The sequence below is a fragment of the Lepidothrix coronata genome, unplaced genomic scaffold (genome assembly GCF_001604755.1).
Source record: "Lepidothrix coronata isolate B3197 unplaced genomic scaffold, Lepidothrix_coronata-1.0 Scaffold130, whole genome shotgun sequence".
Taxonomy (NCBI): Eukaryota; Metazoa; Chordata; class Aves; order Passeriformes; family Pipridae; genus Lepidothrix; species Lepidothrix coronata.
This window is the reverse complement of record NW_016690310.1, coordinates 994905-1050542: the sequence shown is the minus strand read 5'-3', so window position 1 is coordinate 1050542 and position 55638 is coordinate 994905. Positions and strand designations below refer to the sequence as shown.

Sequence of the window (55638 nt, the reverse complement as noted above, 5' to 3'; positions counted from 1 at the left end):
ACTTCTGGAGGGTATCTTGTCCAACCCTCTGCTTGAGCAGGGCCACCTAAAGCCCCTTGCTGAGGACCATCTGGACAGCTTTTGAATATTTCTAAGGATGGAGATTCCACCACCTCCCTGGGTACTCTGTAAGTGATCTTATACATGGAATTACCTAATAAGAATGATTTCAGTAAAATTCTCTATGTATTTTGGCTTTATGTGAGCCATTAATTACAATTCCTCTTGACAGAAGTACAGCATCACATCCATGAAGCAAATGAGCACAAGATGCTGAACTTTACTGCCTTGTGATCACACTAAAATCAATCCATTATTGACAACGTGTTCATACTAGAAAAAAAACTCAGAGTAGAGCATGCAAAGCAAACCAGATTAGTGCTTTCTTTAGAACAGTTCATCACTAATGGAAGAGGAAAATGTCTATGGGCAGAGAAGGAGGGATGCTTAACTAGAATGCAGGCACTGGAAGCACTTAATTTTACATATTCTACACTTATTTACCACCTCATCGTTCCTTTGATTTGACCAAATCACTAGGATATGTCACACATTCTCTTTAATCCACTTGATGATGCTTCAAGTAACACTTTAGCTGAACCAGCAGAGATAAAATTACCTATCACTCTCCAACACTGATTTCTGGCATCAGGTGGTGTCTTGATTAAGCACAATACTTGAAACCAGCAAACATCCCAGACAAGGATGATCACACAAGAGCCTTCGAGGTTATACATTAAAAGACCTGCTATTAACTTGCTACAGGTGCCTTTGGTTGCCATGTCAGGGTCATAGGATTTTTAATCCTTGTGCTTTTTTCTCTAGAAGGTACCTTAGCAGAGAATGGAATCATTGTTTCTTATGCCCAGGGCTGCAGAGAGCAACTCAAGCAAGAGCAAAGGAAAATACAAATACAAATACTACAAATACTTTAAATTGATGGCTGCAACAGAGCACACCCTTGACAGCTCCACATAATTCCATAATCTCAAAAAGGCAAAGGCAGTATCGTGCTAAGGAGGATCACAAAAGAGGCACACAAGTTACTAAAAGAAAAATTATTTCAATAATGGTAATAATGGTAGCAATTCGTTTAATCTCTGCTTTAAAATGTCTGATACTCTCAAAATGACCAGCTTTTAAGGCTAAATTTGAGACCAGGAAATATCTCCCCTGAACAAAGGTCACAAGAGATACTGTGGTGTTTGAACAGAGATAATGGCTTCTTGATTAGGGGATAGAGGTAATTTTCAAAGCTCAGCATAAATGAAATAAGTAATCAGGTGATACTTGAATGTAAAAGCCTGATTATTTTTTCCAGTTTGATTTTTGAAACATGTTGAATGCATTTTCTCCTCATTTAAGTAACTCAAATTCCATGCACGTTGCATGTGGTCATACCCGGGGAAAAAAAAAAGGAAAGATAGCACATTATTTTTTTAGCATTTGTAATTGTACTTGGTATTTATAATTGTAATTAGTATATATAATTGTAATTAGTATGTATAATTGTAATTCTTGTAAGTCGCACAGCAGCTCTGGGTTACCAGGACACAACAATCACACCTTCTAGTGCGTCTTTTACATAAAAAAGCCAGTGCACAATCAGTGCAATTGGATCAAAGCACAAACAAGGGAAAAGAGCAAATGACCACTCAAATCCTACTTCTCCCTTTTTAATGTGGGGCGTGTATGCCCTGCCAGAGAATAAAACTTTGCTGCTACATGGCTGGTGATGCCAAGGAGTGAAGGTCACTCAGGGTCTTTTTTTTTTTTACTTGAGTTTACAAGCTTTCAGATTTTCCTTTCAGAAAATTACACAGTTGCATTTAAAGGTTTTGCCTTTATGCAATCCCAGCTCTGGTAAAAAGAACACCCAAGGCGAGGTGGGTTTGCATCCTAAACGCCTGCCTGCAGAGCAGGGGTGTTGTAACCCCTGTGATAAGGACAAAGGGGACCTTATCACTGCCTACAAGTCCCTGAAAGGAGGTCGGAGCCAGGTGGGGGTCGGGCTCTTCCAGGCAACAGGTGAGAGGAGGACAAGAGGATATAGTCTTAATCTGTGCCAGGGGAGGTTTAGGTTGGACAGTAGGAGGAATTTATTTACCGAAAGGGTGATTAGATATATTGGAACGGGCTGCCCAGGGAGGTGGTGGAGTCACAATTCCTGCAGTTGTTAAAGGAAGGACTGGACGTAACACCCAGTGCCATGGTCTGGTTGACACGGTGGTGTTGGGTCACAGGTTGGACTCGGTGATCTCAGAGGTCTTTTCCAACCTAAATGATTCTGTGACAGGCGGCACCAGACGGCTGCGGACTTCATCCTGGGCACACTAATGCCTCTTGCCCAGAGGCTATCGCAAGCGCTCCCACCCACCGCGAGCCCCGCAATCGCTCAGCTATTCACATTTTTTTCCCTCCTTTTTGCTGAGCGAGGAGTGCAGGGCCGCGGCCGTCGGGGGTCCCAGCCGGGAGCCTCCGGACCGGGGCGCGGACACCATCAGTGTATGGTGTTTCAAACACAGTGTGCGGGGTGTTTCGAACACGATGTGCGGAGTGTTTCAAACGCGGCATGTTAAACCACGGTGTGTTTCGAGGGGTGCGGCAACCGCGGGGGCCCCGCGGGCGGCACCCCGTGAGGGGGCGCGCGGCCGGCGGGGGAGGCGCGAGGGGCCCGCGCGGAGCCCGCGCGGGGCGTGCGGCCCCTGAAGGACGGGGACCGGGCGAGGCGGCGGCGGGTAAATTGACTCCGCTAAACCGCCCGGCGCCCCTCACGCCCGGGCCCGCCCGCTGGGCCCCGCGACCCTGCCGGCCGTTGGGGCGGGCGGGAGACAGGGAACCCGCCAAAGCCCCAGCCCGAGCCCCGCCGGCGCTCGCCCAGCGGCGGGAGGCGGGAGGAGGAGGAGGAGGACAAGGGAGGGAGGGAGCGGCCACGGAGGCGCCGCGCTCCCATTGGCCGCTTGGGGCGCAGCGCCGCGCGCTGATTGGCTGCCCCACCCCTCCCACCCGCCCGCGGCGGCTCCGCGCGGTGAATTCAAACCGGGCTCCGGGAGCGGCCCCGCGGCGCGGGCGGTCCCGGGGCGGGCGGCGGCAGCGGTGCTCCCGTGGGCCGTCGGCGCTGCCGGCCCGTGGGGTGCGCGGCGGGAGCACAGGGCGGCGTGAGCGGCACCTTCCGGGTGTTCGAACGGGCTCCCGGGCGGGGCCGATGGGCGGCGCTGGGCTGGGCCGAGCGGGGCGGGGCCGAGCCGTTGGGCGGCGGGCGCGCGCGGGCTGGGGCGGGAGGCGACGGGACGAGCCCGGGAGCAGCGGGAGCCGGCCCGGCACCGCCTCCCCCGCCAAGCAACGCCTCCCTGCAGAGCCGGCAGGACCTGCGATGCGGAGCGGCGCGGCAGGACCGGCGGGTGTCGCCTGCTGAGGCGGCGGGAGGATGCGGCCGGCGGGCGGGGAGATGGGCACCGGCGACAAGGTAATTCCCAAGTCCCGGGCGCCTTCCCGCGGCGGCGGTGACAGCCCCGGTGTCCGTGCTCGGACCTTCGAGGGGCGAAGCCGCCTCAGCCCGAGCGATCACGCGTAGAAACCGCGGGACGGCAGAAGCCGGGCGCGTGTTACCTTCGCTTTAATCCCTGTCCGTAACGAAAGTTCCTAAAACTTCACCTCTGACGACCTTTATCCACCGAGTCCCTAAGGAGCACTATTTCTTCCTGGTTCCCCTCTCCTTCTTTTCTTTTTTTCCTTGATGAAAGCTGTGTGGAGGAGCAGGTACGATAAGCAGGTCACGTCCGTCTCCAGCATTCAGCGGTGCTGTGACAGGGAAGTTGCCGCTGGAAGAAGGTCCCGCGGAAGTGGGGCAGCGCTGGGCTGAGCCCGCTTCCCGTGCGGGTCCGGGCTTGCGAGCCCGCCTGGAACCCCGGGAACCTCCCTGAGATGAGCTCTAGGAGCTCCAAAGACCCCCGGGAACTCCAGAGACCCCTGACCCAGTCCTTGGAGGGCTCCAAAACGCGGACCGCGCATGCGCGAATATACGGCGCCAAAAGTAAAGGGGTTCCAGCAGGGAAACCACACGAGGAAGTGGATCGGTTCCTGGTCCCAGAGATCCTTCACTCTCTCTCCCTCTTTTCCGCCTTTATTCCCTCCTCTCTTGTTTTCTCTAGGCAAGCGCCGCAATCATATTCCACCCCTTACTTCGCACCGATTTTGGAGCTTGTTAAAGTTCTTTGTAAAAGTTAAGGGCTTGTTAGCCAACACTTCTGTGGCTCTATAGTGGGCTGGCTGCCGGAGTTAAGGCGGCTATATAATAAAGGATGAATTCCCTGACACGTACGCTGATGTCTGTTCAGCCCAACAAGAATTTATAAGGAACATCACACCCACTGAAAATGTGTTTCAGCCGTTCTTTCATAGCTCTGCTATGCATTAACATTTGTTCTGACTGTATTTGCCCCAGAGGGAAAGAAAAGGAAAATTACCTAAGGAATAAATGCCACAGGCCCCGAGCCTTAAGCTCCAGGCACAAAAATGGTTTTCAGGGACAGGGCTTGTTGGTTCAGAGCAGGACTGGAACCATTGCACAAAAAATGCAATGGTCTCTGTGCCCCCTTTGGCTACTATTGATCAGTGGATTGTTGGTTTTTAATCTCACCATTGTTCTCTTTCTTGGTCTATAGGAAAATGAGCCTTCTGAGCCACACAGAAATGTACTGAAAACCCCTTTGAAACAAGCAGCTACCTCACAGGTGGTACTGACAGAGAGACAGCCTGACTGTCAGCCACTAACCACACCCCCAAAACCTAAGGAAACCTCTCCAGCAGAGCCATGGACACCTACTTCCAACTTGAAAATGCTGATTAGTGCGGCCAGTCCTGAGATTAGGAGCAGAGAACAGAAAAAGCAACTGTCAAACAGTTCAACTGAGGTTCTACAGGTGAAACACTGTTTGCAGGTATTTTTTTTTTTCAAGTTAGCTGAAGGCTGTTTATTCAGTATAAAAAGTTGTACATTGACGTAACAAAACTTTTTTTAAGTTTTGATTTTGGAGCATTTACCAAATATAAGTAAGGATATTGACTAGTTACATACAACAGGTAATGTTCTGGTTTAATTTCACAGCTGCCGAGGACAAAGGGAGAACACCGGGCCTTTGACAGTGCTAACAATGAAGCTGTTAAATATCTGTGTTTACATATTGTCAAAAATCTCAAATTCTCTTTTTCTCATTCCCATGTAGGAGCACTTATTGGGAGATGAATATGAAAAATCTCAGCCAAGTCGCAAAGAGAAAAGCCTGGGATTGCTGTGTCATAAATTCTTAGCTCGATATCCCGATTACCCCAGCGCCGCACAGAAAAGTTACATTTGCCTTGACGAAGTCACTGAAGAGCTACGTAAGTTGCTGTACATGCTGCTAAAGATTTCTTCGTGCAAATGTGCCAATAACTTGCTGTTTGTGTTAGTTCATTTTTGCTCCATAAAATGTTGAATGCTTACTGTATTCTCTCAAACTTATTTAAATCCAGTTTTAAACTCCTCATTCTTAGAACAATTTTTTTAAAATGCTAAAGTTTCTTCAATGAACCGAACTGAGAAACTCTGAATTCTGTTTCATATTAAACATCTACATTATTGCTGATACCATGAATAATCAGTTGCAATTTTTTGGATCTAGAGATTAGTGGTTGGGATTTGGCAGCAGGAATTTGCATTTCTCAAACTGAATCCACAACTTCCTGTCCAACCATGACATCAAAGCAAGAAACTATTTTCTGCCTTTGATGATGCAATATAAAAATAGTGATATAAAATGAGAAAGTTAAATTATCAATGATTTTCAGAGACTCTAAGTTGCCAACATCAAGCTGAAGCTTTTGTAAGCCAAAAAGCTATGCAGTTACAGTATTCTACAGATTACAAACTGGTAATAGTTATAAAAATTTTAAAGCATTGTGATTTATATTTTTTTGTACTTTGTACAAAAGAACATCTCTTTTAGAAAATGCCTACTCAAAAACAAGAATTTCACAGAAAAAAAAAAAGAAAAGGACAGTGTGTTAATCGAATAATGTATCAAAAAAAAAAAAGGCAGTTACCTACCATAAGTTTCCAAGGTTATTTAAGGGGACAGTCTAAAATCAGTACAATGAATAATTAAAAATGCTCTGTTTTTTTTTAAAGCTGGATTCAAACCCATCTAATGGCTTTTCTGGCAACAGTAAGTTTTATTACTTAAGGAATGCTGTAAGCCAAGTACAACTGTGGAACAGCGAGTCTTTCCATATCTGAAGCAAGAATTATTTTCCTTGCTGGCAAGATCTATGAGGGCTATTTCCAGAAACTTTTCTAACAAGGAATTGGCAAAAATGGTTTAGAAGGAAGGATAGGGATCTGTTGCAGGTAAATGTGTGACTAAACATATTTTGTGTAGTAGAGATGTCATGTTCATCTTTTTCTTTCCCAGATGTTGAACGCAGGCGCATCTATGATATTGTGAATGTGCTGGAGAGCCTGCACATGGTGAGCCGCCTGGCCAGAAACAGATATGTTTGGCACGGGAGACATAACCTCCCCCAGACCCTGCAGGCTCTGAAAAAAGTTGGAGAAGAGAACAAATACATACAGCAAATTCAAATGATCAAGAAAAGAGAGTACGAGCATGAATTTGATCCTGACGGTGGAAGGAATGAAGAAACGGCAAGTTCTCTTGGCTCAAGTGAACAATCAGAAATGTCTTTTGTTGAGCTCCCAGGAGTGGAATTTCGTGCTGGTAATAATTCTCTATTGTGCCAAGAATAATATGTGTTTGTAATGATAAATATCCATGAACTTTGAAAAAACATTTGTTGGCCTTTTTTTTCGGAGATGGTACTGCCCCAAAGGCACCACAACTGTTTGTGGGGAGAAAAAGTGCTCTGCACTCTTTCACTTGTCTTATTCATTCAATTCTTGCACATGTAGTTTGTTTTTACAGGGCAAGAACAAGGGAGCATCAGGTGAAGCTATCAAATATACCAACATACAATCCCAAAATACACCAAATGTATCAAATATACCAAAATACAACCAATTACCATTGAACTGTTATAAAGCCAGAAGTTACTAAACAAAAAGCATAAATTAATTTTTTTTAATTTAGGTTTGAGTCATGGAAGAGATTTTAATTAAGGGTCGAGCATCTTTAAGAGTACAAGTTGTCAGACAATAGGAAATGTATATGGGGGGTACATCACACTCTCTTCTGTGTAGTTAGACTTGGTATGCACCCAGTTATCTGGCTCTTGTCATGATTCTGGAGTTCACATTGGCCCTGTCTAGTCACTGTGTTGTTTGTTCTTGTAATTATTATTACTGACAATTTTTTTCAGTGTTTTAGAAATGTTTGTGGCTGGTGTGTCACTTAATACTTTAATCTTTTCTCCTGTCTGCTGCAGCATCAGTAAATGGCAGGAAATACAAATCTTTACGAGTGATGAGTCAGAAATTTGTGATGCTGTTTCTTGTTTCAACACCTCAAATAGTGAGCCTTGAAGTTGCTGCTAAAATCTTGATTGGAGAAGACCAGTTAGAAGACTTAGATAAAAGCAAGTTTAAAAGTAAGTAAATATAAAGCTTAAACTAAGTGAATGATTCCAGTATTAGTTCATATAACGTAAAATACTGTCATATTTTTCCTACCATAAATATATTTGAGCCTCCAAAAACTCACTAAACATCTTGTGCTGTTTATAAGAGGGACCCACTTGTATAGTCATTGATACCTAATGCCCACAAGAGGAAAAGTCCATTAAATTTTCTGTCCTGAAGTAATGCCACAAGGCTCCTCATTGGTAACAATTTCTTTCCTCAAGAGACCTGTCAGAAGGTTTTCAGCATCATTTCACCAAAGATGCCCCACAATTATTCAAATCTATGTTCTGGTCATATAACTAACTTGGTGGAAATATAAAGAGATTCTGTAAAAGTCCTGCTAGTAACTTAAATGTCAGAGGAAGTGAAACCAAAAGCTCTAACTGCCAATTATTTCTTCATTCTTTTATCCTGCTCTCAGTTCCCTACACACTTCCTCTCCATTCAAATGGAAAGGTACTTCTAGGTCTAGGTCTGTACATGTGTAATAATTAAAACAATTAAAAATGTGCCTGCTTTTGAAGGATCAAGAATTAATTGTGGATTTCATTAAAAATTAGACCCTTCCTTGATTTTTTTTTTTTTTGGTGGAATTGTATCTATGTAAAAAGTGATCCTCACTGGTTTGAGTTCATAATTTCTTTTTCACTCCCTCCTGGCAACACAGAGAGGATGGATGGTTAGTCAGTGGGGTTTTTTATTTGTTTTCAGTCTTCCTCCATAAAGCCTGTCTCACAATAAAAGCATTTTCAGGGCATTCCAGCCATGTGCCTGTATTTCAGGTATCACATATTTTACCATGTTCTTGGTTACAAAGCACAGTCCCAAGTTCCATAACTTGCTAGACTTTTAAATTTTCAGTAGCAGAAGCTTAGGCCTAAGCCCATTCACTTTACCTTCTAGAAATCACTTGTAATTTGACTTCAGCCTAAAACTTTTCCCTAATAGCTTAACCTAGAGACAGTGAAGAACATGCAGGATGATTATCCTGTTGGATTTTAGTCTCTCTGCCCTCCAGTTCCCACATTTGCCATTGCATGTGTGTACCTCCCTTTTAATCTACTTATTTTTACTGCGGAATTTGTATAGATTTGATCATTGCACAGGAAAATGGGTTTTTTTCCCTGTATTTAGCGTAATAAACTTCGCAGCATTTTCTTTTCCAGATCTATATCTAGGTCATTCTATTTTACATGTAAACTTTGTATCACAATATGTTATTTTATTGTGTAAATACCTGTTCCACAAAATTGTTTTCACAAAAAAAATTATAAAGCTTTTTCCTTTTAGCCACCCTTTTTCATCTCATATATACTAACCTGTTAATTGGAATTGCCTTACTTTACATTTATTTATTTTTATTTCATTTCAGCCAAAATTAGGAGACTTTATGACATAGCAAATGTTCTCAGCAGCCTGAAGCTTATCAAGAAAGTTCATGTTACAGAGGAGAGAGGTAGAAAACCAGCATTCAAGTGGACAGGACCTGAGGTCTTGCCAAACATTCAGGGTAGGTGTATGTGTCATTTCCTTTTGTTCTGCTGATGATTTTTGATTTTTTGTTTGTTTTCTCTATTAGAATTTCTAGATCAAAAGACAGAATAACTAAGCAGAAAGTCTTTTACTAGTCACATCTCTGTCCTTAGTCCTTGACAGCACAGCACACCAGTATCTATTTCCACAAAGTAGATGTTCTCATACTGAGACTCTTGAATTCCATGTTTGCTGCTGCTAGTACTTCAGTAATTATAAGCCAGGCTCAAATAATTGCTTTTAATTACTGAATCTGCATATTATATATATTTTCTCCTTTTTTCCTGCATTTTAGATACAAAACTTGAAGCAACTTCTATAACCTGTTCCCCACCTGTTTCAGAATCTGTCCCTTCCAAAGAGCACTGCTCAAAAAACCTTTTTCCTTCAAAAGGAAAGCAAAACTTCACTCGGCATTCATCTCTAATAAAGTTAGTTAAGAGTATAGAAAATGACAGAAGAAAGATCCAGTCTGCTCCAACCAGCCCAGTTAAAATGAGTACAAGTACGTATCTTTTTTTAAGTTTGTTTTTAAGTCAGATCCAGTCTTGCATTAAATATGTGGGCTTGCTTTGTTGTGGAAACTCTGCTTTGGGCTATCCTCTCTAAACAGTTCTTCTATATTCCAGAAAATTGGCAGAAAATTACCTATCAATGTTCATATTCTCGTTAAGGATCCTCCCTGGGGGCTTTAAAATTCATCCAATTGATCAAGTCAAGTCTGGTCTGCAGTTTGAGGATAATAGGTCTTAGTGCTTTGCTGTTGAATGTGTTTGCTACATTAAATAAAGAAGTCTCCTCAAATTAAAGTTAAATTTTAACTTCTACATTTGATGTACTAACAGTTTTGATTTGATTTTCCTTTTCCCACCAGGTACGTATCAAAATTTACCAGTTTTCCCAAGTACAATAACTCAGCTTCCAGCAATCGCTAAACCGCAGCTGGAAGGACAATCCAAGTAAGTTTGCACAAGTGTTAAGGTGAGAAGCTTTATGATGGCACTGGCCATTAAGTTAAAATTATGCTCAGTTTGAGTGGGGCAATAGTCTGCAAAAACAGCTAACCATTGGTACTGCAGGCTATTTATTCACTTACTTTCTGTTCAGTGGATTGAGAAGTACAAGTTCACATTAAGTCTTTGTACTACAGAAAATAATTTGTCAGGGCATTCATTTCTACCTGAAGGAATTAAAATATGTTTGGGCTTTTTTTTGTTTGTTTTGCTTAAGGACAGCAGAGGAGATGCAAATGAAATGTGTCCTGTCCTCACCTGAGGCAGTCCCCAAGCCTGAACCCCCTCAGCAGCCAACTCCCAGCCAGCCCCTGGGGGTCTGCCCTGCAAGCCACAGCTCAGTCTCACCAGTAATCCTACCTCATCCTCACTCTGGGATGTCATATGCAATATATCTGCATCCTTCTCAAGCCCACACTGTGACAACCTACAGCCCAGGTTTCATGTTGCAGCCTCTACCATGTGCTAATGTAACTGGAATTAAGAATAATAATTCAAAAGTATTAAATAAAATAACCACTGAGGAAGGGGACAATCAGATCGCTACAGCTGAGTCAACAAAGCCTTTGGCAGCTGAAGAAAGACCAGAGATTAAATCAGAAACTTCATCACAGAGGTGCCTTAAAAGATCACAAGCATTACAAGAGAATAATTTAATTAAAAGGCATAGAGGTGATGAGGAGAGCCTTGGTACTTCTTTGGTAAGTTAAATTAGTTTTAAAATGCCATTTCAGAGCTTAATGGTGTTGCCACCTACTCATTTTCAAAGTGATTTAGAAGCCTGCCAGTGTGTGTAGGTGTTTTTAATAACATTATGTTTGAAGAGATGATGTTCATTTGTTCTACTTGCTGATGTTGGAGGGCCTGGTTTTGGCTCTAAGAACATGTGTCAAAGTGTACAGATGTTAGTCAAAACAACTCCCAAAACATGTCAAGACTTTACCTATTTATATTTTACCTATTTATACCTATTTTTCCTGATTAGGTCAGATCGAGAGTGGGGTTGGAAGGTCCCTTCCAACTCAAACCATTCTAGTACTCCATGAACTTACTGGCACCCATTCTTGGCTTTAGAGGTGTTAGGAGGGAAAGTGGACACATAAAAGTCACTGGACAGGGAACATCCCCAAATCCTAATGCCTTCTAAATATTTCCACCCAATGTTGTGCACTGTTGGGTTGTTGTAAGCACAATAAAGTAGCACATTAAGAGAATAAGAGGTTCAGACAAATTTGATGCATATTGAGAAACTGGGGCTGGATTGCTTTCTACTCCTTGGTTGCTGAAAGTTTTAGGACCTCTGTAAATTATAACCCTGCTATAAATTGTGCTTCTGAAACAGTCATCGTATGTTGTCACCATGTTGTGACAAAATGTGATGTCAAACATCCACCAGCTGTGAAGGAGAAAGAAGGGATAACATGGACCTGGTTGTCTTAGTGATCAGAAATTTTTATTGCACAAACTTGGGATCAGGAGAAAGGAGAAAGCTTGCTTTCCAATTTTAAAAAATGTATAAATATCATTGTATGGCTGTAATTGAGAATGTTAAGCCTTACAGTATCTGGCTTTCTTTTTGTGTGTACTTTTTTAAAGGGAAAATCCACTAAAAATGAAAAACCACCTTCTAATAATTCACAAGTGAATCATGAAATGGATAATGTCCAGGAAGATAAACAGAAGGAAACAGAAACATTAGATCAAAATGTGGATCAAAACATGGCAAGTTGCTGTGACCAATGTAAAAAGGAAAATATTCCAGAAGATGAGGATAAAATCAAAACTAAACAAGACATACCTGTAGCATTTGCCATTCCTACTCCTGAGGTAAGCTTTGTCAGACACCACAGGAGATCTTGCCATTCCTAGGAAAACACCATTTGGAGTCTTTGCAAAAGAAACAAAACTATAACAAACTACACCTACATAGACTGTCTTTGGATGGATTCTTTTTAGAGTGCTTTAAAACCTTATTTTGTAGGAATGTAGAACTTCTGTTTCTGCATTAGCAAACAGATAAGAGGACATAAAGTGGCTTTCAGGCTTCAATTGGAATGAAGATCACCCTAAGACTGAGGCTGAGAGCAATGTTGAGATCCCTCACCTCCCCAGTCCTTTGTTTACACAGGCTTTGAAACAGAATCCCACAAAACTCTCTCCTTATCAGTAAAATCCAGTATTCTGCAGTTCAGACTTAACTGCTGAGGAGAACCTGAATAAAGAGCAGTTGACCAAAACGTGTAAATGCGAAAGGTTTGTCTTCCAATATATCTTGGATTGTGTTTTTCATAAAACAATGAGGTGATATGATGACTAATGAGTCCAATAATTTCTTCTAGAAAAAAGTATTCAGTGTCAGGGTTTCTCTTTCGTCTTGTCTAATTGCATTGTGTTAATCCCAGGTGGATTTTTAGTTAATCACTGAGGATATCAGCTGGAAATGGAGCCAGCTGACTTGTATGTGGTCTTTTAAGAGCATGTCCTTGAGTTAGTTGTGTCTCGTTTCAGACAAAAGGTAGCAGGAGCATGGAATACAGGATCCTGGGGATATGGAGGATAGAGAATAAGAACAGGGCAAGGGAGATGCAGCTTTGGAGAACATATTTGGGTTTTGTTTATTACATGTTTGAGCTAAAGGTGTGTCGTCTTTTTCTTTGTCAGACTTTTTTTCCCTCTGGTTATCTTATTCCTCTTACTCACTGCACCCATGGCACAAAGGCAGACTGCTCCAATAAAGAGAAAGCTGGGATGTGTTCCTTACAGCACCCTACCTACAGCTCACCCATTACTGGTGAGTGTTTAATAAAACAGGTGTAGACTTGTCTGGTTTAAGGAATTGCGGGCCAGATTCATCCTACTGACTTAATGAAGTCACAGCACAATGTCCTGAGCCTCAGTTCTTGATCCCCTTCAACACTCGATGTTTCTGTTTCAGGTGTCATTCCAATGACAGCCTCAGAGCTGAAAACAGTTAACATTCCTGCTTTTCATATAACACCCTTGAACATTATGCTGTCACCAAATTCCATAGCTGCTGCACCTGTACTGAGCAACTCCTGTCTCAATTCAAACAATGCCAGTTCTGCCCAAAATCCAAGTTCTTCAGCTCTGAACTTCATGCTGCAACACATAGGACTATTACCTGCTGGTGTGCAAGTTCCTGCAAATCCTGTTCTTCAGCACATGCCGGTCTCTTCCCAAGCAGAAAACACCAGCCACAGCTCAGGAAACATGAATGTGCAAGAAGGGAAGGTAAGTACAAATATATTGCACCTTGGCCATGGTGGGTTGAGTGGGAAGTACAGTGCAGCAATTCCTTTACAGCAGGTAAAGTTTTTAAATAAACATTTTCTTTTGATCTTTAGAAATCAGCAGTGCCCAAAAAGAGCTAGCAGTGAAGGCCAGCCTAAGTACGATAGAACTGAGAGGTTAGCAAGGAAGATAAGTCACTTATTTGTTGTGGAAGTGGAGCCACCTGGAAGATGACAAGATGTGAAGAGACAACTGTTTTAGAGGGAGGATTTTGCATAGATCTGAAATTATGCTTATCAAAAAATTGTCCCTTTGTTACTTTATCTTTCCTTCTTGTTACTTCCTTAATATTCGCAAGTTCTTCTGTTTAATATTAGCGCTTTTTTTTCTTTTCATAGAATAGGATTGTAAAGGACTTTAAAGCATACTTTTTTCTTCCAGGAAGTTTTCCTGTATATTTTGTTTAATACTGTATTGCCTAATATCTGTTTGTATTAAAAAAAAAAGTTAGGAGGGGATTAGAAAAATCATACTTTTATTTACTTTATTTATATATATTTATATCAAGGAATACAGGTAAATTCTTTGTAAAAAGTTGTTCAGTTTTTAAATTTCGGGGGGGGGAAAGAGTTTGCTAACATCCTGCAGAAACCTAGAGCTAGAATTCACCTTTATTCCTCTTAAATGAAAGTAACTTTTTCTCTTCAGCCTTCTGCTCCAAAGGAACCTCAGGAGCCTCAGGCAGTTACAGAAAGCTTTTTCCGCACACCAGGAGGCCCAAATTCTGGATCTTCGCTATCTACAAACTCAGATGGTACCGAGAGAATCTCTCAAGGAACTCTTTATATTCCTCAACGAAAACTTGAAGTTTTGGAAGACTAATTTTGGGATATGGAATTGCTGAATGTGTTAATGGGCATAATTACTGCTAACACACTGCACACATCTGGCATTGTCCAAAATACATTTTGGACATGTATTGGCAAAATGCTGGAATAGCCTTAATTAATGCTTTAGAAATAAAATTAACTCTTAATGAGAGTTAATACCTAATGAATTTTTCCAAAAGGCTTACCTGAAGTATTTTAACAACAAAGTTATGTATCTAGTGGGGTTTTTTTGTGTGTGTGTGTTGATTTTCTTCTATGCAAAGTAAGCTGAAATTGTCTTTGTACAGAAAGGTACAGTCTATCAGTCAGTACCTATTTTGCACCAAAAAAAAAGTACTGTGAGTGTGTACATATTTTATGTCTTAACAAAAAGGCCATAGTTAAAATGTTTTGCTTCTATGTTTAATAATGCTCTTTTGTAAAGTTAGTAAAAAAAGCAAAAATCTCCCCAAATTTTCTTAATCGATTTTTATATAAGTTAAGAATTATTTATACTGTATTTTTAAATCAATTTGTTCAGATTAAACTTACATAAAACCCTGCATTGACTTTTTCTGTTTGATCAAATTAGATTACCTGAGTTAAGTAATACATTTTGTATTCACCGGCAAAGAATCTTCATTCTTTTTTTGCCAAATAAGGGCATCTCTGTGTTCTGAAGGAAGGGGAAAAAGGAATTTCATCAGAAAGGGACTTAAATAACTTGATGTAACTTCTGAACTCTTGTCACAAGATATTATAGCTCCTAACAACAACAGTTAGAGGAAAACATAGTTATGAAGTAAGGAATTCTGAGTATCTTTATGGAAAGTGTGTCCAAATGTCAAAAAAATTTCAAACAAGTTAAGTTAGACCATTTAATTTAAATGATTAATTTAAATTTAAATACATACAGCACCTCTTCTACACTGAAGGAAGAAAGATGAAGACTCCTCACTCAGCTCACACTCAGATAACGAGGAATAACTAACAGATTAAATCAAAATACAATGTATCTGCTTTTCCAGGTCAAATGTGGTGGCAGACCAAATTAGGATAGGAGAAATGGTAGCAAAGCCTAAGATTCAGTCTTGGACTGGGGTAAAAAACATAGTCAAAACAGCTAACACAGTAAAACTATCTGGGCTGCTTTTTAATAATGCAAAATTATAATACAAAATACACCTAACAGAATACGATCACTATGGAAATACTAAATGAGAGGGAGAAAAGAATAAAAGCTGCAAGATGGAGGAATTCTCACTGCAGCAGAGAATAGATTTTTCTTCTCCAAAGGGATAACTGATTGATCTTCCTTACACCTGCTATTGATTTCATGCTAGAAATATAAAGGCAAAGGTTTTAGAAACTTGCATTACTCAGAGGAAACAAACTCCAAACCTTTCATTTTCAGACACCACATTTGACAGACTAATGAAACTACAGTAATTAGGGTTGGTGAAAGGGTCTCACAAATGGCTGTATCCTGAAAAGCTGAGCATACATTCTGACATGCTGTCCAGTGTCCCCTGCCTCCTGTGACTACAGTTGCTTTTTCGCTGGGACCTTTCCTTTTGATTGTTCATTTTGCAAGCTGAAAAGCTGCTCAAAGGACCCCTTTTCCCACCTGCCTCACCTTCCTTTGAACGTGGCCTGAGCACCTGATGTCCTCCTGGAAAGTTCCTCTACTCCTCAGACTTGCTTTGCTTTTGATTCACTGAGTTCCACTTCTCTGAGCAGAGCTTCTTAATCCCTGCCTTGACTCAGTTCATGCATGTGCAGCTCCAGTTGCATGTTGCAAGCCTGTTCTTCCAATCCGGGGTCCTGCTAATCACAGTTGAGCAGGGATTATATGAAATGCCAACTGCTCCTTGGAGCTATTAAGACCCTCTCAACAATGCACTTCCTCACAGGGGCACACAGTAGTACAGAAATTAAGCAACACCCAACACCAGGAAAACTAAAGGTTGTTCAGCTGCATTTTTCCCCTTAAATACTCTGCCAAATTCAAAGGGAAAAGACATATTTTGGGGGCAAAATCTTTCTCTGCAGATTTCCCTGCAGTTGGTTACGGTGCAAATCCATCCAAGGACACGATATATAAAACATGAGTGAAGGTTACAGAAGGTTCAGCACTCTCAAATGTTAGGCATCCTAACATGAATCACCTGTTCTAGAGCAAGCAGCTGTCACAAGTATTGAGGCCATGTTACTGAGAATGCAGCTGCGCTGGGCAGGGCACGTCTCAAGGATGAAGGACCACCGCCTCCCTAAGATCCTGCTCTATGGTGAACTTGCCACTGGCTACCGCATGAGAGGAGCCCCGAAGAAAAGATACAAGGACTCCCTGAAACATCTCAGCCTTGGCCATATTGATCACCATAACTGGTTGTACAGTATATTTATTTGTGTAAATAAATGTATATACTTCCCCTTCCCCCTATAGAAGCCTCTGGCCTGAAAGTTTCTCTCCAGTGTTAGTATAAATTGTGGGAAGGGGTGGGGGGAAGCCTGGAAATTGGATTTTTAGATTTCTAATGTGGCTCAAACTGCCACAATCCCACACACACTGCACTGTCCCCTCTGCATTTGGAATTATCTGACACAGGCAGAAGAGTCCAATTAACTACTCAGGGGGAATGACCAAAAATGGCTCTCCTGCTTAAGAAAATACAGTCCTTCAACTTTACACCAAGGATCTGTCTCTGCATTATAAAATCCTTGCCTGACTCAAAAGCAAATGGATGTATAGGCTCCTAAGAGTTTGCATAGCAGCCTGAGCAAACAGACCCCTAAAATCCTAAAGTCTGATGTGGATTTGGTATTTAATTTCCTTACACTCCCATGAAATTCCCTGAGAATTTTGGCTTCAGAGTTCTGGTGTTTAACCCCTGGGCTGTAAAGGGTTTGGTCCTTTCACACACAGTGAAGTCCATGATGCCAAACAAAGTTGCTAAATTCAGGCATCCCAATAGAAAATAAGAATTGGCATCTAAAGCTTTAAAGCCTGTAAAATAAAACCTTGTAAAAAGTGAATTTTAAGTGCTTCATACTTTATTGCTCACCTCTCTAACACATCTGTAGCATCATCCATTTCCAAGGGACTGATCAGGCATGGCAAATATAACTGCAGTTATCAGACAGACTAAATATTATACATATTAACAAACCATCTTAATGCCGAAAAACAGTAAAAAAATGAAAGATTACACTGAAAAGCATAATTCCCTGTATCCTAGAAGGCAAACTAGTTGTATCTATCAAATCATGAACTACAGAATTAAATGCTTTTTGGGTTACAAATGTTGTGTTCCAGGGGGTGCTGCAAACAGGTTTTGATTTATTATTATTTTTAACAATTTAATATTGGCAATGTGACCATTAATAACTAAATCCTCATTTCAAAGGACTGTTATTTCATGATTCACATTTAAGCAATGCAGGAGAGTAACTATAAAACTTTAATCTTTATTTCTGATCTGTTAGGCTGCAGTCAGGAATGTCCTTTAGGTGTAATCCAAGGGGCTGCATTGTTGTCCACCTACTCACAAGTGGACATGGGGGAACAAAATGCCAGGCTTTTGTCAGAGGTTATTTTCAGCTTGGTGATAGCAATGGCATTGCTCAGATCCCTGAAACTCTCATTCCCCTCCCCTCCCAGCTTATAGGGCTGACAGTGGTGGTCACTGCATTTAAGGAGTGCAGGGACCCTCCTGTTCCAACTCTTAGAGACCTAAGGAAAGAGGGAGACACTTCAAGCAACTCTGGTAAGTTGCGTCCAGCGGGTTCTGCCAAGACTGTCTGATACAAGGGTTTGGGCAATTTTTTCCTAATAGGTGGTTGCTTAACAAAGAAAAATGTGCAGGCATAGTACAGAAGCATGATTCCTGCAGAGCTGAGAGCAGTATTTTAGGTTTGGAGTAGCCACCTCATAAGAGATTCTTCTGGACTTTTCAGCCTGGGGAGTAGCTACTGGTGTTGCAAGAACAGAGTTGTGGGGATCCTCGTTACAGACACTCATTTTGACTATGAAAGGCTGGATAACAGAATTTTCAGAAGTGCTTAAAAATTGTGTTTCAAAGCTACTGAATTATTTTTCCACAAACGATTCGGTTTTAAAAAGCATATGTACAAAGCATATAAATTTGGGTGCTTTCATGATTTCTCAGTTAATAGGATTTTAGAAGTAAAAAAACCAAAACAGCATCCCCCAAAACTTCAAAATATTTAGTATTAGTGACCAGCTGGTTTTATATCAAATAGGAAGAAAACTTCTATGCAGACTTGGAAGAAAATGGCTAGATAACTGGATGCAGGATGAAAGAATTATTCCCACATCCATCACTCAAGCATTACAAGAGAGTGTGATTGGTCAAGTCTTCAGAAAAGCCCCAATAATTTAAATAAGTAAATAAATAAATACATGTTTTTCCTTTGAAATAATTTTACCCTTAGGTACAAAGCTTTTCAAAGAATAGGGCTTGTATGTGGATAAAATAATTCTGTGTCTTAATCATCACAGTGCTATTTCAAAGTAGGTAATAGCTTTACTTGGCACTTAAAAGACTTAGTGCACAGAAAAGGATTTAGAGAAGGATCTCATGGAATGAAAAGTGAAAGCCGATAGCCCAGGATTAGGTCTGAAAAAAGGAATGGGACATTTGTACAGCAGGATGCAGCTTTCCACAGCCACATGGATCAAACTGAACTCTAAGTACATATTTACAAATATGTGAGTGGGGGGTGTCACTGGTTTTTAAGTCAGAATGAAGTACCTTGTCCTACTTGTAGGATGAATGAAGTACCTTGTCAGGATACCATATTTTTTGGAGATGCAAACTTAAATTTCTGCAAAAGTGTAAATCAAGGAAGTTTCAAAAGAAATGTGGCATCCCTATGCTAGAAAATAATAGATAATTTGGAAGAACAGAGATGAAAGCAATGGGAAACTATCAGCTACACACAGCACATGCCTCATATCATGCCAGTTAAAATCTTTTGTTTCAAAAGGAGTGTGTAACTTAGGGTGACCGGTGTCAATGCAAAATCAATTTTTACTTTCTTGTGTCGGTGTCGGAACTCCCACCGCTTGATTTCTATGTGTTGCTTTACTGCAGAAATGAAGGGAAAATGCTAATCATTATGAGATCATGGTGGAAGCTCAAGGTATGACACCTAACTAATAAACTTAAAATTTACCTGTATCCAAAGTCCACTGAATGAATCAGAAGAAGTAGGAGTATAAACAATATCACATCTTCATTAAAAGAGGTCAACTTTCAAACACAAATGTTTCCTCTGTTGTGAATCTGTCCTGCTGAGAGAGAACTCGTTCTGCAAGGGATTGGATTTCGACAGAAACACCTTCAGGCTGTTCGAGATGCAGTGGAAGGAATTGTGCCTTGCACTGCAGACCAACAGAGAGAGATAAAACCTCCCCATGAGTGTTAGTTGCAGTGAAAGAGAGAAACTAGAGCAGCATTTTATTGCTACTGTATAAAGGAAGAGATATATCGTTACCCCCCCAGTACTTGTGGGGGCGTAACACTGAGGACATCAAATGAGTCACTGGTGGTCACAGGACAGGTCACAGCAAAGCTGTGATTAGATACCAGAATGAAGTCCTGGCTGCATTGGCATCTCCTACAGACTTCAGTGGGGAAAAGAATTTCAAATGCAGCCTTAATACTTGTATGTCAGTGTAGACAGGGATATTTAGATTTGATACCATTACTGCTTATTCATTAGGTAAGGCATTGGTATTCTTTGATTCTAGACCAAGCATGTAGCTGAGACTAAAATGGAGAGAGATGGAAGGCATATCCTACCCACCAGTCCACATTCAGCAATTCTACTACCAGTGCTCACAAAGACCAATATTTCCCATTCTGTTTATCCCCTTCAAAGCCATCCTGTAGCATATGTGGCACCAGAGATAATCCTCCCAGCCACACAGTACACAACTTCTGCAGCCCGTTCAGATAAGGCCTGAGCTCCAGACTGTCAAATACATGAGCATGTAAAAGGCAAAACTTTGTGTTTAGAATGGAAGCACCAAAACTACTTTCAAGACTTTTTTCACCTGCAGCACTGTCTGGCACTTGCACTACATTTTACTCCTCTACACAACTGCATCAGGCCGGTACTGTGTCCACCACCCATTGAGATCAGTGGATCTAAATATATTTTTGGGTTATATTCTTATCAATAGCACTTTGATTAGAGTAAGACACTCTGTGACAGTGATGTGACACCTAGATTTGTACAGTATGACTAAGAGCCCAAAAGAAGACGGCTCACAATGTTTTCATGCCTGTGCAGAGCACACAAACACTTCAAAGGCTCCCTTGCTCCAAGTCTGGCCCATATAGCTGTGATATAAGCTCTAAATAACGGGAGGCACGTATCCCTGGCTGCATATCTTGTGTATAAATTCTACTCCATATAGTAACTGCATTTTGAGGAACAATACAAGCTGCTGAATAGTAACAGAGCAAGTTCAAGAACACTCTTCCAGTTTAACAGTACCGTGAGTGCGCCTACATGTTGCAGTACTAACACTCAAAAGTTTATTTAATAATAAATAAACACATTTATTACATTTAGGATGAGTCCACTCTACTTCCCACTAGATCACCAGAATGTAAGCACCATGTGGTGAGCAAACACTGCAAGTTAATCAGATTAAGACAACTAAATTCAGGGAATTTCATGGGGATTTAGATACTGACATCTAATGAAATTATGTGAAGATTTTGGGTATATTTTTTTCTGATAACAAGTGGGAGACTGAGTTCTATTTGTACATTGTGAAGATGGAGATTTATCCGTCATTTATAATTTAGACGAGTAGAAAACACTGAATGCCATGTACCTTGTGGACTTTATTTGCACAGGCACCATCCACAGGGATGGCACTGCAGTTCAGTGTCCAGAGAGATGATCAAAGCAAGGACAGGACCTGCCCTGGTACCTCACCCAGCTGTTACTCCAGCCAGTGCAGACATCGTGGCACACATGGCTGTTCTTCCCCTGCCATCCTTGTAGTTTTACTGTGACTTTCTTCTTCCTCCTACAGCTTCCCATCAGGTGATGCCAAGAAAACATGGAAAATGTGTATGCATGCCCAGTCATGTTACTATAATTAGCCTCAGGGACAATGGTTCTTCTGAGAGCTCTAACCATGGCCCCTGACAGCACAAGGTTCACTATCACACATTATCAGACTTTTTAAGAGATTATTTTCCCCCCTTCAGCTAATGATGTAATTGGAGCTACTTTCCAACAACTATCCCATTGCCAAAGACAGAGATTCTTGGTGTGCCTTTGAGGGGAACTAACACAGCACAAATAGCTTTACAGAGACCAGAGGTACAAACCTCCCTGGCAGCTACCAGTGCTGCCTCAGCTGGGAAGGGATTCCACTGGAAACCTGATTTGAAAGGGAACACAAAAATCTCATTTTAATTTTCAAGAAAGTGTCACAAAACTGATTGTTATACCCAGTCTCTCTTCCTTCTTTTAAAACACTTGAAGCATCACTTGAACTATTTTCATAAGAGAAAATGGCACCAATATGAAAGTACTTTAAAAATAGAAGAAAATATAGAATGGTGGAATAAGATTCTATTTACATGAAAGATTTCTCTCTGTGCCTTTATCTCACATTTAAAATAAATGAAAAAAGAATTTAGCAGTGCTGTTCAGTAAAGGCTTCACTGAGTGAGAGGGATCAAATCCACTATATGTTTCTTGCATGCAATTAGTTTTGTTTCTTATTTCATCTACATTAGGTTTATGCTTCTTACTCATTACACCAGATAAACAGAATTAGAGGAAAGATGAGTTTTCTTTTCCTTTTTGCATCATTACTGTTTTGGAACTGCCACAGCAGTCCATGAGCAGCCTCCCAAGAGAGCTGAGAGGGTCTGGAAGAGATTAACGATGGTGCTGCTGTGTTACAGCAAAGGACTGGGCTGACTGAGCTGGGGAGGGTGTTCAGCTGAGCACAACTCAGCCTCACAAAGAGGAGGGGAGATTGGACCCTGCATGAGGATGACAGGTGTGCTGTCTACCACAGGTACCAGTCACAATAGTGACTATTTAATTACACGGGGTTAAAGAGATACTAATCATTGCTGTGCTAAGGCAGAGAGGTTTGGATGTGCTGGTACCTGCACTGTTATCAAACACTGACTGTAAAACCTGCTCACATTGCCATGTCTCCAGTGCTATGGCTTCAGTGTGTGCACACACTCTCATGCCACCTTCCTTTTGCTGGACAGATTCTTATACCATTGTAGGATTTTTGGTATTAGTTGTCAGAAAGAATTCCCTTCAGGCTGCAGAGCTGGCACGTAGACATTGTTCATTTCATTCTGAAATTCAGAAGATTACAGAACAGAAGTCACTACGATGATGATAAGCAGGGGACATTAGTGTCCAGTGTGAATATATAGTAAAATATTAGTCTAATATGCAAGTAATTGAAAATACTGGCTTATGTTACATCACCACTGTGACTTACAGCACTCTAAACTCCCGTCTATCTCTCACTTGATCTTAGAAGAAAATTCTCAGGTGGCAGGCCTGATTCAGTGTTCAAAACCCTTTTCTTAGTTGAAAGTATCTTATGGTGAATTTAATCAAACACAAATAGCACAAGCAGGCTTCAAAATAACTATAATAAGAAGGTGACTGGTTTTCCAAGAAGGAGAAGGAAGGCCTGTGCCAGGAGCTTGATAATATGATGTGCAGGTGACAAGATGACATCCCAGTCTTTCCAGAAATGATGACTCAAACAAGAAAACAGAAGGGCAGCCTGAGGGCTGGGCTTGTTTCTGATGTGTGATAGCACAATCATCAGGAAGGGCACTGAGCCATCAGGCCACCTGAGCTGGGCTCCTGCCCCTCACAATGCCCTCCTGTGACCTTGGCCAAGTCACTTCAACAGTCACTACAACAGCAACCAACAGCAACCACTGCTCTTCTTTTCCCTTATGTTTACATTTCAAAAACAATTGAAAAAGAAAGAAAGAAACCTACCTTAGGAACCTATGTATTATTACCTTGCGATGGCTGTGCAGCACAGGGACCTTGCAGCTGGGGACCTTCTGAATTCTCATGAGGAATTCAGAAAAGCAACAACTTGTTTCTATTGATGTGTCCTCTTAAAGTGCCCTTGTTAAACTTCAAGGTGGAATTATCCAGGTATGAATTGTATAAAAAAATATCATACTGGCAAAGAATGTGTGACCAAGGCAGCTTATGGGGTACTGGATGAAGCAGCACTTGCTTTGGAGAGGTATAACTAGTCTACCTGTTAACAGAGAGTCAAGGTAGGAAGCTGTTCTGTAGAAAATTTAATGCCAAATACTGTCCAGATTTTTGCTTCACTCCAGTAAAGCTCCAAAGTATTTGCTAGCCTCCATTAAAATTTGCCTCAAAAATCAGATCAACACACACTAAGCAAAAACTGAGGGGAAAAGGCTACGCTGGGGTACAGAGGAGGGCAGGACTAAAAGTAAATGACTATTTGATGGAAAATAAATCCTAGATCCACTTCTCCAGAAGAAATTTCAGTGGTATTAGCACTTTTTCACTGATACACCTCACAATCATTTCACGTATTTACCATCACAATATACTAAGCTAAAGAATAGCCTTATTTACAAGAGAAGGTCACACAGGACAGAGGATTTGGACTGTCCATGCCCCTAAAGCACCAGGGTAGCTCCTTCACCCATGGGTAGTACATTGCAAGTATGCAAGAGCAATTGACTGGAGAGGGGGGGAAAATATAATAACTTTTTTTAAAAAAATCAAGCTGTTCTGTTTAAAATAATTCACTTTGCAATTTGATTTTCTAGGTTACCTCTCAGAGACAGGGATGCCAAACTGGGGGGGTGGAGCCAAATGTGGTGCCTGTGAAAAGACCGTGTACCACGCTGAGGAAATCCAGTGCAATGGAAGGAGCTTCCACAAGTCCTGCTTCCTCTGCAGTAAGCTGGGCTACACTGGTTCAACTTCACAACATCCCCATAGTTCTGTATAAATGTTGCATCAATTCTAGTACATTTACTTTTGTATTACTTTGCAGGCAGTTTTCTAGCCCTTTACCCCAAGCAATCTGCATCTTGGGCTCCTGGCTTTTCTCTTTCCAAGCATTAGATGGTTTTTGTTAGGGACACTCAAGTGCTGCAGGATCATGGTATCATGGCCCACCTCCAAGATACCCTTCCCCTCTGTCCCACAATTTGGCATATTACAGGTTTGCTTCAAGTTAAAAAGTCCAGCAGAACTAAACAAACACTCATCAGACAGAAGGATGTCTTATTAGGCTGTTAGAGGAGATGACTACTTTGACAGTGAGTCCTTACATTAATCCATTTCACACAGAAAAGCTGGAAGACAGCAACCCGGGGGCATCAAAACCTCCAACCAACACTCTGCACTTACCTTAGTCTCTTTCCCCCCCCATATTTCATGTAGTTCACTTTCATTTGCTCTTTCCCTCCCACACTCAACTGTGATGTTTGGCAGATGGCTTCCAGAAATCTTGTTTTCTCTGCAGATGAGTTAGCACTTAAAAAAAAAAATCAGAGAGAAGGTATCAGTTCAGCTCTGTTTGCCCTTTGTGGAGGGAGAGCAAACAATTTGCTAAGAACTAAAAGTAGATGAAGAGTTTATTTTGCAGACAATGCTTGAGATTTAGTACCTTTGTAGTATGAATTCCATTGAAGCCATTGAATCCAATTTTTCACCCTCTTTTCCCAGATGGAAAGAGACTTCTTATTTGAGGCATGAGGCTATAACACACTTAGCTGACATGGTGCAGTCAATGCAGAATAAGTTCAAAGGACACACTGGAGTTTACTTGGCTTTCTCCAAGTGCCCTGCAATTGATGCCTAAAAGGCAGAATAAGAAAGAATTCCTTCAAAAGCTTTTCAGTTATATGACAACTTTCAACCAATTCTTACAGAAAGGTAAAAGAAAAAATCTCAGTCTCAACTAGTGCCTTCTTATTGCTTCCATGTTCTGCTTATAACAATTAATACTAAATATCAGAGAAACTAATAAAAATAAGCATCTATCCTAACAGAACATAGTTAATAATATTTATCAAGTTTAAATTTCATTCTTAGTATAAGTGATTTTTTTTTAAGTGGTTCATGATAAACAATATATATATGTTACATTCTGTCAACAGTTTGGTTTGTTTTGGTGGCTTTTTTGGTTGGTTGGTTGGTTGTGTATTTTGTTGTGGATTTTTTATTTTACTTTATCTTCCCCTTGTGGTTGTAAGTCTGAGCTAACTTATTAATAGGTTAGATACCAAAAAAAGTATTCCCATAAGAAATACGTTTAAGGTCAAAAAGTAAAGATGCATCTAAGCCCAGCTGGCATATGAGAGGTATGTTAATTGGCTTTACTTTTACCGTGATTCACACACACTATTCAGCAGCTCTGGATGCCTCAGGATCATGTATCACATTAATGGGCTTTTCTATGAACCAATTATAGGATTTCATTTCTTGACAGAAGGAAACCAATCCTCCCCAATGTAACCTCAGGTATGGAAAGAGTTAACCTGTTTAGCTGAGCTTTTCTATATTTCAATATTAAAAATATTTCAAATATATCATATATTTTACATAATATTTGACCATACAAAACAGATCTGTAGTTTTCAACCAAAGAGTTCAATTTCAGCAAAATTATAAACAATTCAAAGCAATCTGTTAACACAGGAAGAATCAGACAAGCTAAACTATAAATCACACTCTCTTCGCTCCATAGTTTTGCCCTACAAACATTATGAGAGAGAAACCTCTTTCCAACAATCTCTACTTCCCATGCTGCTCTTTACCTGCAGATTGTTGTTTCCCTGTCAGGTTTTACTCAAACTGCAGCTGTGAGGGACATTTGGCAGGATCTCACACTGTCAACCTGAGTCTCCTCAGTGCCAGAGGGTGACCAGGATCTGTTGGCAAATGACAGGTCTCAAAGCTATTTCAACAATAGCACTTCAAGGGCTTCTGCTCCATCTGTTGTGGTGAATTGATACTCTATCCCTGAGGTACCAGAAATAGAAACATTTTATCTGCTGCTAGAGTTTCCATCGGCCCTTAACTCCCTTAGCAAACTTAATTACCATCTCGAAGCAGAAGAGACTGTCGCACGAGGAGATCAGATTCACACATTTACAGAAGCCCTTCATTTTATCTCTATTAACTATAAAGGTCTTTGCAAAACATTTTCCTCTCTATGCAGTACAGGGAGGAGGAAAGCCAAAGATAAGCAGAGGGCTGGGGACACATAAGTAGTACTTTAGCAGAAGGTGTCTCTGTCCATGGCAGGGGGTTGGAACTGGATGATCTTTAAAGTCCCTTCCAACCCAAACCATTCCAGGTATTCTATAATTAAAGCCGCAGAGATTCCAGTATTGGCTTAAATTACCTGAGGTGGATGAATTTGACCAACAGGAGGATACTTAAAATAAACAGATGGGCAAGGGACTAATCAAGCCCTCAGCTGGCTCCTCTAGAGCTTGCACTTCCAGCCACTTTCAATACTTCTGTATTTCACACCTTTCTGGTGCATACATGAACTAAGTAACTTGATTTTCCAAGCTATCCACAGTTCATGCATGACTGGTATGCCCTCTGCAGGACATGTACTTGCTCAAAGGAAGCTGGAGAGAAGGCTTTAGCTTTTTTTTCTTTTGCCTCTATCAACCACTGTTGACTTCGTAAGAAGTGTAGAAATATTAATTTTTTAGCATCCTAGAAAATCCTGGTTTTCTACAGGCTCTCTGAATTGAGAGCTTCTTCCTCTCTCAGTGGGGTGGAGGTTTTCTCACACCAAGCTCCCAGAGTGGAACAAGCAGCTGACAAGTAGCTGAGGAGTGTAGCTACTGGTTTTTTCTCCATTCATTATTGTCCCATTTCTATGCATAAGCACCAAGGGGATCCACTGATCCAGTAACAGAATTTAAACTCTAAACGCTGACCAGGTTTCAGATAAGCAAAGAACTGTGAGAGAGTAATGAGCTTCCATGCCCACTCCATGAAAATAGCCACACTTGGAACTCATCTCAGCAACACCAGTTAGCTCTGGGTGTGCCTTGTATTTCTCAAAACAGATACTCACTTACCAAGATCCCCAAATAAGCAGCTGTTAGCACTCAGTAGCTTCTAGTCCGTCCAAGTTGAGGCTTGGTTTAAAGTAGTGCTGCAGAGGACATAACTTGTATTCCCTGGTGAAAGCTGGGCATTCCTATGGCATCTTCTGTCCAAAAGTCTCTCAGATCTTTCCTAGTGAGCTAAGCCAAGCCATATTTCTCTGTAACAAACACGACTTGTAAGAGGTCTCTGTTTTGGGAACGGTTTTAGTCATACTCCTGTCATCCCAGAGGAAGTCTAATGGAGCTGAGATTTACTTCCTTTGCCTTGGTGCCACAGCTTGAACAAACAAATAATATTAAAAAAAACCCAAACCAACATATCCTACCTGACTCTGGACATGGTATTATACTATAGCCTCTTTTAGAAACAAACGTCATCAAAATAGCTTGGGCTGAGCTGAGAAAGCCACCACAGACTCAGAAAGAATATTTTGAAAGGTCCAGATGCTCAGTGGAGTCAACACCCCTGCAATCTCCTTTCCCCCCTTTTTTAAGGTTTGGGAGTTTAGGATTGTTATCTCGAATCCATCTTAACATCACAGATCTAGACAAATTGCCTTGACAAGCCAATGATTTCCCTGGGGCTACAGTATAACTTCAGAGAGGCAAAAGAGGAACATGTTGTGTGCACACACCTATTTTAGGAACAGCCCAGTCAAGTTGTATACTGACCAACTCCTTTTCCTATATTTTTAAAGGTAAACAAAACATAACCACTAAATGTAACTACTCTGAACCACACGAATTCAACTTTGAAAACACAAATGTTGATAGATGCCTCTCTCTGCCTGTATCCAGTGGCCTGCAGGAAAGCTCTGGACAGCACCACAGTGGCAGCTCACGAATCCGAAATCTACTGCAAAACCTGTTACGGGAGAAAATACGGTCCCAAAGGTGTTGGCTTTGGACAGGGGGCTGGATGCCTCAGCACTGACACTGGTGACCACCTGGGCTTGAACCTGCAACAGTGAGTCAAACCCTACTGACAGCACCTTTCTCTGGTCCTACTTGTCTCTTAGCAGGGTATTTTAGACATTTTCTTCTGTTTCCATAACAACATCCAGCGTAAGCAGCAGATCAGACTTTCCTACACCCTTTCCTTCCAGGGACACAGTAATTTACCAGTTTTTAATGATGCTCAGTCTCTTTAAGCCTTCTTTACAAATTATTTTCTCCTTCAATAGGCAATTATTGTGCAGAAGTAGCCTTTATATGCCACCACAGCTGTAAATATCCACTGCAATTGTATGCTGTCATTTGTAGCACAGTGGTAAAGTCACATTCACTGTAGAAAACGAGAAAATATATATTTTTTTTTTCCTGTCAGAGGCTAAAATCCAGTTTGGTTTTACTCTTAGAGAAATAATCACACTACCACATACTGCTAGCTCTCCTCTCAGTGGGGGAAATAACATTCCTAAATCCTTCCTGTGGCTTTAATAGCACTCACAAACACACTGAGAATGTGTTTGAACAAAGGAATTCTAATGGGATACCATCTTCCAAAAACGCATAATTAGCTCTGACAATACATTTTTACAGGATTTTTTTTTTATGACTCTCAAAGCTGCACATTTCCAAATCAGCAATGCTTCCTTCTGGTATAACTATAAGGAAACCAATTAACCAATATGCCATGTAGGGAATAAAAGCTTAAACAATGTATTCAAATGTGGCTCCTTGTGCGATATGAAGCCATTATTAGTTCTGCATCAAAAACTGTCACATCCTGTAGATATAATGACCTGTTGCAGTCCAACAATCCAGTAATTCAGAAATCATTCTGTGAAAGGTTTTAAGCATAAACTCATAATACACAATGTCCAGAAACACAAAGCAAAGCTACTTTTCTGACGTGCTTTTGACCCTGGGCCAGGTAAAAACCCCAATTCCCTTGTCCAAATGTTTCACTGCCTAATGAAACATCTGTATGCAAAAATACGTATTTTTATTTTCTACTCATTGAGTAACAGCAGACAGCCAGTTATAAAGGAGAGTGGTCTTCTGCTTGTATTTTCCCTCTTGCTTTTCCATAAAACAAAGTTGTTTTTTACTTTCACTTTTCATTAAATGCAATCTTTTCTGCATTTGGCTGCTGTCAACTCTATGCACTCAGCCCAGAACAGGCAACATCAGAGCTTACAGTACCAGCTTTTCCATCACACAACACAGAATTCACTAGAATACTTTGATTTTCCCCTTTTTTATCCCCAGTTTGCACATCAGAGAACGGCAATTCAGTATTTTTCATCCCTTACCAAAAAACCCATTAAATACTTTTTCTAAGGTAGGTAACATTTGAAGCAGCATTTAAAAAGCACTGAAACCTTGTGTTTTAGGGGGTCACCAAAGCCTGCTCGCCCTTCTACACCAACTAATGCTTCAAAGTTTGCCAAAAAGATGGTAGACGTGGATAAATGTCCCCGTTGTGGCAAATCAGTGTATGCTGCAGAGAAGATCATGGGAGGAGGAAAAGTAAGTAGTTACTTCAGCACTAGAAACAAAACATAGTTTTATAATGGTGATAAACTGTGGCTAATAGGTCCTTGATCATTTAAATTTTCATTCATAGTCTCGATGAAGAAAACATGAAGCAGCAAATTGCTTGAGTGGGATGTACTTTCAGGTCTAAAAATCATGTGCCTTTTGTAAACCTTCTCCAACTTTTCCCTTCTTATTGATGTCTGAAGAACAACCCCTGACTACTGTACAGCCTGGCTCTTCCTCCACCTTTGGGGGATATGTATAAACATTTATTTGTAGTGGCAATTACAGATACATTAAAGAGATTCTGTAACTAGAAAAACAGAAGCCTTTCTCAAATGACATGCAAAGCTCTCTGCTCAAGGAACTCCCACTAGAATATGATCTCTGCACACTGAAGAAGTGCCCAAAATAAGGGCACTCCCTGCTCCCTGCTTTTTACTAGACCTCCATTAATAACTGTGCATCAATAACAAAGTCACTCGGTAACTCTTCACATGGCACAATAAAGTAACTGAAATAAGACTAACCTGGAATGATTAAAAATGGAAGCCACGAGATCAACAAAAAGATTTTAACCTTTTCACACTGTAAAAAGCAGTAGTTCTTCATTTCTTGTACCTGTGCACTTTCTGTAATATACAATGAATTGTCTTCATCTCCTCAGCCTTGGCACAAGATGTGTTTCCGCTGCGCTATTTGTGGGAAGAGTTTAGAATCCACGAATGTTACAGACAAAGATGGAGAGCTCTACTGTAAAGGTGAGAGTTCCAGAGAGCTGAACTGGGTTACTGAGTCAATCTAAAATTAGTCTCTTTAGACCTAGGAAAACCAACTTCAGGAAATTTAATTTTATCTTTTTTTTAACAACTTTCTGAAAGCAAAGCAAAGAGCCGTGGTAACATTGCAATTGCAGCTTATACTATTAACATTTAAAGTTTAATGCTGTAATTTTTCTACAAATATCTCTCAGATCTACCTTCAGATCTTTTAACAGAACATTGGCCATCTCTGCTGGGCAGGCTCTTGTACCTGCACCATCTCACTCACTAAAATAAAAAATCCACATAGATACAGATCTGCAGAGGTCATCTGGAATTCTTGACAATTAAAGATACTTCCACTGTATTGGTAGCACAGAAGATAATGCATTGATGCTAAATTATACATCTAGATGTTCTCAAATTCTGAAAGTTCACAGACTTCACTTGACTCTCAGAAACACCTTATGGGGGAAAAATATGCCAAGGTTTTATATCCCAAGCTAAACTTTATAGAGAGCCCTAAAGAAGAATATTGAAGTTCTGTGACTTTGGGTACAGTTTGTCAGCCACAAGTGATCAAATCACCACATCAGGAGAAACATGCTGACCATTACTACTTCCTTAGCAGAGCTGTGATAAAAAACTATGCACACACTTACCAATACACGGTTCAAATGGAATGGTTTAAATGCTCATCAATAGTTTCAGAACTATGCTCCAGTTCTTTTACCTCCTGGAAAACTACTGACTCATTACTCAGCCTGAATTACTCACCAGACCAAGTTTTACCGAGTATTTTCAGACAGGAAAGTAGCTTTAATAAAAACATTACTTAGATCTTAAATCTACAGTTAGTTTCCTAATTTTTTTGAGATCACCAGATGTGACTTTTGTGTAATTCAAATATGTGATTTCAGTTTCACTACTAAAACCTGCCAACATTTGTGGGAAATAAGCTATTTCAGATTTCCTTCCTTTTATTAACTTAAATTTGGTAGTGATCTAAAAACTAAAACCAAAAGACATTTACCCCTACCTGAGAACATTTAGAATTCAAAAACATTTATCCTCCCCTCCTTCTTTTGCAGTTTGCTATGCAAAAAATTTTGGTCCCAAAGGAATTGGGTTTGGTGGCCTCACTCAAGTGGAAAAGAAAGAATGTGAATGAGAAGAAGTGGATGCAACAGTCTCTAATTGATGTTGATGCCACCAAGTGATAGCTGTCAAGTAAAACATTAAACATCATATATTGCTAAGAACATAGGGCATTTGGGCAAGATTTTCTACCTTGCAGGAAGAATTTGTGAGCTTATACCTTAAATTCTTAGATTAGATTAAAAAGGTACAGTGATAAAAGAAGGTTCATGTCTGTTTTACAGTAAACAAAGACAAAAAACCCTTGTGTAATATTATTGCTTCTTAAACTAGTATTTAGCACATTTTAGATTGGAGTTTTAGATTCAGCTTAGTGTCCCATAGAGATACCTTATGGAGTGCAGGGTCTGAGTGTTCGAGTTAGACTGTATTTTCCTTTGTCCACCATGTTACTCTATTCCTACCAATCTCCTAGATGTGTTTTGAACGTGTTGGCATTTTGTGTTGTGACAAGGTAGAGGTTATTCACTTTGAGACAATTAAAAAGGGTTTGAAATTCTTTCTATCAAAGAAAAACAAAACTTTCCTAGAATGCAATGTTGTAAGTTTTGTTACTGTCTGTTTTCAAGCTACAATAAAGTACTTACTGCTTCACATTATTTCCATTTGAATTTGCTTCTGCTTTTACATTCTACAATGTTGCAGATTTCAAGATAAATGAAATCTCCCATTTCTTCACTACAAGAATTGTGTTTCATCGCACTACTTGACTCTTATGTTGTCAGTTCTAGACGGCATTTAATTTTCTGACCTTGATCTCTTTCCCTGTTGGTTTTCATTGCTACCAACTTTGAGTTATATTCACACCACAGTGTCCAAGTGGCCCTTCCAGACTGACACTGTAGCCTTTTCTTGGCCGACATTAGCCATTAAAGATCTATGCATGCAGCTGGGAATAATTCCCTCTTTTTATTTATCTTGCTATTTTTCATCATGAACTTACCCATTTTCATACACTAACAGGGCATATACGTGGAAAACATAAGGCAGAGTCAGGCTTTCTCTTATGGTTTTGTGCCTACTTGCTCTTAAAAACCTCACTGGTCACATGCCCCTTGAATCTATTTCAGTCTGCAAAAATGCACTTAGAAGTATGAAAGCTCTATTTTATTACATGTAAACCTTTCAAATACAAAGACTTAATGGAGGTTTTCACAGCATAAGAAACAAAATTACAATATAACCATAACATGAAGTTTTAAAATATGAACATTCACTTTAATTTTCAAATGTAATTGTCTTATTATCTGCAAGGATAAAGCAGAGGGTACCAATGTGGTTTTGAAATTCTGCCCTAAAAACTTAGTTTTAAAAAATATATTCTTAGTGTCCTCTCATCACATAAAATTTTAAATAGTTTCAGCTCAAACTACATATACACACAGACACACAATGACTGTTCCATATACAAACCTGCTGTAGCTTATGCAAGATAAAGTTTAATATTTGAAACAATAATAAAACCAAGCAACTTCAGAAGAATTTGGAAAAATTAACAAAATATACAGTTTTATTTAGCTTTCAGCTCAACCATTTTAGAAATTAAGCAAAACTTCACACAGAATGAACATTTTTCTCCTTTGCCAGATGAAAAACATTGTATTGCTTGGTCCAGTCAATTATGTTGGGTTTGAACACACCAAAGCAACTGCACTGAAAAAAGTCTGCAAGATTCTGGAAGCATCCAAGACTGAAAAGGAGAAAAATATGCATTAATAAACCTAAAAAAAGAAGACTGCAAGCATCAAAACTACACATTCACCACAAGACAGTACTTCAGGTATAAAAAAATTTAAAATTGTGGAGTTGGGCTTTTTTAATTACACAGTTCTCTACTGAGCATTATTCCTTTGCTGAACTTTTACAACCTGTTTAATGTTAACAAATGAGAGTAGATGAAGTTGAACTCAACTATTTAAAAGTTAGTCCTTAGTAAGATCCCATCTGTTAACACATAAGGAAACAAAGAAACAGGGAAACCTTGGTACCAATTTCTCTAAATACTACAAGAGAAGTTGTAAAGGGGCCAGTTCATGTCTTAGTTCTCTTTCTGATCCTACACAACAGACAGAGAGACTGATGAACAAATTAAAGGACAGCTCTCCCTCACTCCAAAATAGTGTCTACTGATTAGTGCTATGGACTGATTTTGGCACATCTTTTTCCTGTGCACACAGTCATGCACAAAAAAACCCACAGGTCTTGTGCTGGTTGTTTATTTCCTAGAGAAAAGGAAGTTCTCAGTAAGGAAAACAAAGTCCACTTCCTCCTCTTAGCACAACTCTTAACAGGCATGACCAGCACACCATATTTTTGCATTTATAAAGCAGTGAAGCAAATCACTTAAAATACTCTGTTAATCAATACCCACTTGTATGGAGTTCTCCTGAGTGAAACAGGATGCTTAGAAGATTTTCTCTGTATCAGGAGATTCATTCTTTCATGAGAGGTCAGCCCCAAGAATGCAATCTTAGTGAAAGGAAAATGTAAGTAATGGTTACAACATGAACACCACAAATCAAAATTCTGGTGATGCAAACTAATGAGAAAGGAGGTTGGCCATATGTAACTAATAAGTAATTACTGCTATAACTGATGACTGAGAAGTATGTTTTTAAATGTCACTTAGGCTAAAACAGAGCCCAGCAAGCTGTAACATGAATGCTTCCACTGACAAGGCAAGCTTAATTGGGCTGTCTATAAAGACTGCACTTCCACACAAGTCTGCAGAAGTCTAAGATCCATCACAGTTAGGCACCAATCTCCTCATATTTTGTCTATATTCTACCACACAAAACAGTAGAAAAAGATCCCCTGAAAAGAGGCCAAAATACTTGAGTAAAAAAGAAGTACATAGTAGAGATTCAACAATAACTTTTCCCCTTTCTTGACTCTGTGTTTTCTTTCACTGAGTTTCAACAATGAACTTTGATTTCTTTTCTGCATTTTTCCTTACCTATTCCATTTTTAAATTTTTTAATCAACACGAATCTTATAAACCCTCATAAATGGCTGCAAGGGTCCTTCACCGAATGACACACTAAATATCACAAAGCAGTACATTTAGAAATGACTGTGTAGGAAACACAGTAGTTAACTGTAAACATCCTTCCTAGATCCTGGTTTTTTTCCCTAGCACAGTGTCTCAGTGACTTGGATACTGCAGGAATCTAGCAGTACACATTTCAATTGTGGAGTTGTTTTTTTTTTTTATTAAACAAGATGTAAGACAAGTCTTTAGCTCAGTGTGCTTAACACATATTTCAGTGACATCTTTCCTAAAAGCTGCTAAACGAGCTGTTTCCCAGATGTTTTAGGACAGCTTTTCTTTCTTTGCATAGCCAAGCTCTCTCTGAGAAAAACATAAACAAGAAATTTGACAAGATAAAATCCAGGTTATGTACTTTTATTGTTGCAATATGTCTAATGACACACTGTTGAGCTCTGCCACTGAATTTTAAACTCAGGACTAATTGTGCTATTGAACTTTTGTGTCATTTTTGGGGCACTAATACCGGTTCTATTTGTTAAATACATTTGTTTTCTTTAAATACTTTTTATAGGTTTGGAATTTTTGATGAGTAGTAAACCCAGAACTCAACTGTAGGAATGATCTGCAGACTGTGATCCTGCTTTTAACAGGGTGCATTTAAGTACTGCCCTGAGATTTAAGAGAAGCTCCTTGCTGTGACAGAAGCCAGTCAAGGAAAGCAGACACAAGGTTTTCATGGGAGCAAATCATCCGGGGAAAAGTTCTAAGCATAAACTGAGGGAAAATAGTACCTGATAAACCTGAACAGTGAGCCACAAGGAGGCCCAAACAGTGTGGAAACAGGCAACTGCAGAGATGTAGGAAACCCAGGGAGAGCAGTACATGACCTGTGTGAAGTATGTCCATGCTCCATCCTGGTGGTAACTTGTTGGACAATGGTTGGACCAATCTGAGAAGACATACAACCAGTTAATTATGTTTTTAAGCCCTTAAGAACGGAACAAGGATTATTCGCACAAAATGAATATTACACAGCAACGGGCTCTAGAAATACCGTGTTTAATATATCCCATTCCCACTTAAAAGCACCCACATAGATACATGACTGCTTGTTATTCTGGCTGCATAATCTTTACATTCTGAGTTCATAATCCACAGAAAGAACATTCAAGGCACTGCCTAAGCACTTTTTACATTATATTGAAGTGTCAAAATCTCCCATTGTCAAGACTTCTGGAATTTTGCTTTGTGCTTATTTGTAACTTTTAGGACAAGAATTTATCATTTCTCTTAAACACCATCATCAACAAAAGGAGACTTGATGGTGACAATTCCAAGAAAGCAGTATTCTACCACTATCAAACAGACGTAAACTGGGATGTCCAATTCCTGCAAATTTCTTACAAGCTAATTAAATCTAACACATACATATTTAATTTATTAGAAAAACCCGCAAACTACAAGGAAAGTAACTTTTTTTTTTCTCTGTATCAGTAGAGCAATAAAGAGGTTTTCTTCCCACATTCCTTCACATACAGGAAATGGAGAAAATAACATGCTTTTTTCATACATAAGATCCCCACCCAAACACAGGAAACAACTAACTCATGTTCACACAAGTGACCTGTGTCCTCCACTGCCATGGCTGGTTCATTGCACTTTATGTTGCATATTGCCTCATATCAACATAATGTGAAGCAATATGAAATAAAATTAACTCCCTCTGCTTTTTTATTTAAAAGGTTAGTGCTGTGGTAATTCACCCTCAGGAATTACATTTTAATGTTTCTCCTCTCCCCTCTAAGAAATTTCCTAATTTTTAAAAGTAACAGTTCAGATCTGTTAATGAGATATACAGTTCTCTTCTCTTCAAAGTTATGACTACATTAAAACCAAAAAGAAATGCTTCCAGGTATTCAATACAGATATTTCCAATAAAGCTTTTGTAATAATGTATTTACAAACTTATTTTCTATTACAGTAAAGGGCATCCAGCTTAGAACCTGTAACCTTCCTCCACGTGGCTTCTCTATTTCACCTCTAACAAAAATTCTTCCTGCTATTTCATTTTCCAATGGACATCCCACTAGAGTTGTATCTTATTATGTTTGTGTTGAGCAAGAACTATGATATTTGAGCAAAGACTCAGACATGATGTATTGTCACTTATTTACACAGTAGTGTCACTGCTGAAATATGGCATCACTTGTGCAGGTATAGTTACACTTGCTGGAAACAAAATGCTGAAAAATAAAGACCAGACACACATGTACTTGAAAAGTAAAGTAAAATAAATTCATGGATACATACACAGAAGAGTTCCATAGAGCAGCCAGACACCTGTCATTGTTAGGAAAGTCAGGAACAACAGGTAATAACAATGGTTCCCAATACCTGAAATTAAGGCAAGGAAAAAAATAAAAAAAAAAAGTTTGACAATTCAAAATTCAGCAGTATTTGCATTTCCCCTGAAGTTAAATAGGAATAAAAAGCAAGTCAAAACCATTTCTTGTTATTACCTCTGCCATCCACAAGAGAGCTTGACAAGGCTGATCTCTCTCTCAACTTTCTCCTGTAAGCCACTCCAATTTATACAATAGAATTAGTTTTGATAAAGTCAACCAGGATTTGTGTCTTCTTCAGAGCATGCCTTCAGCTGCTTTAGCTAGATGAGGATTAATTATGCAACCACAACTCTCCTCCATGCACAGTAAAATTGTCTCATATTGCTGAAAAGTCTAAGCTATTCAATTTGATTGTTTGACCTCGTGTGCTTCAAAATTGCAAACATACACAAAACCACCCCAGACCTCTGTCAGAGAAACTGTTACATGAAGATATAAAAATATCTTTATTTAAATTACAATCATATTGCTCAGAGCCTCCAGACAATGCATCAGAAGGATGTCCTACCACCTTGTAAATAGCAAACACCATAAAAATATTTCCAAGGATTTAATATTACAAAAAAAAGCTACTGGAAAAAAAAAAAAAAGCTAAAAATATATTGTTACAGATGAAAAGGTCTGACCTTAATATCTTGAGCATCACCAGTAATGAGCCAGGAAGGAAGAAAGACGGCAAGAAGAAAGAACACAAGAGCACGAATAATGCCCTGCGGGGTTATCTCAGGGGTCCAACTGCTCCTCTCACAACTGTCTCTAACAGTGAAGGAGGCAATGGAAGGTTGGGAGGACACCCAAGCCTGGCCAATTTCTGGAGTTCACTCTCCTCATCCACAGCTACTGCTTTAAAATGTCAGTGTGCGCACACTTGTCTAGTTCTTTTAGTATCTACTTTTGGACACATTGTCCAAAAAGTCAGTCTAACCCCTTTCTGAACCTTCTGACACTGCCTGTATCTGCAAACCCTTACAGCAGCAAGCTCCAAAATTTCACTGCCTGCCATGTAAAGACAGGACTAATTTTAAATCCCTAGTTTTAGTATGATGTGCTTGTTGAGTAAGAGTTCTGCATTCACTTTAGCCACCATCTTCATATTTTTTCTCTTTCTTTCTTAACATCTCAATCATATCCCCTGTTCCTTCTTCTTTCAAAAGAAAGAGTTCCAGACTTTGTGGTTTCTACTCTTACAGTGACTACTCTATCCCTTTAATAGACTTTCTCTCTTCCATCTAACTAATTTCCCTCTGGCACCTACCAGAGCCCTTCAGTATCAACTGCATATTCTTGTATCATGTGAGCTCTCCCTCTTTAAGGAGATAAATGTTACTTCTGCAACTTTTAAAATATGTGGCATTTGCAAATTTGATAAAACACACACTCTCACCTATGCACTGTCCAGTCCACAGAGAATGTTGATCATATCTGGCTACACATGCTTGGCAAGCAAGGCAATGCACAGATCTCAAAGGCTTCCTTACCTAGTTGAGGATGAAGGAAAAGGATACACTCATAGCCGAAGCATCTGTTTTGCTCAAAGTTTAAAGCATCATCTTATAGGTTGGGCACATTTTGCACAATTACTGTGTAACAGACCTCACAACAGAACACAGATGAGAGCCATACATCTTAATTTTACATTAAAAAAGAGATGGAAATAGTTGTTTGGTTTTTTTTTAAGATTACAGTCCAATCATCTCATATCATCTCTTGTCACTGTAAAAGATATAAAGAAATCCAAACAATATAGAAAAAACCCCTCGTGTAACATTCAAATGACAAACAGAGAGGAAAATGCTTTTTATAGCAGCACTGAGTATAATGCAGGTTCACAAAAAAAAAAATACCAAAGGCCCACTTACAAGACACGATGTGCAGAATGTTCTGAAGTCCAAGCAACCTGCTTCTGCAAGACCTACAATGTTCTGAAAGACAAAGCATTTTGGGCTTGCATTTGGATCACATTTTCATAGGTGCTGTGAAGCTTTTTACATTGTGACTTTTGCCGTTTGTAAGTATTTTGAGTGCCAAGCACTGACAGAACTTCCTATTTAAAAAGGTCCACAAGAAAACGCAAACCAGTAAAAACTAATGCAGCTTCACCAACACAAGATTACACAGAAAAGTATCTCTATGTTGCCAAAATTAGTAAATAACGTGAATTAAATATTCTTTAAAGTGAGATGGTGTTTACATACAAGACAACTCTCATACAGTCAGCCAGACTTCAGGGAGATGAGGAGAGGTATGACTTATTCACACTGCTCTCCTACAGTTCTCCATGCTCATCTCTCTTTTTAGCCACAAACAACTGGAGCAGAAACCATACAGAATTTCTATTTTTAAGTGAAGTTCTATGTGAATTTATATCACAGATAACATTAGCAGGTCTGTAAGATGTTTGGCCAAGCTCATACTTCAATGAAAAAGATAGAGGCACAGAAATCGTAGCAGGATGATGAAGATAAGGAAACAAGCAGTAGGAGGAGAAATTCTCTCGCTAAAAACTCTTAAAGGAAGAATATCGCACTGCTCTCAAGTTTACCAAAGCTGCACATAATGCCAAACAAATCAACCAGAAGTACATACATATTGCACTAGGTTACAGCCCTTCCATTTGCCAAAATCACCTACCTCTTTTCTTTCTTCTTCTGAAGTCTTTATATATCCAGGATCAGTACTCCAAGTTTTATAGAAGTAATAAAGAAGACCCATCATGCTGAACATGACAGTGATTTCAAGAATTATATTTGTTATATGTAACTGTCAGGTTAAGGAATATATTCTTATACCACGTATCACCACTCTTTGTCAAACAAACAAAATATTCTAAAATTAGTTTATGTTATTTTACAAGCAACACGCAAAAAAGAAAAAATTATCTTCACCCTTATAGCTGGATCTTCTCTGTCCTTCAGAGGCCATCATATCAGAGAAGTTGAGTATCTGTCCAGTTTAAGTGCTGGAGAAGATTTTTACAACTGTATAAATCTGAATCACAATATGGCTCCCTGTCATCCTCCCTACCAGAGTGCAGACTTTTGCCTTTCAATGTTCAACAGATACAAAATGAATTTGATTTCTTTTTTCCCTCCGAAGCTTCTCTATTTTATTTAAACAACTAGTCAGACATGCAGTTATAAAGCTTCCAGCAGCTTTGAGATTTGTTTGACTGCTGCACACACCCCTAAGTCATCAAACACTCAGCCTTACCTTCTGTTCATTTCAGCCAAAAGCAGTTGAATATACTCAGTCAGAAGAATGTAATAAAGCCATCCTGAAACTATTTTTGTCACTCAAAAAAACCCAAGCACACACTGCTAAATACTTCTGAAGGACATTAGGAACATAACTTTTATACTATGGACTACAACCATCAGGCAAAAGGGGGAGAAAAACATGCCAAGATTAACTGTCTCTATACAGCAACACGGGAATGTGGAGTGGGACAAGTTTCTTACCAATTAAATTCATGCACCCAGCTTGAGAACTCGGGCTGCTAAGAACAGTCCCTGATGCTCCCAAGGAGCAGGCAGAGAGCCCAAGCCTGAAAGGCATCTCCAGTGACCCCTGTCACTCTACAAACTGTACTGCAAATAACCCTTAAAAATCCAGCGCTGCAACCTCCAGGTTGCTTTGTCTTATGAACTAATGCCACTGGAAACAGTTCTAATTAAAATCAAGACGATAAATCATGAAATATTGGCACCATATATTACCAGCTGCTTGTTACAATGCAATTGCAGGGTGCAGTTGCAGAAGTCAAATGATGGCACATTTCTTGTGGATACTGCTGGTCTATTTGCAATGCTATTGGTTTTTTGGAGCTAATTGAAATTCTGGATTTTCATTCAGTCCAGAGGAACAGTTTGACAGACAAATACAGGTAACTAAAATCCTGAAAACTTTTATAATATTCAGATCTGTGACCAGTTTCAGAAGGAAAACACATTAACAAGAAAAAGGGTTGGATAGTGAAATGGAAAACTGTCCACTGACCCACCTCACCAAGCTATGGTTAGACCTTCAAGGACACTGCTGTGCTTACTATCTTCAGCAAAGTGCCTGACTCAAATCCCTATCACTGGAATTATTTTTTTCCCCTTTTAATTTAGATGACACCAAGAAAACCTTAAAACTTCACAACACAGCACTGAATAACACAATTTTCATTTAGACAACCATGTGTGTATCCCCAGCGGGAATATACTTGATCAGTTCATCGAAGTTAATCCTGGTAATTCTATTATGGACATCTTAATTGGGAACAGTACAAAAGAAAATGCCATTTAAAGGCTGAACTAAAAATTAATTAAAACTGTGTAGCAATATATTATAGCTGGTTTAGTACAAAATTATTTACAGTTCTAAGTATCTTCCTAAATGCCTTCCCACAAAACTTTACCAATAAGTACATGCCCCCTGTGTAACAAAAGAACAAGGCACTGAAAAGAGTGCAAACTACTAAAATGTTTTTGTATTCAACAGTGAAAAGCCTCTTCAGAGAAAGCAAATGAGAGGTAGAAATGAATCCACTGTATACTAAGGATTCAGAGTGAATAAAGACAACCAGGAGACTGGATGATCTATTTTACAGGAACACAAAGAAATTTGATCCTTTTTAGGGGTGTGTGTGGAGAGTGTTGTTTTTAAAGGCAGAAGCATGAACACCACTGTCAAATCCTTGTCATTTTAGAAAGACCAGTTGCTTTTAAAATTATTATTAATGCATGTGTTATCCAGTTATACCACATGCCAAAATACATACTGTATGAGAGGCTCAATGAGGAAGATTAAGAAGTCACATGGAGATGCTAACAGAAACAACTGGATTTATAACTGACATCTTCATTTTGATTTTCCAATAACATATGAAATAGTTCAGATTATAAAAAAACAAAAATCTGCTAAAGACAAAAGAAGGTACACATTCTTAGTCCATATATAACTTTAAATTAAAGTCAAAGTTACTTTGCCCCTCTCCAATGGAAGTAAACCAATCTTACCAGACATTAACAGTCATGTGGAATTATCTGGAACTGCTCATTAGTTTGCATGACCAGGTTTAGATTTACAAGGAACTATAGGGACAGTTCTATTGCATTTCCTCAGTATAAAGGATATCAGGCAGGAACCAGAAAAACCAGGTCATGGACATCCAAAAAACTGAACTTAGCAGAAATGCTGTGGGAAGATACCTTAGATTCTTGAGCCCCACGAGTTGCCTGAAAGAATATTAAAATTAAAAAATAATATTTTTCAAAACACAAGTCCATAGAATATAAATCATCTGGTTTGTTATTGTAAAAACTTCACGCACATGGTATATTTTAAGTCTCTCAAAGCAATCAAGAACTGTCACTCAAAAGGATTCTTTATCCAGACGGACGGGGGGTTATCAACGCAAAAACAGACCTACTAAGTGCTCTGTTCCAGCCTAAGATTATATATGAGAAGTGTTGTAGCACTGGGTGAGAAGTACAGTCTCTGTCTATTTGCACACAGACAGCTTTGCCACATCAGTGAATACTGACTGTTGCAGGAACTGTTGGAGAAAGCAGGAAAAGTACAAACCAGCTCAGGATAACACTGGGAGCTCTGGGGAGGCAGAAGGAGAGGGAATGGCTCACTAAAACCTATTCTCTGCCAAAATATAGCAGGAAAAAGTTGTGATAAAACACATTTCTGAGCACTGTGAATAGATATCTCAGTGTCTGCCAGATGCAAACCATCAATAACACTCTTTAACATTAAAATTAGCTAACAGACTGTTTGGGGTTTTTTAATCTTTCCGTGACAGGAAACTACTATTGTGTACACCTAAAGACATTCAATTTCTATGGTCATTCATTCTAAAAAGTACATATATTTAAATTCTTCACATACTCTGCAACCATTTTTTGGGACGTATCTTCTAAGCTATGTGAAACTAATCTTTGAAAATATATCATGTCTCTGACAATTAAATACACATACAGAGAGAAAAAAGCCACAAACCTGACAAACAGTGTCATTCCAAATAGCAGGCAGAGAAGCAAACATCCTTTCAAAAGCCAGGAATCAGAACTTAAGTTCACGACGTATCCTATGGCCCACATGAACGTCAAGGAAGATGCCAACATCAAGAAGAGCTGTTAAAATTATTATTGTGAAAATATTCAAGTTATTGTTTTATTGTTACTGTATTATTGTTAAAGTATTCAATCAGACTTACTTAAAAGTATTCACTTCATGTAATAACAGATGCTGAAAGACTCAAGATAGAGAAGACAAGGTGACACATCAACACATCGAAAGCAGGGGAGGAGGAATGACACAAAAGAACCCCACTCGAAACACTGCTATGTGCTTTTAAAGAATATTTTTTGTGCATTCAATTTCAGAAATCTCAGAAGTTGCTTGTTAGAATAGAGTTAATTTGCATATCACTCTAAACACAGCATGCTGTAGTTTTATTTCCATTAGTTATCACTTGGGAAATTACCTCATATTTCTCTACTATTTTCAGCAACCTGTTATTTTTCCTGCTTCTCATTCTTCCTTCCTCTTTCATCATATAAACCATGAAGTGATTCTGACTTTGATAAGCAAGGTCAAGCGGTGTCTCTCCCTTTAAGAACAGAAGTTATTTATTTATGCACTTAACACATAAATACTTTCCTTTTTAACAGAAGCAAGAAATTAATATAGTTAAAACAAGAATAACTGGGCAGTTACTTCCCAGCCCCACCTCCCCCCCCCTTATTCTTTAAGGCAAAGTAAGCTAAACTCAGGGTTTTAATATGCTTAATTCAGTGCTTTGCAATTCTGAAAACTGACACTGGCAAACAGATTGCACCCATTTGAGTTATCTGCTGGACTGCCTCCAGTAACATATTTACATAGTCATAAGAGTTGATACTTTCAACCTTTATACTTCTCACTATCAGTTTTTACAAATATTAAGAGGAAGACTTTCATATGTGACCAACACGGGCATTGCCAAACACTAGCTTTCACATGTATTTTGAAGTCTTTGTGAGTCTGACTGGACACTAAGGAACTGTTACTTTTTAAAATCTGCCAAAGGTCATTAGTCTCCATGACAACGTTCTGAAGTAGAAAGCAGCTAAATCAAGAAATGAAGAAACGAAACAAACCCCCAAGAAAATGAAACGATGCTGAGGGAACACAAGGCTTGGCTGTTCATTAAAGAAATGTTGCAAAGAACCTCTGCATTCTTTGAGTCACACCTCAAGGAAGGCGCTAAGTCCTTTCCAGGAAGTCTAAGAACATCTGCTCTTAGTCAACTCCTGTTGCAATTGACATCCAATGTGAAGAGGGCTCAGATTTTTCTTTACATTTATTTTACACATTTATGCCACATGGGATGAAATATCATGAAAGAAACTATACCTTGACATTTTTTATGTCGAGGCTGGCACCAGCTTCCAGCAACAGATCCACTGCACTGATATTTCCTGATGATATTGCCCAGTGCAGTGCAGTATTCTTTTGAACATTGTCTACAGCATTGAGAGAGGGGTTAAACTTTAAGAGAAACCTCGTGGGTTCCGGTCTAGATGAAAATAAAGTATAACAGTTAACGAACAGAAGAGAATCTAAGCTGGAAATGAAACTTTTGAATGCCCTATAAAAAAATCAGTAAAAAAAAAAGGAGATATGCAACACCTCGTCTCAGAACAAGTTCATCAACAAGAGTTCCAAGTTTAGAATTCAGGACCCACCTTGAAGGTTTTTCTCCAGATTATGTAATTTTACCTTTTTAACAAATATGAGGTCTATAACACAGATTGTATCTTCTACAACACCATGTGTAAGCTTATATCTCCACATTTAATTTGTTCTAAATGCATTTCACTGTGTCCGCTTCCATTTATTTTCATTTTGGGGAAAGCACAGTACGGCTGCAGATGATTCAGCCACAAACCTAAACTTCTTCTGGAAATTCTTTTGACTTTGCTATATCCAACGAGCTACTTCCTAACTCCTGATCTCTGAAATACTGGATATTTTAGTACAAATGAAAGTGAAAGGAATGTCAGTTGAAAAAAAGAATTGTAAGAAAAAATTCACCTCACTGCTTCTTGGGTACAATAAAATAAACCCTTCTCAGTTATTCACTACTTACCCAATGGCTTTTTGTGCTGTTAACATTAAAGGTGTTTGTCCACTGAAGTCTGTTGTGTCTATGTTCTAAGAATAAGAAAAAAACAACAAGCAAGTGATTACCAGTAATTTCAGGAAACAGTGAGGTAGTCAGATTTGGAGTTATACAATTGGCTTAGCTTCACGAATGAAAAGAAAATGGAAAGAAACCAAATTACATAAGCCAAGAAGCCAACACTTCTTTAAACATTTTTCTTCCCTCTATAAGTCTTGCACGTCGTTCCTTCCAGAATATTCTGAGTTTCTACTAAGGACACTTTTAAGGGAGAGTCTCCACAAAGGATATTTCCAAGTGAATCATGTTAACCATCTTCCTTGTGTAAACAGAATACATAACAGAATGTCCAAGTACATAAAACAGGTTTATTAAAACAAGAAAAGATTGGTTGATTACGTATCTCAAAACATAAACACTTCACTTGTATTACCTAATTTTCTTCCTTCTTAACAATGAAGGTTTCCTCGTTCCCTGCTTCCACCTATCATTACATTAGAACAGATTTACTTAAAAGAAATTATTAAATACTTGGATTTTTTCAGCTGAAGATAGGTGAACTAACAGCTTTATTAAGTCTGTGATACACATCACTATACCTACACTCCAGAAGGCAGTTATTCTACCAAAGAGAACTCTATAAGAAAGAAAATAAACTTAAATCCTAACACTCAATGTTTCTAAGAAACAGACTTGATCAAATAAGAACTCTTCTCTCATTTTTATTAGAAAACTGTTACACTTGCCATTAATTCTGATTATTTCAGATGTAAGTTGGGAGATATCAACTACCATGGATACAATATAAAATTAAAGAAAACACAGAAATTAATAAAAATTCAGACCTAGTCTGATGATCTATTCTGCATACTTCATTTGATGGACAATTCCATGGATGACTAGTTACAAAACTGTAATCAAATCATAAATACTTCATGACGTATATCCATCATATACTTTTTGTTCTCAGGTTTAAATGTTTAGTTCTTTTGTTCTCATGTGTAAATGCCAGTTGTCATTTACACAGCACCACAAATCTGCATAGCCTTAGCAATGCTCTTTAAATACTCTGAAATGTAGGTGAATCTGGACATGTGGGGATGACAGGAACAAGGAGGACTATTAAAAAAAAGTTTTTTAAATATATATTAAAAAAATCTAAGTTTATCTGAACTTATAACACAGAAAAAAGTTATAGAATACCTGCTTTTCATGTAGAAAACAAACCAGCTAATTCTGAAAGGTATCCTACACACAGACAGCTACTCACAAGTAGAACACAACAACTGGGACATCACCAACATACCTGGCCTTTTGATATGAGGTAAGCTATGATGGGCATGTGTTGGAAGAGCACTGCTAAATGAATGCTACTGAATCCTTCCCCATCAATAAGACTGGGATCCGCTCCACATTTCAACAATAATATGACCATGGGTAGGTGTCCTTGTCTACAACGATATATGAAATGAAACTATAGAGACGATGAAAAAAATGGGTATTTTAATGAAAGCATTGCCCTAATAATTCTCCCAGAGACCCCACAAAAAAACAATTTTCTTTCAGATTCTCATGCTTTTATTCAGGAAAATACTTAAGCTACAAGTTTGTATCAGGAAATTTATATTAAATATACACCTTAATAAATCAGCCTAGGGCAAACTGTTAATTTAGAATACAGTGGTTATTCTACAGTAATCTCTCCTGTAAGCAGTCATCCAAGCATCCAACTCTGGCAGAAGACTGATAGTCCAGAAGAAAGCACTGATCTTCCAGTGTGAGAACTGGCACTCAGAGAAGTTATCCCAGAATAATTATTTAAGGTTATGTTTTCTCCAGACAAGCAGTGCTCTGTTCTTTGTACCACACAAAATGCTACTATAGCTTTTAATATTAACAGATTTACACTTGGAAGCAACATACCTAATGGCCCAGTGAAGGGGAGTAGAATTCAAATCTCCACCCAGCTGATCCACTATTGCACCTTTGGAAATATAATATCTGTGTAATAACAACACAATAAGATTAAGAACATAATAAGATATAATAAATATATACTAATGATAACATAGCTCTAGTAATGTGGCAGTAGCTTACAATAAAAAAAAAAATCACTAGAGAAGAAAATCGACAAAAGTTTTTGCAGTAAAGGACACTTTTCAAGAAAATGTTTGAGAAAAAATACAGTCATTAGCAAGGTACTTATAAAATCAGCTGTCATGTTTGTTAAACAAACCAAACCCAGGAAAATGATTTCATGTACTACATGATTTCACATATAAAGAAACCAGGCTATCTTCACATTGCAGTGACATTTCCACAAAGGTTATTGGGTTAAAGTTTGAATGTCATGCTTTTCTTCTCAAGCAGCAGGTTCCTTTGTTTTCAAGTACAAAAGCAACAAAGAGATTATAAGTAACAGTGGCAGAATACTTGTGTTACTTTCACAGGGACTCTTGAACTTACTTAACCAGCTCCTGTCTGTTGTTTATTGCTGCCCAGTGAAGAAGAGTCACATTTTCTTTGTCTGGTTGTCGAACATCATATCCTGCTTCTACCAGTTCTCTGCATCGCTCTAGCATTCCATATCTTGAATGAGAAAAAAACCCATCAATTTATTTATCATTTGTTAAATATCCTCCAGTTTGGAGACAGCCACATACTAAAGAAAGAATAAATCTCTGTGAGCATAACCCAGCAGTTCCTACTTGCACAAATTCCACATTGCAATCAATGGAAGTCTTGCAAAAAGAGCTGGGCTCTTAACAAACCTTCTACTTAACAAACTTGCTTGAAATGAAATACCTTTGTTTATGATAAAAACATTTACAACAGTAGCTGTAAATGATTTTCCTTCACAGAATCACAGAATATGTCGAGTTGGAAGGGACCCACAAGGATCATCGAGTCCAGCTCTTAGCCCTACACAAGGACCATTCCCAAGAGTCAGACCATGTGCCCCAGAGCATGATTAAAACTTCTTCCACTACAGGGAGAAAATGAAACTGAAAATGTTTCCTTTGTAAGAATATCCAGACTGGCTCACATTTGAGGACACTCCCATCTATTTCACCACTTGGCACACTCAGAATGTGTACTTACTGTGTAGCCTTGACAATATCACAGGTGCTGGGGTCTTCAACAATGGGATATGGTCCTGGTAAACCTTTATCCCCGTGGGTGCTGCGATTGTTGTGCATGTGAGGTCGATGAGGTCCATGGCAATGGCCTTTACACTGTCAGTTAACAAAGTATTTATCAGCCATTATTATTTATGGGTTCTACGGCACATACACAGCAGTTCTGCCACACCAGAAATCACAGTCCACGGCCTCGGGAAAGGCTTTAAACGCGCTCGGGAGCCACAGTGCCACCCACACAGCCTGAAACCACACGCGATGGAACAGAAGAGGCACAGGCAGGGCAGGACACGGGCCGCTCGTTGCCGGGAACCCTCGCCAGACACCCCCCGGCAGCACCGCGGCAGCACGGCCGTCCCGCTCCGGCCCTCGGCGGCCGCGCTCCGCACCCACCGCCCGGGCAGCGCCGGCCCCTCCACCCCGCTCCCGGCCTGGCGCTGTCCCCGGGCTCCCCGCTCACCGCCGGGCCGCTGCCCGCCATCCCCGCGCCCGCCGCAGCTTCCTGCTCCCGCTTCCTGGGAACGGCTCCGGGGCGGGGCCCGCGCCGGGCACACACGGCCCGGGCGGGGCGGGACCGGCGCCGTGCGGGCGAGTCCGGGAGACTCGAGTCTGACCTCCCCCGGCCGTGCAGGGAACTGTCTCTGACGAGCCGCCGCTTCGGCTCGCGCGGGCAGATCAGCGGCTTCCAGCTTTCTTCGGTTGTGCCTGAAGAATGGTTCCTTCCCCTTTTGCAGGGCAGCCACACGGAAAAACTCTTTCAGTTTCGCACAGTATATCCCCCAAGGTCGGGGACAAGAAGCCTTTTCTGCTGGCGAAACTTTGCGGCAGTTGTGCCTCAGCAGCTGGAAGGGATCCCCTGGGGAAGGGTCTGGAGCGCGATTCTGATGAGGAGCGGCTTAGGGAGCTGGGGGAGCTCAGCCTGGAGGAAAGACCTTCTCGCTCTCTATAACTCCTTGAAAGGAGTAGTGCCACCACTTTGCTGGCATGGTCCCCTCAAGGATTCAGGGCCATTTGGAAGTCATACTTACAGCCCCCAGCCGAGCTCCGATGTCTCCTCATGACAACCAGGATGAGGGAGGAGCCGCCATTACGGGACAAGCCGTGAGTGGGAGCAGTCACCCCCTAAATAAACGGGGATAACCTGGGAAAACACCCACAGGTGTCAAACACCCACAACCTTCCCGGGTGATGTGGGACCTGGTAGCCCTGAGAGCGACTCCATCTCCTCTGCCCTGAGGAGAAGTCCCCCCACTGCGTGGGGGGCGGTGATCACCAGCTCCCGATGGCGCTGGGTGTGGGCAGAGAGGGACAGCGCAGTCTGTGGGGACTTGGGGACCTCCCGCTCCTGGGGGAAACGTGTGATGGCTTTAGTGAATTAGCAGTTACCCGAAAAGGGAAAATTATAATGCCCAGCTCAGCCTCCTGCTTACGTCGGACTCAGGACTCTCCCCATCCCCTGAGGGTGGGGTCCTGGCTGGAAGGATCGTGGCTCCTGCCAAGCCTTCAGGTAGAGGCTTGGATAGGCATTCCGGGTCGGCAACTCGCAAAAAAGGGAAGAAAAATGAAAAAGCAGATGCATCTCTGAAAAAAAACCAAATCCTTATTTTGGGAGCACAGGGCAGTAGGCAGAAAGTGGCACAGGCTTGTTCTGGCACCTCACCACTGGGCCTGGGCTGGCACCTGGGTGCTTAGCCATAACTAGACCTGTTACTGCACTTTCCCTCTCTATCAGCTGCCTTTAAGGTACAAGGAGATATTTTGGGGAGCAGAATGAGACCAATACCATGGCAGTGAGCCCAGGATCTCAACAATTGTGAATGAGAAGGAAAGACAGGAGAGAAAGTCAGTTCTTTTTCCCATCTCAAAGCTGAAGCTGAGAAGGGGAACCTCGGATGAAAAAATAGACCATATTAGGGTACACAACTACAAGGAGAACTCTACCTTCCTGGTCAGCAGGTGCTACTGGGATTCCGTGATGCTGTGTTCGAATAGGAAAGTTTCCAGAAAGGACTTGGGTGGAAATGCAACTTCTTCCACACAGAGATAAAAAACTGTAGGCTACAAGGTGCAAAATTATCAAGACTCCCTCCATACCATAATATAACTCCTACTCCGGTTTCTCTTGGAGTCAATACTGATGACTTACAATGCCATGAGCATGTGCCCAGAGCCCAGCCTTGCCTGCCCATTCTTGAAAATTATGAAAGAAAGACTCTGATTCCCCTTTTGAAAAACATGTTTTTTCAGCTGAAGCTGCTAAATATGACTCAGTTTGACACATGGGAAAGGGTCTTGGGTTGTTTTATTTTTTGGGGGCTGTAATAGGGTGCTGTGGAAATGCCTGCCCCACAGCCAAGGGTGGTGGCAAATCTCTTCCAGCGATGGCCTGTCCCAGGGGTGCTTGGATAAACACCATCAGATCAGGTGCTGGCACTCTGGGGAGAGAAAGCAGAAAGCAGTGGTGAGTTGGAGAAGGCTCCTGTGCCCCTTGTGCCAGGCCATGCCGCGTGTGCTCAGTGCTGCACAAGCCTCCTGGCTGACTGCGCTGTGGAGCAGAGTGGTATGACAGGACATGCACCAGCTCCTTCAGCAACTGGTGCAAGATCAGCCCCGTCATGGGCCACCTCCTGCAGCCACCGATGGGAGACAAAGCTCCTGCGGAGCTGTGTGAGCACGCTGCTGGTGTGTGCGGGGCTATCTCCCAAAGCCTGAGACCAATCTGAAGAGACCTGCTGCCAGAAGCAAAGCTGCCCTGCCATGATGTCTTCATCCTCCTCGAAGGGGAAGTTCCTGCACACCATGACACAGAGCAGCACTCCCAGGCACCAGATGGTCGCCGAGTGGCCGCGGTAGTGGCCAAAGTGGATCCACTCCGGTGGGCAGTATTGCCGTGTTCCTATGGGATACAGGCAGCATTGTTCAGGCAGATGCTGCCGCTGGCTTCCAGAGCCTCACCTGAGCATTCTCTTGGATGCAGAGGCTGCACTGCTGTCCGCAACTCCCCCCCAACACCGTCCTGCAGTCCCACCCAAGTGAGTAAACCTAAGAAATCCTAACACAAGGCCAAGAAGGGAAGGGGAGCAGCCCAAGCCCTTCCGCACCTGCAAAGCCAAGGGGCTGGTGCACAGGTTTTGCAGCCCCCCCACCTCTGCTCCCTCCCCCGGGGGTTTGTTTTTGTCATGTTGGCTCCTCTGGCCCCAGTCCAGGGCAGGGTGGGGGACAGAGGCTGTGGAGAGGGCCAGGAGCCGGCTCCTGTTTCCCAGCCTCTGTACCGAGCCTAAGAGCAGCTGGCAGCCAGCTGAATCCCACAGCAAAGAGCGGCCAAGGATGGAAGATGTGGTGAGCAGCCAGGCTGGGCCATGCAATGGCTGCGCGTGAGAGCACAGCCCCGGCTGTGGGCTCTCCTGCAAAGCATGTGTAGGGCTCATCCCAGAGGAAGGTGGCAAAACCAAAGTCGATGAGCTTGAGGTTGCTGGTGTCCGGGTGGAGGATGATGTTCTCCAGCTTGATGTCGTGGTGCAGGACGCCGCAGTGGGCGCAGTACAGCATGGCCACCAACACCTGGCAGAACAGCCAGCATGCCGTGTCCTTGCACAGGAACTCCCACTCCACAAGGAAGTCAAAGTGATCCTGTGCTGGCTCCAGATGCTCCATCACCAGCAGGAAGCTGTCAGGCAGCTCAAGCCAGTTGAGGAACTGGGTGATGCTGGGGCAGCTTCTCCAGGAGCACAATCTCCGTGGGTCGGTCCATGGGTGTCATCGGGCTGTGGGGAGGAGACAATGGCACCAGTGGGTTTATTGCTGCCCAGTGGTTGCAGTACCCCCTGGCTGGGATGCTCCAGTGCAGCCTTGTCCAGTCTCCCTGGTGCTGGGCATCCCGGGACCGAGGATGCTCCAGGTCCCAGGGTGACCCCATGCCCGCTCCCCCCAAAGCTATGTCACAGCTTCCACACTCCTGGCCCGGGGCTTATCCCTGCATGTGATGCCCTAGTTTGTCTGGGTGGCCCCACTGACTCACCAACTCGCCCCACTGGAAGAGGCTCTCCTGGGCCACACATTTGATGGTCATCTGCAAGCCAAGGGGAGAGTCAGGCTGAGCTTAGCAGCAGCCCTGCCTCCTGGCCCTCCTCCTCTGCCCTGCTGCCGCCCATGCCCCTGAGCAGGACCCATTCCCAGCGGCAGAGTGTGGCTGTGCCATCCTGTCATTGTGCCCACGTATTGGGTTAGACTAGGGCTGGAAACCTGCATCCTGTTATCCCATTCCAGTAAAGTATTCCCAGTGACACAGCAGTAAGTGTCCTGGAGTTGCTGGTGCCCAGTCCATGGCTCTGATGAAGCTGCAGCAGTGCCAGCTGGGAACACCGTCTGCTTTGTGCCAGAGAAGATCCTCCAGCAGCAAAGGGAGGTGTTCCCATCTCGGGCACTCTCCCAAGCCAACTGTGGAGGAGCAGGATGAGGACTCTGTCAGCACATCTCGCAGGAGCCTCCATGTCTCCCAGAACTTCCATCCCTGGCAGCCAATAGCGGGGGAGTTGGGGGAGATGTCCAGTGCTGCCCTCCCCATTCAAGGTGGGGTCCAGGGCACCGTGACCCCTGGGGAAAGATGCTCGGTCCCAACCCACCCTTACATGAAAGGGAGATGAGAAGAGCAGGGTACCGGGGGCACAGGACCCTCCAGATGAGATGCCCCCCAGCTGTGGGTTCCCCTTCCCTCCTGCTCCCTTCCAGCTCCACGCTGTGGAGCTCAGAAACCAAAAAAGAAAAAAAAAATAAAGCCAAAGGAAACAGCTCCTCAGCAGATTCCTGGAAGAAAATTCCATCAAGGGCCATTAGGCTCCTGCGGCTCCTTCCCGCAGAGCAGGGGGGCTGCAGAGATCACAGTGGGGTGGCCCCAAGGACTCGTAGCTGGGCATTGCCCAGGCACGATCCCTCCTGGATCTCCTTGGCACCCCTTCCCCAGGCAAGGATGGTCCTGAATGTCCTCCTGGAAGGTCCCTGCTCCCTGGTGTACCTGGGCAGGGGTAGAGGGGACCCCCCCACACACATGCACTCATCTCACCCACTGCCCCCTACGCTGGCTTCGCCCCCTGGGTGCTGAGCGTCATTTTTACTGTGTACAGCCCTGAGGAGAAGCCAAGAGCTCCAGGTAAGGGATTAAACCCCAAATCAGTTAAGAATTAACCAAGGGAAAAACAAGGATCCTGGGCCCTTGTCCTCACTCCAGCCCTGCTCCTTCCCCTGCTGCCACTCCCTGCCCTTCCTTGGCAGTGAGGGGGATGGAGGGGGATAGAGATGGAGAAGGTGGGGCTTAACCTCTGGAAATGAGTCACCAGCCCCTTTTGGGAAGGTTCCCAATGCAGTGACTGGTTTCCAGTCAGCTGTAGCCCCATTCCCCCGCACCCATTGAGCCCTGTCCAGGGTTTGATCCTGGCCACAACATGAAACACCACTCAGCTGCTTGCTCATCCCACCTTTGTGAGTGGGAAATATGGGTTGTCCCATGGGACTGTGCAAAGTCCTTGAGGAGGGTAAGCCCTGCTCAGCAACAACCCAACCACCCATGTATGATCTACAACATTCCCATTCTGAATCCAAAGACAGCGTGTGCAAGCTACTGGGAAGAAAGGAGCCCTATCCCAGTCATAACCAGACCAGTGTGTTACAGTAAATTGACAAGTAAAATCTTCTAAGACTCATTTTAGGGCAGGCATTATTTATTTATCTGGGCACACAGGGAGGATCTTTCTTCTAATCGTGTGTCCTGTTTTCCCTCAGGTAGGGAAATATTTACTTACAATTTTCCATATTCATCAAATGTCTTACATATATGTGAACTTTCTGAGACAAGTAGTGTATATGTAACTAGCTGTACGAAGTTCTTCAGAAGTCCTTATTTGGTCACTAGAGGTCTTCTGGTGGTCTCTCGGGGGTCTCTGGTGGTTGTTTGGAGCTTGAACTTGTCCAGATCAAGTTGAACTTGAGCAGTGTATTTGCAGCATCTTTGCTCAACATCTCTTATCAAAAACTTATTTATGTGAGAACTACTCTAACTCAAAGCATTCAGAAACTTGCTTATTTTGCAACTACCTGAACAGAAACTTGTATTGTAAAGGCTGGGGGGGAAATTACTGAGTAATGGAGTATTGCTCACAAGTGGGAGTAAGCAGCTAAGTAAGTGGGAGTAAGCTAAGCAGCTCAGATAAGTCTGCGGAGCCTCTGCTTTAAATAAGTTTTTCCCAAAGAGCTGTCCAACAGAAACCTCTTCCTGGTCCTCAACAACCATTTTTGGGGAGCTCCCCAGAGATGGGGGAACTCCAACTCCCTTTGTTGCTGGAGGAACCTGTCCAGCATAGAGAGGAGGGTGTTGTCAGTTGGCACCTCTGCAGTGTCCTGAGAGCTCTGGGGTGAATGCTGGTGGCTCCAGGACTCTTCCTGCTGTGCTGCTTGCTCCTTCACTGGAGCCAGCTGGGCTCCCATTTTTACTTCCAGGCCTTTCCTGGTGTCATAGTTTGAAATTGGCCCCTCTTGAGAGTTCGAGGGGCTCAGAGGTGATTGGGTGCCAGGGCAGTGTTCCCTGGAGAGCCAGTCACCACTCATGTTGTTCGCTTCTGCTCAAAAATCATATATCACAGCACCGGAAACGGTTGGCATTGCAGTCTTGGTTTTTTGCTGTTGGTGTCTGCTGTGTGTAGGTGGACAAGGCCAGGGGGTGGCTGGGCTCCCTCTCTTCCCCTCCGAGGGGGAGAGGGGAGCCTTGCGACCCCCCAACTCAGCCTTTGGCTAGAATTAGGTCAGCATTTGGAGTGTGTGCTGTGAAGAAAGAGATTCACAGCACCTGAGGTAAGAGGGAGGAGGCTAGGCCTTCTTTCCCCACCCCCCTGCAGCTGCGGGACGCTTGGGACAGGGCATAACTGAACCGAGCTGCCTGTGGCCAAGGCTAGGGGGCTTTTTTTCCCCCCACTGCATTTAGGCTGGTGGGGGGTGGATTTTGAGGCTCAGCACTTGAGCAGAGCCAAGTGGACGGGCTGATAAAATCAGCTCGGTGCTTGGGAGAAGAATCCCAGG

General features: G+C 41.3%; 3 protein-coding genes and 1 long non-coding RNA gene across 10 annotated transcripts; 2 read left to right on the top strand and 2 right to left on the bottom strand.

The window, feature by feature from the left end:
* Window positions 1–3291: 3291 nt before the first annotated feature.
* Window positions 3292–14892, top strand: E2F8 (E2F transcription factor 8). 4 transcript variants are annotated; one of them, XM_017826792.1, is made up of 14 exons: window positions 3293–3466; window positions 4665–4940; window positions 5226–5382; window positions 6453–6758; window positions 7423–7584; window positions 8991–9128; window positions 9447–9656; window positions 10026–10110; window positions 10382–10865; window positions 11761–11991; window positions 12826–12955; window positions 13100–13416; window positions 13530–13592; window positions 14125–14237. In XM_017826792.1, exons 1-13 carry the CDS (start codon window positions 3428–3430, stop codon window positions 13554–13556), a joined length of 2562 nt encoding a protein of 853 aa, XP_017682281.1. In that variant the 5' UTR covers window positions 3293–3427; the 3' UTR covers window positions 13557–13592; window positions 14125–14237. The 4 variants fall into 4 exon arrangements, with proteins under 4 accessions (XP_017682279.1, XP_017682280.1, XP_017682278.1 ...); XM_017826790.1 differs by lacking the exon at window positions 13530–13592 and having other exon boundaries at window positions 3292–3466; window positions 4665–4922; window positions 14125–14892; XM_017826791.1 differs by lacking the exon at window positions 13530–13592 and having other exon boundaries at window positions 3292–3466; window positions 9495–9656; window positions 14125–14892.
* Window positions 14893–17743: 2851 nt separating this feature from the next.
* Window positions 17744–32483, top strand: CSRP3 (cysteine and glycine rich protein 3). The gene is made up of 6 exons (XM_017826793.1): window positions 17744–18052; window positions 24155–24286; window positions 28271–28439; window positions 29812–29947; window positions 30624–30717; window positions 31809–32483. Exons 1-6 carry the CDS (start codon window positions 17785–17787, stop codon window positions 31886–31888), a joined length of 879 nt encoding a protein of 292 aa, XP_017682282.1. The 5' UTR covers window positions 17744–17784; the 3' UTR covers window positions 31889–32483.
* Window positions 22209–30539, bottom strand: LOC108503118. Its single transcript, XR_001876727.1, has 7 exons — window positions 30487–30539; window positions 27443–27630; window positions 26156–26269; window positions 25003–25193; window positions 24744–24869; window positions 24160–24331; window positions 22209–22663 (listed from the first exon to the last, which is right to left on the bottom strand). It is a non-coding gene; the product is annotated as an uncharacterized LOC108503118 (long non-coding RNA).
* An 877-nt stretch (window positions 32484–33360) lies between the features above and the next one.
* On the bottom strand, window positions 33361–50051 carry ZDHHC13 (zinc finger DHHC-type containing 13). Of its 4 annotated transcripts, none has more exons than XM_017826799.1 (18): window positions 49960–50051; window positions 48536–48669; window positions 47900–48022; window positions 47357–47434; window positions 46740–46884; window positions 45401–45465; window positions 44665–44827; window positions 43754–43879; window positions 43267–43400; window positions 42394–42494; window positions 39904–40028; window positions 39132–39194; window positions 38657–38750; window positions 37387–37449; window positions 37178–37261; window positions 35659–35816; window positions 34247–34344; window positions 33361–33565 (listed from the first exon to the last, which is right to left on the bottom strand). In XM_017826799.1, the coding sequence occupies exons 2-18, from the start codon at window positions 48631–48633 to the stop codon at window positions 33430–33432; spliced, it is 1854 nt and encodes a 617-aa protein (XP_017682288.1). In that variant the 5' UTR covers window positions 48634–48669; window positions 49960–50051; the 3' UTR covers window positions 33361–33429. The 4 variants fall into 4 exon arrangements, with proteins under 4 accessions (XP_017682288.1, XP_017682287.1, XP_017682286.1 ...); XM_017826798.1 differs by lacking the exon at window positions 49960–50051 and adding an exon at window positions 49602–49884; XM_017826797.1 differs by lacking the exon at window positions 49960–50051 and adding an exon at window positions 49034–49169.
* Window positions 50052–55638: the final 5587 nt, after the last annotated feature.

Excerpts from the sequence above, each read along its gene's own strand:
- CSRP3 (XM_017826793.1), top strand. The coding sequence starts at position 17,785 with ATGTCCTTTAGGTGTAATCCAAGGGGCTGCATTGTTGTCCACCTACTC. Across the intron at positions 18,053-24,154 it reads AGACACTTCAAGCAACTCTG|GTTACCTCTCAGAGACAGGG; the intron begins GTAAGTTGCGTC and ends TTGATTTTCTAG. Across the intron at positions 29,948-30,623 it reads AGATCATGGGAGGAGGAAAA|CCTTGGCACAAGATGTGTTT; the intron begins GTAAGTAGTTAC and ends TCATCTCCTCAG.
- E2F8 (XM_017826789.1), top strand. The coding sequence starts at position 3,428 with ATGCGGCCGGCGGGCGGGGAGATGGGCACCGGCGACAAG. Across the intron at positions 10,866-11,760 it reads AGAGCCTTGGTACTTCTTTG|GGAAAATCCACTAAAAATGA; the intron begins GTAAGTTAAATT and ends ACTTTTTTAAAG. Across the intron at positions 13,417-14,124 it reads TGAATGTGCAAGAAGGGAAG|CCTTCTGCTCCAAAGGAACC; the intron begins GTAAGTACAAAT and ends TTTTCTCTTCAG.
- ZDHHC13 (XM_017826797.1), bottom strand. The coding sequence starts at position 49,054 with ATGGCGGGCAGCGGCCCGGCG. Across the intron at positions 47,435-47,899 it reads AACAGACAGGAGCTGGTTAA|ATATTATATTTCCAAAGGTG; the intron begins GTAAGTTCAAGA and ends GTTATTACACAG. Across the intron at positions 34,345-35,658 it reads TCACTGTTCAGGTTTATCAG|ATTGCATTCTTGGGGCTGAC; the intron begins GTACTATTTTCC and ends CCTTTCACTAAG.